At 39.1% G+C, this 72,089-nt stretch overlaps 1 protein-coding gene across 1 annotated transcript; it reads right to left on the bottom strand.

Annotated features, from left to right (window-relative positions):
- Positions 1–13,977: 13,977 nt before the first annotated feature.
- Positions 13,978–44,629, bottom strand: LOC134376996 (death-inducer obliterator 1-like). Its single transcript, XM_063095607.1, is given in 16 exon segments — positions 13,978–14,681; positions 18,402–18,597; positions 19,497–19,586; positions 20,295–20,448; positions 20,740–21,244; positions 21,484–21,619; positions 21,882–21,929; positions 21,932–21,988; positions 22,132–22,216; positions 22,218–22,246; positions 23,401–23,560; positions 23,700–24,144; positions 37,073–37,286; positions 40,546–40,758; positions 42,715–43,036; positions 43,797–44,629. Coding segments are annotated over 16 exon segments (4,167 nt in total). The 3' UTR covers positions 13,978–14,001.
- Between the last annotated feature and the right edge of the window lie 27,460 nt (positions 44,630–72,089).

The following is a 72,089-nucleotide window of genomic DNA, read 5'->3' as shown; positions in this document are numbered from 1 at the left end:
CCTGTCATCAAGAGGTCCCATGCAGATCATAGGTTGGCATGGAGTTTGATTCAGAATTGTACAAGGCCAAAGGCTAGCTAGATTTGAGGCAAACACACCTAACTGTGTGGACTGGCTATTCCCTAACTGCTTTCTAATTCTATTTTCCACCCTCTTGTCCACTTCTGTGCCCTGGGAGAGTGACCTCTACCCACACCACCACCCAGTTTACCCTGCCCTCAGGTTCTCTGTGGTTTTCACCAATAGAATTTCCAAGGAGGAGATGGGAGGCAGAGGACTGAGAGTTTGAAGACCTATCACTCAGCTGCTTTGGGACAGGCCCCTCCCACCACAAAGTTCCACCCCACACTTGTACCTAACCCTTGCTCTTCTTTTTGCTTTTTTATCCAGGGATAGTAATGATTCCCACAGTGGCAGGTCACCATCTTATGCTTACTCCCTGAGCCCTGCCAACACCTCTGTAATAGTCCCTTCATTACACATTCTTCCACTGAATTCATTGGGTTTTCTACAGGGCTCGCTCAAGTCGTTAGTAGCTGTATGTGCACAATGAGGGGTACTTTCACCAAGAAAAAATGTGTGAACTCCTTTGAGGCAGAAGACAATGTGGTGACTGTAATATACAAATTAATTAAACACCCATAACTTCTCTAACAATGCAGTCAGCCTTGATATCCACAGGTTCTGCATCTTCAGATTCAACCAACTACAGATCAAAAACATTCATGCATAAAAACAATAATAACAATACAAGAATAAAAATACGCAAATAAAAACAATGCACTATAACAACTATTTACATAGCATTTACATTGTATTAGGTATTGTAAGTAACCTAAAGATGATTTAAAGTATACAGAAGAATGTGCGTATGCAATGTGTGCAATGCAAATACAATGGCATATTTTATCAGGGACTTGAGTATCCACTGATTTTGATAACTGCTAAAAGTCTTGGAACAAATCCCCCACAAGTACTGAGGAATGACTGTATATCTATTTTTTTTACAGCACATTGTAACATACCTTATTGTTACAGAATCATTATCTGCCCTCCTCACAAGCCTAGGAATACTTTGAGTGCTGGAAATAGGTTTGTTTTAATACACCCAAAACCTGGCCAGTACCTAACTCAGAGCTCGTTTACATTTGTGAAACATCTCAAAGAATTTTAAACTGATTAGTAAAGCCAGGTAAGTAATTCACCATAATATAATGTGATAAGTGGTTAAAAGCAGCATGACTGAAATTACCAGAACATAGAGGAGGAGGAAGGGCTTGATTCTGATGGCATCTGGAAGAATGAAGACTTGAGGGAAGGGATTATAGTGAAGAGGTGACATGCAATTAGAAGGATTAGTAGATGTACCTTAGAAAGAAATGGAGCAAAGAGATGAGCCAGCCTAAGTGTCCAACAACAAGTGAATGAAAAAGAAAACATGGTATATGTACACAATGATAATACTATTGAACTATGAAAAATAATAAAATCCAACCATTTATGGTAGTAAAATCCCCCCAAATTATAAGCAAACCAAATTCAACAGCACATTAAAAGGATTATATACTACAGTCAGGTGGGATTTAATGCTGGAATGCAAGGATCATTCAACATGTTAAAATTACTTAATGGGATACACCACATTAACAGAATGAAAGATATTGACCACATGATTACCTTGATAATCCAATAAAAAAGCATTTAAAAATTCAAGATCTATTCATGTAAGAAAAAATTTCAGCCAAATCTGTATAGAAAAACTTACTTTATTACAATAGAGGGTATATATAAGAGCTGTAGAGCTAACATCAAAATCAGTGGAGAGAAAATAAATTTTGGCCTGTAAGATCAGTATGAGGCAAGTATACCCATTCTTACCACATCCATTTGACATAGCCCTGAAAGTCCTAGCCAGAGCAATTATATAAGAAATAAATAATAAAAAGAATCCAAAGCAAAAAGGAAGTAATACTGTCCCTCTTTGTTGACAAGATGATTATAAATGCAGAAAATACTAGTGTCTCCACAAAAACACTGTTATATTAACAAATTTTCTAATGTTACAGGATACAAAAATTAGTGGTTTTCTAAACAGAAATATATATTCAGAAAATATGCTTCTACAAATGAAGAAAACAATCTCATATTTTTAAAAAGTATGAAATATTTATGCATAAACATAAAGTAAGTAGTAAAAGACTGCACAGAAGATTATAAAATGTTGATGATAGAAATTTAAAAAGAAATGGTTAGGTACAAGTACATACAGTGTTCATGCATAAGGGAACTAATAGTGTTAAAATATTCAGATTATCTTTCGATATCTACAAATTCAAAGAAATGAATATTATTCATTTCCAATATTGAACAAATAACACTAAAATGTATATTTAACCACAAAAGTTCCTAAATAGCCAAAGGGATGCTATACAAAGAAGGAAATGCTGGAGGCATCAAACTTCCTGACTTCAAAATATATTACCAAGTTGTAGTAGTCCATGCCATATAGTATAGACATACAAAAAGGCATATACCCCAACAGAACAGAGAGCCCATTAATAAATCTGTACATATATTTTAATAATATATAATTATTGTACACATTTATAATTTATGCATATTGACGTATCACAATAAAACTTGACAGCAGTATATCAATGATAGATTTAAATATTTCCCTTTTAAGAATGAAACACCCAGAGAAAAAAATTATTACAGAATCTGCTCACTTGAATAACACTCTATAAGAAACAGTCCTAACTTATTATCCAGAAATTTCCAACCAACCACAAAATCCACTTTCTTCCTAAGAGCATAAAAAACATTTTACAGGACAGATTATATATCAGCTTACAAAATAACTCTCAAAAAATTTGAGAAGTTCAAAATAATCCCAGGTATCTTTTCCAAAAATAACTGAATGAAACTACAAATGTATAACTTTAAGAAAATAGGAAAATTTACAACTACAGAAAAACTAAACAAGACATTCTTGAACAACCATTGGGCCAAAGAGAAAATACAAAGGTAATTTGAAAAATATCTCAAATCAAGGAAAATAAAAACACGAGATGTTAAAACCTTTAAGATGCAGTCAAAGCAGTATTATGAGGGAAGTTATGAACAACCACATTATATATTTTAAAAAGTCTCAAATAAGCAATGTCACTTTACACTTCAAGGAAGCAGAAGAAGAACAAACAGAGCAACAAATTAGTGGATGACAGAAAAAAATTAGATTAGGACAGAAATTAATAATGAGTAGAAAAACAAGAAAAAATGTTTTGCACCCCCAAAAACAAAACACACAAACAGAAAAAAAATAATCAAAAAACCATTCAGTTTATAAGACAAAAAAAGAGAGAAAACAAAATTTTAAAAAAGAGAGACATAAACAGAGACTTCAAAATGCTCCAAAAATAATAGTGGACAATTTTAAACAAGTATGTGAGAACAAATTTGATAACTTACAAGAAATACTTTTTTTACTGACATAAAATGTACCAGAACTTGATTGAGGTAAAAACAAAAACAAACAAACAAACAAAAGAACAAAGACTGAATGTACCAACAACAAATAAAGTGATTGAATTAGTTCTACAAAGCTTAACATCAAAAAATGCTCAGGACTGGATAAATTTGTGGCCAATTCTACCAACACTGAAGAAATATTGGTAACTATCATTATCTTTTCTTACTTTTCATTCACATATAATAACTGTACACATTTCTAGGGCACAGTGTGATATTTGGATACCTGTATATGAAACGGAATGAAAAGTGTATCCATCACATTATGTATGATTATTGTATGTGTGATGAGAGCATTCAAAACTCTATATTTTGGCTACTGAAAACAAGACAATACCTCTGTGGTAACTACAGTCACTCTGCCAATTCTTCTTCAATACTTCCAAAAAAACAAAAAAGAAGAAAAAATGTGGAGAATACTTCAAAACTCATTTTAGGAGGTTAGTATCAGCATGATATTAAAACCAAAAAAAAAAAACCACACACTTGAATAATACTACAAAAAAATGTCCCTGACATACAACATTGATACATAAATTTCCCCCAGATATGAGCAAACCTAATCCAACAGCAAATTAAAAGCGTTATATAACACAACCAGGTGCAATTTACTTTTGGAATGCAAACATCATTCAACATGCTAAAATTGCTTAATGTGATACACTGCACTAACAGAATGAAAGATATAGAACACATAATTACTTCAATAATACAATAAAAAAGCATTCAAATATTCAGCATCTATTCATGACACAAAAATCTTCATCCAAATCTCTACAGAAAATCTTACATTATTACAATAAAGGGTATATATAAAAGTTGTAGAGCTAAGATCAAAATCATTTGGGTGAAACTAAAATTTTTGCTGGTAAGATCCAGTACAAGGCAAGAATACCATTCTTACCACATTGATTCAACATAACCCTGAAAGTCCTAGCCAGAGCAATTACATGAAATAAACAAAGAGAATCCAAAGCAAAAAGGAAGAAGTAATACTGTCCTGGTTTGTTGATGAGATGATTATAAATCTAAAACACACTAGTGACTCCACAAAATCACTGCTTTAAATAACAAATTCACTAATGTTGCAGGATACAAAAACAAATGGTATTTCTAAACATATACATATGTTCAGAAAATATGCTTTTTAAAAATGAAGAAATCAATCTCATATTTTTTAAAAGTATGAAATACTTATGAATAAATTTAAACTAACTAAAGACTGGTACACAGAAGATTATAAAATATTGATGATAGAAAATGAAAAAGAAGTAGATACATAGAAACACATACAGTGTTCATGAATGAGGGAACTAATAGTGTTAAAATATTTAAGTTGTCTCTAGGTATCTACAAATTCATAGAAATCACTATCATTCTTTTCCAATATAGAAAAAACAACCCTAAAATGTATGTCAAGCCAGAAAAGACTCTCAATAGCCAAAGGGATATTAAACAAAGAAGGAAAGGCTAGAAGCATCAAACTTTCTGACTTCAAAATATATTACAAACCTATCGTAATCAAAACAATATGGTACTGACATACAAAGAGGCACATAAACCAACCGACCAGAGAGCACATAAATAAATCCACACACATATTTTTCCATAGTATATAATAATTATACACATTTATAATTTATGAATATCAAAATATCACCAAAAAAATATGACAGCAGTAGATTAACAGTAGGAGACTTAAATAGTTCACTTTTAATAATGAAAGAAACACCCACAGAGAAAATTATGAAAGAATCTGCTCACTTGAATAACACTCTAGACCAAAGTATCCTAACAAAAATATCCAAAAATTTCCACCCAACAGCAAAATCCCCCTTCTTACTAAGAGCATAGGAAACAATTTACAGAATAGTATATATATCAGCTTACAAAATAAGTCTCAAAAAACTGGAGAAGTTCAAAATAATCCCAAGTACCTTTCCCGAATAAAATTGAATGAAACTACAAATCTATAACTTTAAGAAAAGAGGTAAATTTACTAGTACAGAAAAACTAAACAAGACACACTTGAATGACCATTGGGCCAAAAAGAAAATTAAAAAGTAATTTAAAAAATATTTCAGATCAACGAAAATAAAAACACAAGATATTAAAGCCTTTATGATGCAAACAAAGCAGTATTATGAGGAAAGTTTATGAACAACCATATTATATATTTAAAAGGATCTCAAATAAGCAATGTCACTGTACACTTCCAGGAAGCAGAAGAAGAAAAAACAGAGCACAAAAATAGCAGAAGATAGAAAATAATAGGATTAAAACAGAAATTAATAAAGAGTAGAAAACAACAAAAATGTCTCCCTCCCCAAAATTAAACAATCAGTAAAGACAAAATCAGCAAACCGTTTAAGATCTTATGCAAAAAAGAGAGAAAATAAAATGAGAAACTGAAAAGAGACATAACAATATGACTTCAAAATGATCAAATAATCATAGTAGACAATTTTAAACAAGTATGTGACAACAAATTTGGTAACTTAGAAAAAATACTTCTTTTACTGACATACAAGCTGCCAGCACTGAATCGAGAAAAGAGAAAAAAAAAAAAAAAAAAAAGCCTGAATGGACCAACCACAAATAAAGGGACTTAATTAGTGCTACAAATCTTCCCATGAAAAACAGCTCAGGATCAGATAACTTCGTGGGTCAATTCTACCAACACCCAAAGAAGATAACTATCATTATCTTTTCCTACATTTCCTTCACATGCAATAATTGTACACGTTTCTAGGGCACAGTGTGACATATGGATACCAGTACACAAAATGAAATGATCAAATCAGGATGATTAGTGTATCAGTCACCTTACGTACCAGTTTTATATGTATGATGGAAACAGTCAAAATTCTTTCTTCTGGCTACTTAAAATAGTTTTGTGATAGCTACAGTCACCCAATATCAATTCTTCAATACTTGCAAAAAAACAAAATAGAAGAAAACATACACAGAACACTTCTAAACTCATACTAGGAGGCTAGTATCAGCCTGATATTAAAACTAAAAAAAGAAACTTGAAGAAAACTAGAAAATGTCCCTGACATACAGCATTGATGTATAAATTCCCCCCAAATATGAGCAAACCAAATTCAACAGCACAATCAGGATGGATTTACTGCTGGAATTCAAGGATCATCCAACATTCAAAAATTGCTTACTGTGATACACCACGTTTAAAAAATGAAAAATATAGACTACACGATTACCTCAAAATGCTATAAAAAGGCATTTAAAAATCCAGCATCTATCATGATACAAAAAGTTTCAACCAAATCTGTATAGAAAACTTACATTATTACAATAAAGGGTATATAATAAAGCCACAGAGCTAACATCAAAATCCATGGGGAGAAACTAATATATTGGCCTGTAAGATCCAGTACAAGGCAAGTATGCCCATTCTTACCTCATCCTTTCAACATAGCCCTGAAAGTCCCAGCCAGAGCAATTATATAAGAAATACATAATAAAAAGAATCTAAAGCAAAAAGGAAGAAGTAATATTGTCCCTATTTGTTGATGAGATGTTTATAAATGTAGAAAACACTAGTTATATCTAACAAATTTACTATTGTTGCAGGATACAAAACTAGAGTTGTTTCTAAACACAAATTTAAATTTAAAATGTTTTTTAAAATGAAGAAAACATTCTCATATATTTAAAAACTATGAAATACATATGAATAAACTTAAACTAAGTATTAATATATTGGTCTACAGAAGATTATAAAATATTGATAATAGAAACTTAAAAAGAAATGGGTAGGTAGAAACACATAGAGTGTTCATGGATGAGGGAACTAATTCCATTAAAATTTCTAAATTATCTCCACCTATCTACAAATTTAAAGAAATCACTATCATTCTTTTCCAATACAGAACAAACAACCACAAAACCTATATGGATCCAGAAAAGACCCAGAATAGTCAAAGGGATATTTTGTAAAGATAGAAAGGCTGGAGGCATCAATCTTCCTGACTTCAAAATATATCACAAAGCTATAGTAAAGAAAACAACATGGTAGTGACACACAAAGTGGAATATACACCAACAGAACAGAGAACCCATAAATAAATCCACACATATATTTTTCCATAATGTATAATTGTACACATTTATAATTTATGAATACTGACGTATCACAAAAAAACCCTGACAGCAGTATATTAACAGTAGGAAACTTAAATAGTTCACTTTAAATATTGAAAGAAACACCCACAGAGAAAATGATTAAAGAACCTGCTCACTTGAATAACGCTCTAGACCAAAGTGTCCTAGCAAAAATATCCACAAATTTCCACCCAACAGCAAAATCTAACTTCTTTCTAAGAACATAGGAAACATTTTACAGAATAGTATGTGTATCAGCTTATAAAATGTCTAAAAAATTTGAGAAGTTCAAAATAATCCCAAGTATCTTTTCCAAACAATGATACTTGTAATGATCATTTGTAATGATACTACAAATATAAAACTTTAAGTAAATAAGAAAATTTACTAGTACAGAACAACTAATCAAGACACACTTGAATGACCATTGGGCCAAAGAGAAAATTAAAAAGTAATTAGAAAAATATCTCAAATCAAGGAAAATAAAAACACAAGATACTAAAACCTTTGTGCTGCAAACAAAGCAGTATTATGAGGGAATCTTATGAACCATCACCCTCTATATTTAAAAGGATCTCAAATAAGCAATGTCACTTTACACTTCAAGGAAGCAGAAGAAGAGCAAACTGTGCACACAATTAGAAGACAGAAAATAAGATTAGGACAGAGTTTAATAAAGGGTAGAAAAACAAGAAAAAATGTTTCCCTCCCAAATAAACAAAACAAAACATCAGAAAAGACAAAATCAACAAACCCTTTAGTCTATTATGCAAAGAAAGAGAAATAAAAATATCAGAAACTGAAAAGAGACATAACAATATGACTTCAAAATGATCAAAAAATCATAGTGGACAATTTTAAACAAGTATGTGACAACAAATTTGATAACAAAGAAAAAATAAATCCTTTTTTACTGACATACACAACCTACCAGAACTGAATCGAGATAGGAAAAAAAAAAAAAAAAAAAAAAAAAAAAAAGCCTGACTGTACCGACAACAAAAGAAGGGATGGAATTAGTACTGCAAATCTTCCTATGAAAAAACGCTCAGGACCAGATAACTTTGTGGGTCAATTCTACCTACACCCAAAGAAATATTAATAACTATCATTATCCTTTAATCCTTTTCATTCACATATAATGTGTACACACTTCTAGGGGACAGTGTGACATTTGGATATCTGTATAGAAACTGGAATGATCAAGTCAGGATGACTAGTGTATCCATCACCTTAGGTACCAGTTTAATATGTGTGATGGGAACATTCAAAATTCTTTCTTCTGGCTTTTCACGACTATAAAACACTTTTGTGTTAACTACAGTCACCCAATACCAAGTCTTCTTCAATACTTCCAAAGAAACAAAACAGAAGATAAAAAATACAGAGAATACTTCTAAACTCATTTTAGGAGGCTAGTATCAGCCTGATATTAAAACCAAAAAAAGAGCCTTGAAGAAAACTATAGAAATATGTCCCTGACACACAGCATTGATACTGTAGGATTCCAGGCAACATGAATTAACTTGGAGGACGTTATGTTGAGGAAATGTGCCATGCACAGAAAGGCAAGTACTGCATGACATCACTCATATGTGAAATGTAGAAAAAGTTGTTCTCATAGAAGTAGAGAGGAAAATAGTGGTCACCAGAGGCTGGGGAGGGTACTGGGGAGGGGGCGGGGGAGAGATTGGTCAATGAGCACAAAGTTACAGTCCGGCAGGAAAACTAAGTTCCAGTGCTCCAGGGTGACGATAGCTAACAATATCGTACTGTACATTTCAAGGTAGCCAGCACGGAGGATCTTGAATGCCACCATCAGAAAGAAATGATAAATGTTTGGATGATGGCTATGCTAACTACCCTGACTGGATCATTAAACACTGTATGCATGTACTGAAACAACACATAAAATTTAAATTTGCTTAAAAAATAAGAAAGAAAAGGGGCAAAAGGAGAGCATTCAGGCAGAGGGAGCAGACTGAACAAGAAGCATCAGAGGTGTAGAGGATCATGACGTGTTGGGGACGAGGGGCCTCCTGACATGCCCTGAAGCATGGGGGTGCCTAGGAAGAGTGGGGGCAATGAGGCAGGACAGCTAAGTCACGTTCAGAACGTTGTCCATCCTGAATCAGTTAGCGGATCCCTTCTTGCCTCAATTTCTACCTCATGGTACAGTTCCGAGGAACTTCACATTTCAGAAAGCAGCTAGTCCCCCTCCCACCACGGTGAAGTGTAGAAGGGGCGCTCCATCCGAGAGGTTGGCAGTTCCAGTGGTTAGGAAGACTCTGTCTCTTTGGCTTATGACATTTATAACTGCTTCTCAGTCCTTATCCCCTTCTTGGGACTGGAAGCTTCGAGAGGGATGGAGTTGGGCATTTCCCCTGCCCCAGGAGGTTTGACCCCAGTAAAATCTCAGTTGGTTATTAGGCTCTTAAGAAATCATTTCCTTTGAAGGCAGCACCTGTTAAGGAGGACAGAATTCAATGGGCGTATTTTAAATGCCTACTTTCCCCTCCTGCTGGAAGCTGAAAGCAATAATTTTGTGATCTTCTACGTGAGAGCCTGGTCGTGTTTCTGGAGGTAAAACTCCTTAATTTGTGGAAACTTCCAAGACTGGGCACTCCAGAGGTTTTGACTCTCAAACTTTATGAATTCGCCAATTCCAGTTTCGGATTCTTCCACCTGGAGCGCTTCTCACAGAGGTTTGCTTGTGGTTTTCTGATCAAGTAAGTGATGGTTCTTTGAAAGAGCCTCTTTCTCCAGCTTCCGTCTGTCTCTGTCTCTCCCTATTTCTATCTCTCTCTGACTCTGTCTCGCTATCTCTCCGTGTCTCTGTCCCCATCTACCTCTCCCTGTCTCTGTATTTCCTGCTGTCTCTCTATCTCTTTCTGTCTCTGTCTCTCACTCTCTTGCTCTTTCTCTCCCTGTCTGTCCCTCTGTCCCTCACTTTCTTCCTGTCTACCCATATCGATCCCTCTCTCTCACTGTCTCAATCTTTCTGTCCCTCTTTCTGTCCCTCCTTGTCTGTCCCTGTCTCACCCTGTCTCTGTCCCTCTGTCTCAGTTTCTCCCCATCTCTCTCTGTCTCCCTATCTCTGTATCTCTATCTCTGTCTCTGTGACTCTGTCTCAGTCTCTCCCTGTCTCTGTCTCACCCCATCTCTCTGTCTCTGTCTCCCACTGTCCCCCTCACTGGCTGTCATCTGTCTGGTCCTGTCACATTCTCCTCCTTGACCACAGGCTGACACAAGGAAGAGGAAGGAGGAGGAAGGGACAGGCGTGTGTCTGTGGCACCAGCAGTGTGGACACCACATGATGCGTGTCTTGTCACCACTGGGATTTGTGTTTTGTTTGCTCTTAAAGATGTAAGTACCTAAGAGCATCTGATAAACCTTCATTATGGATGTGATTTTAATTAAGTCCTTAGGAGTACTTGATTAAATATGTTCGTAACTGATATATAAATATTTGGAAAAATTAACTTTGTTCAATATTGAATTTAATGTTTAAGTCTTTAATATGCAGTGTTTAAATATTTTTAAAAAATATTATTCAATAGCTTTATAGGACTAGGAAATAGGATGTTAAACAAAATATGAGAGAGAGGAAAAGAAGGTTAAGGAAATATTCCAAAATGTCAACAGCAGTTAGTGCTGGGTATAAAATTATGGGTGACTTTGGTTTTCCTTCCTCTCTTTTGCTGAGTGTCCTGCAGGAAGCAGGTGCAGGACCCGGTGGCTACCAGTCGAGTGCCCTGGCCCTGCCCTGCCACTGAGTGCATGAGGTCCTTTCTGTGCTTGAACCCACGTGGTTCCTGCCTTTCCTTTTCAACCCTCCTTTTCAGGCCCCTCCCAGGGCACAGCCACAGCTAAGGGCCCCACTGCTGCCACCGTTGCTGATGCCATGGAGTTCAGTGGGGCGAAGGGCCTGGTGTGGCATGGAGGGGCACGGGGTACCTACTCCCTTTGGGTGTTACCCTCCACTGGAGGCACCAACACCTTCGAGTTTTGTAGAGAGATGGCTCTTTCCACTTTATGACACCTGCCTCAACAGATGTGCCAGGACTAGGAGCCACACCCAAGTGGTCCCTGTGCACTGGCAGCCCAGGATCTCTGGGCCAGGTATTTCTCTGCCCTGTGAGGTGGACATGGCTGTGCCCTTGTCTAGGGACGGGCTGGGGCTGGACTGCTCACCTGTCAGGTTTCTAGAGAGCCATGCATGGCACAGTGCACAAGTGTTGTGGGTGACGTCGGCCAAATGGCACTATGGGCTGGAGCCATTAGAGCTGGTCCTGGAGGGGATGTCGGGGTGGACAGGTGCTTGAGCAGTGGAAGGAGCATGGCAGAGCTGCCTGATGCAGCAGGAGGGTTTCAAAAGGGCTTTGGGGTGAACGAGAATGAGACCAGACAATATCCGAGGCCTGCAAGGCCCGAGGGCTTTCAAGTGGGGGCATATTTTCCCAGGCATCTGGGAGGCCACCCTGATGGCAACCTGCAGGCCACAAAGTGTGGAGCCAGGGGCTGTGCCAGGCACCCCTTAGTGTCTGTGTAGTGGAATTGGAACTTCCACTCTCTGGCAAAGTGTCACTGTTGGGCTGGATCGCAGACACCTCTGCCTCGTCCTGTGCAGGTCCTGAGTCAGGTAAGGGAAAGAAAAACCGAGCAGCTGCTGGCAAAGTGGACATGCTTTATTCTTCAGACACAAGCTCCACCGACCTGCAGTTCAGAGCCGCTGCCTTCCATACTGAAGTACACAACAGCGGCAATGAGCCAAGGAGTGCCCAGGTGCATGTGCACTAACTCTATTCTTACATCACTTGTTTACAAAGGATGTGCCTAGTCACACCCAGCCGGATATGAGGCGAGGGGACCTGACAAACCAACTCCACTTTCCTCACTGTCAGCTACCAGGAGCTCACTTCAGAGCAGTCTTCCATGAGGGACACCTACACACGTGCCACCACTCGGCTTGACAAGGCCCTTGAGGTGATGGGGCCATTGTGGAGGCAGTGCCAATGGCTGTGACAGCAGTCTGAAGGGAGTGGGGGCTGTGTGGCCAGCACAGGTGGTCAGAGGGGTCCCCTTATGAAGTCACCTCCCTTGTTACACTTGCCTCAGGTCTGCCTGAGCTTGTCTGCGAAACGAGACACTAGCCCCACTGAACACTCTGCCACACAAGGCCTGTCCTGTCTGGGCTGGTCAATGCTTTGTTCAGGAATGTTCCCTTAGGGTCTATGCTCACAGCAGAGTTGTGGACATAGATGCTTGCTGAGAAGCTAAGTGCTGGCCCAAGGGTGACCACATCGATCTGTCATGTGGAAGGTGTGCCAGACCCACACCCACATGCTCCTTCTAGTCGTGGCCACACACCATCTCCCCTTCACCTGCAAGTACTGAGTCTGGGCCACCAACTCTGCCCAACCAGTCACTTCCTAAGAAGCCTGAATGGCAGCTGGATGCTCCTTTGAACCCCAATGAACTGGGATTAGGGGACAAACTCCTGCCCAGGAGCCACATGCTCAGCCCATCCCTGCACCTCCTCACTGTTACACTGTGACCACGTTTCCCCCTTCATCATACTCTGTGGTTCAATGGGAGGGAGGCTCCTTGGTGGCCCCCAGCAGGGGTGTGTGACACCTGCAGAGTGATGAAGAATGTGGGAACCTGGGTGGCCAGTCATGACTAGGCTCATCCCCCAAGTTCAGGAAGGGGCCGAGGGCAACAGAAGCTGGGGGTCCAGGTGCCCTTGTCCAACCTCTAACTGCCCAGTGTTAGGACAAAAAGGCTGAGTGAAGACACACGAGACAAAACTCTTTGTAGATATTTATTCTCCTTCAAATAACAGAACCTGACAGCCCAATATACAGTGATAAAATACTCTGCAATATAAATACAACTTACAGAAATTTCTATCAACAAAACCTAAAGAAACAAACTTCATTTTTACTTTTGTATATTTAAATTAGAAAAAAAAAAAAAACCTTCACAACATATTAAATATTGGAAATGACCCCTGCTTTAAGGTAATTTAACATAGCGACACTTGGTTTATAACACAAACACCCCAAATAGACATGTTCTCCATATTTCCTTAAAAATTTGTGCTATAAAGTGAAAATCTGTAGTGATGTGTAATGCAATAGACTCCAAAAGAACATATGAAATTCTCTAATTTTGCATCTGAAAAAGTTCATGAAAATATAAAAATTATCAACATGTATTAGTACAGTCAAATAAATTAGCCAGGTTTTCTCTTATTTCACATTTCAGAAGGACTTGAAAAATACAACAGGCATATCCTGTACTTCACAGTGAAAAGCTTTCTATTTAATTTGTAGTTTTTTAACTAATAATCACTATTTTCCCTCGCTCGGCGAGCTGTGCATCCGAGGCTCTCTCCAGGTTCTGCTCTTCTTCAGGGCTGTGCGGCTGATCCTCCTCCTCTTCCTCTAGAGCCTGAGCCTTTGAGAACTGACCAAACTGCTGAACAGTCGGATCTGGCCAAGGAGCTGCGGACACCCCGTCGTCTGCCTTGGTGTTGGAGTCCTGGTGGAAGGAAGGAAGAGCTCCGACAGACTCCTTGGCAGGGGGCTCAAATGATTTCTTCTTTCTGAAGAGAATTTGCAAGATGGATTCCAGCGGTGACACAACAGAGGAATTTGCTGTAGTGACTGCTGCTCACTTAGTGGAGGCTGTGACAATCTGGGTAACTTCTGGCTTGACGGATGACTGTATTTTTAACTCTGATGGTTCTGGAAGAGAGGGTGGAGGTGGAGGTGGAGGGGACCCTGTGGGTGCGGTGCCGACAGTGGTGCCTGCAGGGTACAGGGGACACTTGGAAGGCTTCTCCTCAGACCACGGGGCTGCGGTTATCTTGGGGTAGATGGAACCTTCCACTTCTTCCTGTTGAAGTCGGGGCCGTTTCTTCTCAATTTTGTCTAATTCTCCAGCACTTGAAGGACGTTTTATTTTATGACAGATTACTAACCCAAGGATTATATTTGGACGTGGTGACTCAAGACCTGAAAAACAAAATATTGTGTGAATTTTAGAATCTAAATCCAGTTTTCATCTTTCAGAGGTAAATTTTATTAAGGGCTTTCATGGAGAAATTATGTAGCAAAATAAAGCCAAGTGTTTGATAAGCTAATTGCCAAAGACCAAATGGTTCCCATCCCACGAAGTCACCACCAGTCCTACCGAGCCCTGATGGCGGCTGCTGAAAGGGAGGGATTAGCCCCCCAGCCACCAACTACAGAACCAAGGGCCCAATTCACGAGTAAACACCCCAATTGTCAGAACTTGTTACATATTTTACAAAAAATTACACACAGTGCTAAAGCAATAGCATGGTGCAGGTGGCAGGAAGGGCACTACAGCAATGACTAACGTTAACCTGCAGGGATCAAAAGTGCGTGTGGACCAGCATGTCTTTAAAACGAACGCATCTCAGATACGCTCTTATGGTGCCTCTTGTGACATATCCAGAAGGTAACAGCCCTTTTTCTCGTTCACTTATGAGTTGCAACACAATGACCAATAGGATTATAATGATCAATAAAGCACAAAAACCATTAGGTATATTCATTAGTTTCTGGTACCAGAATTACAATGAATGAAACAATAATGCTGACTGAAGTAGCTAAAGTAGATGTTTGAGGCTTAGAAAAAAATTCAATGAGCATTAATTTATCAAAAACTATCTAATGTTTGAGTCTTTGTAAACACAGGGCTTGTGCTTAAGTAAAGCGCCGAGGCATTCAGCACACTGGTGGGGAAGGACAGTCACACGGAGACAGACTGGGAGCTTCAGGGCACAGCATCAGTTTACCGAATAGGTATTTGTTAAGAGACGGTTACTCCAAAGATCCTAAGTTGTGACAACTTACATCAGGAATGCTAACGTTCCCATAACGATCCCGCACCCCCACACTCACACTCCATCAAGAATTCCCAAAGGGGAACTAACTAAACAGCCAAGTCACAAACAGTAACTTACAGAAAAATGGTTCACGAAGGACAGAATATTTGTTTCAATAGCATAAGGATACAATCAGTCAACCTGTATAAATTCAATTTACAGATAACATTACATAATATACAAGAGGTAATCACACTTTTTTCTTACAATTTAAAGCACTGCTAAGATTGTCCTGTTCTTTTTGTGATTTAGAGATGATCACACATCACTTCACATGGTTGTTTTCATAGTTCTAAATATGTTTGCTGTGAGTCTTCCAAAATTCAGTACCGAATTGATTACTGACAGCTGAGCACACAAGTGCAGGTGGATGTCCTGCCCGCCACTTAGGAGGAGGACACCAGGTTGAGCTGGGGTAACCTGGCCTCCGCAGACTGACGCCGCTCTGCTCCCCTCCCTGCTTAAGGGTGTCCTAAGGCCTCCTGCTTCACAGGCTGCTGTGTAAGAGATTCGTGTTGAAGGCACCCATGGGTGAGCTGTGATCACAACATATCCTAGTACCACGCCACCCTCCTCTCATGAGAACTTTCTGTCATAATGTCCTCTCCCTGCCCCATCTGTCCTTTTTTTTTTTTTTTTTTTTTTTTGTGACCGCGCCCAGCCAGTGAGCGAACCAGCCATCCCTATATAGGATCCGAACCCGCGGCAGGAGCGCTGCTGTGCTCCCAGCACCGCACTCTCCCGAGTGAGCCACGGGGTCGGCCCTCCCTGCCCCATCTGGTAACAGCAGTGTGTCAGCAAAAGAAAAGGCAAAGGAGGGGATAGCATGTGGCGTCTGGCCACCACACTGAAGAGCACTTCCAAAATTTCCTGCTTGGCCAATGCAAAGAGCAACTTATCAAGTTAATTTCCTAATTAGCATTCATTATGGGTATTTTATCTTCAAATACTACTTCTGTCACCGTAATAGCTATTTACCGAATACTTTATAGCTAATTTAAACAGACAGTTTTGGGGTTTGGTCAATTGTTAAATCAGCTATCACGGCCTTGTGGACCAAGTATCTCTGCTGCAGATGGTCCCAGAGCTTCAGTACAGGTTTAACTGCTGAGCACATTCGGACCTACTGAGTCACAGCTGAAGTTCTGTCTGTGGGGCAGCTCTGTAAGCCAGGCTCTCTCCCTACAGAACTTGGTCTCAGGAGCAGAAGTAGGAGTGGGCTTGGCCGGGGTGGGGGTGGGGCACTGGACGGCAAGGACTGGGGGGTCTTTGCATGGGGAAGTCACCAGGGACTACCTCACTCAGGGAAAGGCTCAACTTCTAAAGGGCCAACATCAGGGATCTTGCAAAAATCAAGTTTCTTGCATGAATCAACTGCATGTGATTTGCCCAGGCAAGCCATTGTGTTAAACTCAGGAAGACACGGTCCCGGGGCTCTGTAAAGTGCTTCACTCCAACTATCTTTTAATAGCCTAATATGCTTATTGATAAAAACAATTAGTATATCCCAGCCCTGGCAAGCTGGCTTTGACCTTTGTTGTCATATTCATCATAGGTGAGGTTACTCAATATTTATGTTTGTCTTGAAAACAGCAAGCTGTCTAGAGATTGGCATCTAATAAGCAGCTGGTTTTTTAGATACTTTCAACTCTTGCCCATCTCATCTGCACACACTGGGAAATGATCTAGTGAAGCTCCATGGTTTTGAACATCCCCAGCAATCTTCCCAAAGATTTTAAATTTAAATAGGCCTGTCCCAAAATGTGTACTCCTATCCTGAAATAGTCAAATCTTATCACTTGACTCACATATTTATGTTATGTTATAGTTGCATGAATATTTGAAATATAACTAGCACCTTGGAAATAACTTATATTCATGGATGAAACAATAAAATTCACTTATCTATCTTGGACCTTAGAAGCAATGTTTACTGAGTTGAAGTGACTTGTCTCAAATTTAATGGTGCTCTACACTGTTGTCAGACAGGTGTGTCCAGCATGACAATACCAAACAAATGAGGGCAAAGGGCAACATGAACACCCCCAACTTTGCCCCACATCTAGGGGAGGAGTGAGAGAGGACCAGGTTTCCCGGGAGTAACTCTCTGGGCTCACCCCATTTTGACAGCTCCTGTGTCATGAGTGTTAACCCCTGGAGAGTGGTGTGTGTCCCAAGAAAGCACAGAAGCAGAGGCCATGCCAGCTGCAGCAGGGAGGAGGCTGCCCCGTGGGAGGCCGGGCACCAGCTGGGCACAGGATGCTACTTACCCACCTCCCATGTGAGGGCTGCTGTGAGGTTTACAATTCATAAAGTGTGTGAAAATAAGCAAGTAGGTAGGTGAGATATTGAAAGACCAGCTGCAGTTAAAATGTGCCATCTTCCACTTCCACAGAAGCGACACCCCCACCTGATGCCCTCCAAAACACCAGCATGTACTGTGTATATGAAGACTTTTTAGCTCCATGTCTGTGTCCCTTGAGTTCATGGTGGAAGGTCTAGCCTCAGACTCAGTGGTTAAAATTAAGTCACATGTATGGGAAAAGAAACCAAGGACAAGGGGTACATACTGATACCAATCAATACCTCTATGGGCATTTAATTCCAGAAAGTTGGCACAAGCCAAGCCCATGCCAGGTGTTAAGAGTGGGCTCCAGTTGGTGCATGGGCCATGCTGGGGGTGATGGATTCCAGCCCCCAACAAAAGCCCAGGAAGTGGAGGGGCCCGTACAGGATCCCAACGCAGCAGGACTCCATGTCAGGGGAGAATATGTGTGGGTATCACATGCTCGTAATTGCCACCCAGAAAGTTGGTGCTTACCTGGTCCCTCAAAGGGCAAGAGTGCAGATGGAATAGGGTCCTTAGCACCCAGTGGGATGAGGTAGAGGTTCTTGATGTGCCTGGTCTTATTAGGTACAACACCAAAACGGCCACGACTGCTCAAGTAGGAGTAGAGAGAAATGTAGGCAACCTCTTCTTCCTCTGTCAGGGGGTGAAAGCGGATCAGACAGAGCTCCTACAATGCAAACAGAGGACAGGGGAAAGCCTTCACCTGTGGCTATGCGAGGAAAGCATCTGCTTTAAAATTTTTACCCACACCTCAAAGGTACAGCCTGAAATGGGAGATTTTAGCAATTGATTTTGACTTTCATAGCCTTATTGTCCAACATTTGAAACAATGAAATAATGAAGTAGTAAAAGAAACTCACAATCAAGCATCCTAATGCTTAACTCAAGTCTTGGTTTCAGCAGGACACCCTTTAAAATGACTTCTACTCACAGCCTCAATTTCAGAGAACTGTCCTGTGAGAGGCACAGGCCATGTAAGGTGTAGGCTTAGCTGCGTCTGGAGCAAAGTAAGCTTTCCCGCATGCACAGCGGCTGTGGGCACGGTGAGCAGCTGCACGATCTGCAGCCATTCCCTGTGTGTCTCCACCTGGGAGGGTTAAACTAGGCACAGGGTCTAAACCCTTTTGGGAATCTGATGGAAAACTGTACATACAGACACACGCAGCTGTAGCTAAACCTCAGGGGTTCCCAGAAAACCAAAACCCATTCAGGAGCCCAGGCTGAGTGCCCTTTGCCAGATCACCTCCAAATTCCCATTCTACTCCTTCAATCATAAAAAAATAAAAATAAAAATGAGGAAATAAAGTTTATACATTTTTTTACTAAAATATAATCATATATACATGATTACAATAAACAAGAAAAGAAATTTCTATCATTGTATTTCTCAAACACACCGCCACATAGGAATGTAACTATATAAACTTATTTTAACATTCACCTGAAAGTATCTAATAAGTTGCAGGCTGACATTTCAAGTGATAACCATCAAAATGACATGTTTAAAAAGATGTTTAAATAAGCTCTATGTTCCATTGTTGCAGAGACCATACTATAAGCGGATACCTTAGACACAGAAGACTTGAGTTCACCAACATAATCCCAAACCATCTTCGGTGCGATCCTCCCACCGATGTGAATTATGTTGGGCAAGTCCTAAAAAAAAGTACTTTGAGTAAATCACCTGTGAAACTCTAGTGTTCAAAAAGAGACTAATGTAGTAACATGAAGGCACCAAACAACCCAAAATTCAAGAAAACAACAATTCCAAGGAAAATGGTGATAACTGTATTAAATACTGACTGGTGAACTACCATCAAGGATTACGAGCTCCCAAACTCAAAGGTGGTATAATAACCTTCTGACAAACAGGATTGTTTAGAAACTGCTGCCCAACCTTTTTACGTTATCTTTTGTGAACACACACACACACACACACACACACACACACACAGTAATGATTCAGTTATTACCAGGACAACTGACTTGCCACTCCTTCCTAAGGTCATAAATTCTAGTGCCATCTTTGTTAACTTTGAAAAATGAAAGACCTATCAGGAGGTTACACATGCCACCCACACTATGCAGGTTACAGATGCCTGGCCATGCTGGTGGCTGGGCACACACGTGTGGTAAATGCCCTTGCTAAACAGATCACTGGGCTGCCCAACTGCTCAGTCAAATTTCGGCTCTGTGCGAACTGCATGACCTGCTGACCCACTGTGGCAACCATTATCTTGCCTTTGGAGATATTTAAGTGCCCAGGCAGCCAGCGTAAGAGTGTCACATGTCTGCCTGTAGTAGAGGAACTCCTGTGAAAGACGCATACACACAAGCACACACACATACACTTTTGGTACTAACCTCACTGAGATAATCAAAACACCCAGAGACAGGATATGCCTCAGTGAGAGATTTTGCTACACTTTTCATGTTAATAAATCCTTTCCAAACAGTGCTGAGTTCAGATAAAAAGCGGTTCGTATCTCCTTCTGCAGAGGAATGTGACCCTGAGACACTGTAAAACAAAACCATGAAAAATAAGGAAATCTGTGTACAATCAGAATTTCAAAAGAATGAAGAGCATGTGTTTAAAAGTAAAAGTAAATTCCTACAAGTTTTAGTAGCTTACTTTTGCCAATTAAATGCTTTAATCATAATGATATAAATAGACATTTTGGTCAAAGAAAAAATAACCTGAATTGTATTTCTGAGTAAAATTCAGAGTTGAAATCACCAATTGTCTTTCCATTCATTAGTTTAAAAGAAAACTTCATTGGCTCTTTCAGACTATATCTGAAATACACACCTGATATTCTGTGATGGAACTGACAAGTGTCCTGGGTCAGGGGATGAGGACGGCTTAGCCAGTATGAACCTGGGCACCGTCACAGAAGTCAAAGCAGGCATCAGTGTGTCTTGTTTGGTTTCTACCACATGGGCACTGTCTGGCTGGGCTGCTATGGAGGCTGTGACTGTGCACGATCCACTTGGAGCAGTCCTGGAGTCCCAGCTGGACATGACGACAGTGGTGACAACCGCATTCCCATGGCCTTCCAGTGGGGAGAGCTCAGGAATGACATCTCCTGGGGGCCCAGGGAAATACTTTCTCTCCAGGTCTGGATGAGAAGCACTTTCCAGGTCTGGCTCAGAAGCATTTCTGGGCAGAGTTCCTGGTATCCCTTCATCAGCTGAGTTAGGAACTGGATCAGATGGAGAGTTGGTACACTTGGATTTTAAGTCTTCTTTCTTAGCAGAAGCTAACAATTTCTGTTTTTTCAGAGGTGGCTCATCTTCTGATGAGGAAATCTGACCTGAGGTAGATGAGGAAAGACATGGTGAGAAATCTGACACATCCAAGACCACAGCGTTCTCACGAGCAGGTAATTGCTTACGAGAATCCAAAAGCAACAATGCAAAGAGAGGAGCTAACTTCATGAACTCCAGAAATCCATTCTACCCCCCCCTTTTTTTTTTGGTTTAAACTCACCTTTACAAGGATTAGTGATTTTAAACAAAATCCAGTTTAACATTATCCCAAAATTATGCTCACCTGTACAGATTTTACAATTTAGATTAAAAAGATGCGCCTCATGGTGGCTTGTTGTGTCTTTCAACAAACTGCTACGAATGTCCAGAAGGGGCTGGGAGCTTTTTTCAGGGACAGCTTGTACTGATTCTTGCTGTTCCTCAAAGAAAACAAAAAGGTAGGTAATTTATTTTCCAATGCCACTTCCAAATTAACAGCACACATGAAAAAAGGTGGATGTGATGAAGAACCATTAGAAGAAAATAAAAGATCACTGGATACAAGTCCTTGAGAAGTAATGAAATTATATATATTTGTTATAAGCTCAGTGTCCTGCCCAATAATTTAAGACACCTAAAAACATTTTGAATGGAGAAATTTTACTCTATCTTTTCTGAACCCTGATAATACCAAATGCTCACACCTAAGTCTGACACGGGTGTAGAATCTTTTATATTGGGAATGGTTTCCTATTTTTAATGTCAGTCTTTTTGCTTTCATGGCACAATTTACTTCTGGATTCTATCACCTAAAATAAAAAAGACAAAAATCAAGCCCTCCACCTTGTTTTCCAGGAGGAAAGCATATCACTCCTGCAAATAGTGTATTATTTGACTTCTGGTAAAGTTAAGTCTCTGGTATCTGAAGCAGCCATTCTAAGTCAGTACTCACAGATGTCATCAGTTTCTCTTTCCCCCGAGAAATTTCCTTAGATCCAAGTTCTTCTGGCTTCATTCTCACAAGTTTTGCCAGAGATTTCTCCACGCAAAACATGACGGAAGAGTCCCTATAAAGAAACATCATTCATTCATTCATCCATTCATTCAAACAATATCTGTGTGTGTTAATGTGGAGGCTACAGAAACAACAAAGCAGCACAAGAAGCTCTGCCTGGAGGTTCAAGGACCACTGGACAAAAACCAAAGCTTTCAGTGCAGGGCTGCACTGCACAGAGCCCTGCAGAGGCGCGACCTCACCTGCCTCCCCAAACAGTCCCTTGAGAGCACGCACCAGGCCGCCCAGCTGAGAGCAAATGGAGGCACAGAAAACATGGGTTTCAAAGTCAAGCAAGGCCCATGTTGCACTGATTCTTCTTTAAAAAACAAAAAGTCACCTCTGCAGGAAAAACAAAATCATGTACACAATTTGGAATACAGGTCAGTAAGATACAGTTTTAGGAATACAGACAGGAAGAAATGACTTGTGCTGGGGGGCTGTTAACCACGATGAGATACAGAGTATCTGACCCTGGTTCTACTGCACAGCTAAGAGCTCAGAGAGTGACACAGAGGACCAGAAGACTGTGAGCCCTGGAGGTAGGAGGCAAGAGACTGTACCAGACATGCAGCTCAGCCTTCTCAGATTCCATTTCCATTTTCATCACAGGAGAACAACCCCCAATCCACGGCTGCTATAAGGACTGAGCTGCCCGGCAGCACCCGTCCAAATGGTGAGAACTGGAGGGGCTGTTCCTTATTATTACTGTGAAGTAGCCCAAATTGTTGTGCTCACTCAAGTGATGATGAGAGAAAAGAAAATAAGGCAGAAAAGGCTGTCTGTAGACAGAATATGGTCACACCCATATTCTAGATTAAAGAATCTGTACTTTACTTTAGAGCAAATGAAGGGATGGACATGTGATTTGGCACTGCAATGTTTAGAAGAGGCCAACCTGGTGAAATAAAAGATGAACTTCAGCCAGTGAGATCCCTGACAAGAGTCCACTTAAGGTAGGGAACAGAAAGATCCGCAAGTAACACCAAGTACATGGGGGCATACAGAAGTGTCACAGAGGATAAAAATACTTTCTAACTTTCATGGAAAGAATATAAATGTTGCAAATGCTCTTTGATGTATTACTGTGAAACTCAGCGAATAGAAAACACACACCAAATTTCCTTCAGCGTCAGGAATATTGCAGTACACAGAGACCACACACACCTGATTTTTAGGATCCTTGAGGTTGAACAGGAGGCTGCGGTATTTTCTCATGTAGCGAATATCTGTAACTTGAAACAAGTTAAACATTTCCTTCTCCAGATGAAGGGTGATGTTTCCTACTTCTTTCTCTGTTATGATTAAGTCATCACTGTCACTGACTCTGAATGGAATGAAAAAGAAACTACATAAACCCCTTGAATTTGGATACATTACATTTTTGAAACAGTGGGGCAATCTCAAAATGATCACGCCATACATGGAAGAGCTTCCACAGATAAAAGCCAAGGACAACAGCCCACCTTTTCCACAAAATCTCTTTCAAGGAGCGTCTTATATTCTGCCAAATTTGTGAACTGGGTTGTGACTGGGCAGGGCTCCAGGTCCCAAGGTGTCCTGGGACTGGAGAGGCCACAGGGAGAGAAGTTGTTACCGGCTTCCCAATGGCTCCAACCAAAACAGCAGATCTAGGGAACTGTCTGGAAGCCGCCGTCTGCCTGACAGCAGAAGTGCCACCTGATGGGGTGGCCGAGAGCCACAGCTTTTGGGAGATGGTGCCCTTGAAGCTAGAGGGTGCCTTTTTAATGGACGGTTGGGCTGCTGCCACATTAGCAAAAGGAGGAGACTTCTTTGGAGCGAGATGTCTTGGCGATGGTCCTTTGCCCACCAAGCAGCCCGGGCGGGCTTTTCTCTTTGAGCCCGTGGCCACCGCTGCCTTCTCCTCTGCTCTTCCGTCTGCCTTTCTGGCTGCAAGAGAGAGCACAGGTGTGTGGGTGACACAGGAGAACAGGCTTCAAACACGCCCACCCTTAAGTAACAGGAGCTTACTAGGCATTACTGAATAGGATACATCTAGAAAAAAGGATTTTTAAAATCTTAAAATTCAGAGAAGAAGCAAAATTAAGGGCTGTCAGCAGTATTTATGATAGTGACTATAGCTTATTTGAGATATAAAAATGCTTTATTATATTACTATATTAAAGCTTTTACTTCGACCAACAAACTCCATAATCAAAGACTCAATTTACTCCTCAGTTGAGCTTTAAAACTGAAGGACAAACTTCATTTTACCAAAAAAACAAACAAAAATACCCTACGTAGGTTTAGGATAGCACTAAAGAATTCTAGTGAAATTTTTTTGTAAACTTGAGTTTCAAAACTCTTCTCAGGAAGGGTAAACAGACGAGTGCGCTTTCCATGCACATTCAACCCCCTGAGTGGACCTCTGTGGCAACCACATCTGAGCAGGGGGGTGGGGGAGGTTTCACATGCCACATTGTCCTACTAGATGAGTCACTTGGAGGTAATGCCATTAATGAAATATGGAAAGGTGAGAGGAATTTGCAAGATGGGGAAAGTCAATCATGTTTCCATACTAAGAATTGGCAACCAACAATAAAATAATGTTGCTGTTTAAATGTCCCCCTTTACAGCCCTCTAGTCATTATTCAATTAATGTGGTAAACAGTAAATTAGTGCTTTTAATTAAAACAAGGATTATAGTCAAAAGCTCAAAAAAAAACCCTCAAAAGCCCCCAACTTGCAAAAAAACCTTTACATGCCAGGAAAGAACCCATTGCATTATAATCCTATATAGTCCACCAGAACTCAAAGATCAGCACTGCAGCCCCTCAGCTAGGCAGGGGCTCTGGTACAGACGGCATGTCAGTGGATGATGCTTGTTTGGGAAGCTGTGTAACACAGCAGCAATCCAGGCAGTGGGACAAGGCATGAAATGTCGGGGGAACAGGTCAGAGCTGCAGGCGGCCTTGGGCTGCATGGGATGAGGGTTTCCCAGGGAAGTGGTCAAGGTACAAGCTCTTCTCAAACTATCCATTCAGCAGCAACCCTCCAAATTCCCAAACATCTTAGTGGGAGAATTCGACTCATATTCGAGTGATTCTGTAAGTTCTCAGTCAATTCACTAAAAACCTGGGAGCTGCAGTTTCCCCACTTTACAGGACAAATAAAATTCTTTAATTTTACAAATTTGCAACAGTACCACATGGATCCAAAGCTTAGGACAGTCAGACAGTGTTAACAGGCATTACAGTTCACTTTAATTCCAACTGCTTTCGTATTTTTTGTCCTAAACGTCCTTTTAATGGTAATTCACACAAATGGCAAATCCTACATTTTCCTCTCATAGAGCCCTTCCAACCTCATACCCTGCCTGTCCTGTCCCCTGCCACAGGGGGTCTGCCCACAGCACTCCATACTTGGCAGCATTTCTAAGCCTCAATGGTCGAGGCTCTCCACAGACCACTGTGTCCCCAGGGGACTGCGGCTCACATGCTACAACAGCCACCCCTCTAAATGCTTCATGCCTCTGGGACCTCTGGGTCTTCAAATGAAGTGCACTACACAGCAATGACAGTGTCTGACAAAATCAAAAATAGGGACACACTAGGAACAATGACAAAGACTACCTTTTAATGTCCAGACACCTTGTTTTAACATTTTTACGTGTATTATTTTATCAGATCAAGTTTGTATACCTAAGGGATCACTGTACGTTAGTATTTGGAAGTTTTTTTTTTAACAACTCAGATTTAGCTAGCAAGGTTTGCAGCATCTAACTTGACTGGCTCCTGGAGTTTAGATTAAATGAAATTGGCAGAGTCCCCTGTCCACGGGGGAAGAAGTGTGGAGGCAGGAAATGGCTGAACATATAAAGCACAGCAAGGATGAAGTGCTACATGACAATGTCAAAAGGACTCTGACACTGAGCCAGGGCACCACGAACCAACTACTGGCCTAGAGAGGTGTGTAACTAACCATCAGCCAGGAAGCTGACCATCCAGCAGTCATGAAAAGAATGAACCTGGCATGAATGAACTTGAGACCTAAATCCAGTTCAGTCACTGTTTCTACAAACAGAAATTTTTCTGAGAATATTTTAACATTTCCAGAAACCTCAACAAAACACCTTGAATGCAGCACATGGGACACCTGTGCTATGTGACCTGAAGCCAAACCTTAGTGACATTTAACAATCACCTTGTTTCAGGTTACAAATACATGTTCACCTCAAAAATATTAACTACATTTCTCCAAATTATAAGCTTTAAAATGAGACGTCCACAAATGATTAATACTTCCACGACTGGTCTAGTTATGTATTTTCTCCCTCATTCATGGAAAACCAAGGGATTGTTTCTGGGACTTTCCAACACATGTGTCTAAAGTCATTTATTACCCAAAAGCAGTAGTAGTAAATTATGTAATACATTACAAAAGGTGATTGCCTTCCTTAACCATGAAGATGCTATTTTATAAAATTAGCTGCTTCTCTTAAAAGCCAACCTTTGTTATCCTTTACCTACTCTTTACTGAGTATATAAATAGAAATAAGTAAATTATTGGTAAAATGTTCTATAACTGGGAGACTTCAGTGGCCAGTTGCCCACAGTTTACCTGCTGGTTTCCTATGACACATATTAAGCCTCTGTTCTACATTGACGGAAAATGTTCAAAACATACCAAAAGTTCTACCCAGCAGCTGCCCCAGGGACCTGCATGCACTTCTGTCCCACTGTGAGTGGCAACCGCATCGGTGGTGCTGGACTTGGGTCAGCTCTGCTGGAATGGCAGCAAAAGAGAAACTCATTTTTGAGCACAGCTAAATTGTAAACTTGCAAGTTCACTTTTTAGTGAATTATGTCGTGTATAAATTTACAGGATGGCAAGGAGTAACTCTGTGACCAACCAGAAAAAAACCTATTCTAGAAAAATGGCAGCACCACCTCTCAGGGCTGAGTCACTCCTTCAAGCTGCTGAGCTCTCTGCTGGTCAACGGCAGCACTAACTGCATCATGATCAGAGGTGTGACACCCAGTCCCCTCCCATTTGTCCACTGGACAGGAGGGAAGCCATTCTGTCCACACAGCCTCTTTCAGCATCTGCACCCATGGGGCCTGCTTGGGGGAGGAAATGTGTCACCTTAGGGAGCTGGCTTAAACCTTAGCAGCAGGAGAAACAGCTGCCCATGGCCAGGCTGCTGCCCCAGATGAAACTGCTACTGCCGGGCCTGGCCATTTGTTTACAATGGAAATAAGTTGTTTGGGTTCCAGCCGACTATAGAATGAAGCAGGCCCTTGGGCACAGAGAGCAGCAGCACACCCTAGTGGGCTAATTTCCCCAAATCATGAAACTAGGTGTCTTGTCTCACTACAAGGGTTGCTGTGGCAATACAGCATCACTGGACACTCGTTGGAACTAGAGGGCCTCACAGAAAGCAGGAGGAGATAATCTGGCCCCCAGCAAAGGAACTATACTAATAATGTGCTCCTCTGGGTAGAATCTTCCCAGTAACCCACATGGAAGTTGCAGCAGGACAGGGATGAAAAATACAGGGCAAGAGCTCAAGTCTGCACAGTCCCAACCAACCCCACAGATACCCTTGTCCAATGACCACGCACAATGGACGGGTCCTCAGATGCAAAGTAACAGGTGAGACACACCCCTTCTCAGTACTGGTGACTGATCTAGGGAAGTCAGGTTCCAGACCCTCTTTCTCTCACACTGTGTCCTGAATCCTCACCATCACAGCTACAGCTGTAAGGACTGTTTCTCTTCTGTGAACCTGCAAGCTAGGTCTCTGAAGAGACACAGAGGAGAAAGTGTGTGAGTAAATTCTGCTCTATTTTTAGACCTCAGTAAGGCACATGCACAATGTAGTTTCCGATCTCAACTGTTTCTTCACTGTCAAGATTTTTCCTGGTATGAAAAATCAAGGTGCCAGTAGCAAAAGAAAATGTTTTGCTTTTGCTCCCCTGCTTAAACATTTTCAAGTAAATTTCATGTCATGAGGGGAGATGGGGATTGCTCTCAGCTGCATCATGGGTCACCTCTCAGCTGTGCAGTGGTGTGCCTGGCTGCCAAGCTCACTTGGGAGCAGAGATGCTGCTTTTCCAGATTTTCCAAGCCAGAAACAAGCATTGTTCACATTGAGAAGGTTAAACTTAAACCAAGATCATTTTTTGTGCCTAAATGTTTACTACTTAAACCCAGCAAGACAGAAGCATGTTAAAATAGTCCATTTGCACTCCCCCTGTCCCAAAGAGTCACATGCACATAAAACCCAGAGCTGACGACACCATGCAAATCATGGTGCAGGACATGGAACCTTGAGTTCTTCTCACTGAACACATCCAGGTTTGCATCAAGTAAAAGTTGACTCAACTTTCATTTAAGTAGAAAAAGTAGCAAAAATTCCTACTGATTTCCTAAATTTGCTTCTCTAATTCACACAAGCTGGCTATAACTATATTAGTGTTGATATATAACAAACAACTATTAAATAATTTATGACTTTATACAGATGTATCTGAAGATTGTATACCATACTGGAGGAATTGTACCAAGTGTCTTCAGAGGTGACCTTTGCAATCTATGACACTGATAATGCCTTCAGAGGGACTTTCCAAGATTATTAATCTTTAAGGTGTATTAGAGTAGATCCATAGCTCTAAAAGGCTCTATGAAGGTTACTGAGGAGCAGGTGAATTTATTGAGACCACTCCTGCTGAAACTTCTACTCCTCTCATCCCACTTCTCCAAGGTGGCTGAAGAATAAGAAAGAAGGGAACAAGTAAAGGACAGACTGAAGGATGCCACAGGACAGTGCTGACAAGATCTCACCTTGCAGGTTCAAGTTTACAGAGATGTGAAACCTTTCCCTGACCTAATTTTCTGAATAGGCTATTTTTTTTAATTTATGAAATGTAAGACACTTCTTTAAGGCAGCTGAAGGCCCACCCACACATGCATGAGCCCTGGAGGGGCCTACACACACCAACAGAGCCAGCACCCAAGTGAGTGCAGGATACTGCAAGCCAAACTCTTATGTAGCTGTAGGCCCACCGCTGCCCACCAGAGCCACAGTGGGGCATGCACATTGACCCAGAAGGAGCCAAGGGAGCCAAGCATGCACTCAAATGCATTGATACAAGAAGAGTCACCACCACAGCCTACAAACAGAGGAGGAAGTCTCTTCCCTCATAGCCCACTCTAGAGTAACAGAAGAAACAAATGTCCTATCAGATGACCAAACACCAATGAAAATAACAGAACTACAAATAAATAAGAAGATATGACACCACCAAAGGAATATGGTAATTCTTAAGTTCCAGACTGCATCAAGCAGGAAAACCTTGAGATGTCTGAAAAGGAATTGCAAGCACTGATCTTAATAAAACTGAGAGAGATAAGAGGAGAATCAACTAGAGAACACAATGAAGCGAGCAAAATTATTCAGGTAATGAAGGAGGAAATTTAAAAAGAGATTAATACTTTTGAAAAGAATGTAACAAAACTAGAAAGGAAGGATTCATTCAGTGAAATAAAAAACAGAACAGGAAGCTTGAGCTGCAGGCAAGAGCAAGCAGAAGAAGGAATTTCAGACCCAGAAGATGGTCTTTTTGAAATAACCCAGGCAGACAAAAAAAGGAAAAAAAAAATTAAAATGAAGAAAATTTAAGAGAGCTAATAGAAAACCTCAAGTGCACAAACATCCAAATCATGGGTATTCCAGAAGGGGAGGAGAAAGTAAAAGTCATCGTAAACCTGTCTAAGAAAGTAATGACAGAAAGCTTCCTAGGCATAGAGAGAGATGCAGACTTTCAGATCTAGGAAGCCTGAAGATCCCCAAACAGATGCAATCCAAAAAGATCCTCTCTAAGCCACATTACAGTCAAACTGGCAAAATTTATAAACAAACAGAATTCTAAAAGCAACAGGAGAAAAGTGTCAAGTCACCTATAAGGGAGTCCCCATCAAACTAACAGCAGACTTCTCAACTGAAATTTTACATGCCAGAAGAAAATGAGATGATATATTAAAAAATACTAAAAGGACAAAACTTCTAGGCAACAATTCTATACCCAACAAGTTTATCCTTCAGAAATGAGGGAGAAATAGTGTATTTCCCAGACAGACAAAAATTGTGGGAGTTCACTACCACATGACCAGCCCTGCAAGAAATTCTCAAAGGAGTCTTGCATCCAGAAACTGAAAAATGATAATCACTCTCATGGATTTACAAGAAAGAGCCAAACTCACCATTAAAACCAAAACACTAATAAGAAAGAGAAAGAAGTTAAATCATGTCACCTTAAAAATCTAATTAACATTGAAGGTGAAAAAAAAAAGGGGAAGAAAGGAACAAATGATATATAAAACATCTAAATAAAAAGCAATATAATGACAGGCAAAAAGCAATATTTACCAATAATCATAAATGCAAATGGACTAAATTCTCCATTAAGAAGACACAGATTGAATGATTATACAAAAGCTAGAACCAACTATATGTTGTCTTCAAGAGACCAACCTCGCCTATAAAGAAACACAAACTAAAAGTGATGGGATGAAAAAAGATATACCATGCAAATGGAAACAAAATCTGAGCAGGAGTGGCTATTCTTCTATCAGATAAAATAGACTTCAAACCAAAATCCATAAAAAGAGACAAAGAAAGTAATTAAATAATGATAAAGGAACCTTTCCAGTTAGAAGACATAACAATCATAAGTATGTATGCACCCAGCACTGGAGCACCCAGATGTAAAGCAAACACTCTTAGACCTATAAAAAGATAGACCCTAACACAATAATATTGGGTGAACTGAACACCCCTTTCTCAGCATTGGAAAGATCCTCCAGGCCACAAATCAACAAAGAAACACAGGACTTAAACCTAACCTTAGAACAATTGGACCTGGCAGACATCTACAGAACATTTCACCCAATGACTAGAGAATACACATTTTTTCTCATCAGCACATGGAACATTCTCCAGGATAGATCACATGTTAGGTCACAAAACAGGTTTCGGCAAATTTTTAAAAACTGACATCCTTCCTGGAAATCAATTACAAGCAAATTTCTGGAAAATACTCCAGTGCACAAAAACTAAACGACAGATGTCTGAATGACCTATGGGTCCAAGAAGAAATTAAAAAGGAAATCAAAAACATTCTTGAAACTGATAAAAGATGCATCATACCAAAATCTGTGGGATACTGCAAAAGCAATGCTGAGAAGGCAGTATATTGCAATACATGCTTACATCAAAAGAATGGAAAAATTTCCCATAAATGACCTAAATCTACACCTCAAAGGACCAGAAAAACAACAACAATCCAAACATAAAAGAACTAGAGAGAAAGAAATAATTAGTATCAGGGCAGAATTAAATGAAATGGAGCCCCGAAAAATGATACAAAGGATCAATGAAACAAAAAGTTATGTTTTGAGAAGATAAATAAAATAGACAAACCATTAGGTTTGCCCACTCCCACCACACTTATTTAACATAGTATTGAAAGGTGTAACCAGAGCAATCAAGCAAGAGAAAGAAAGAAAGGGCATCCAGATTGGAAAGGACGAAGTCAAACTGTCCCTGTTTGCAGATGACAAGATCATATATATAGAAACCTTAAACACTACAAAAAAACTTTTACAGCTGACTAACAATTTTGATAATGTTGCAGGGTACAAAATCAACACCCACAAATCAGGAGCATTTTTATACTCCAAAAATGAACTAGCAGAAAAAGAAATCAAGAAAGCAAGCCCATTTACAATAGTCACCACCAAAAAAAATAAAATACATAGGAATCAATTTAACAAAGGAGGTGAAAGATCTCTACAATGAGAACCAAAAACACTACTGAAAGAAATTAAAGAGGACACAAAAAAAGGGGAAAGACATACCAGGCTCTTGTATGGGAAGAATTAACATCGTGAAAATGTCCATTCTACCCAAAGCAATCTACAAATTCAATGCAATCTCTATCAAAATATCAACAACTTTCTTCACAGAAATAGAAAAAGCAATGCTAAAATTCATAAGGTATAAAAAAAGACCCTGAATAGCCAAAGCAATTTTGAGCTTTAAACGAAAAAAAGCTGGAGGCATAACATTACCCAATTTCAAATTATACTACAAAGCTCAAAACAGCATGGTAATGACATAGAAACAGACACTCAGATCAATCTAACAGGATAGAAAACCCAGGAATCAACTTGCATACTTACAGCCAACTGATCTTTGACAAAGTCAGCCAGAACATACATTGAGGAAAAGACAGCCTCTTCAGTAAATAAATGGTGCTTGGAAAATTGGACATCCAAATGCAGAAAAATGAAACTGACCAGTATCTCACCATATGCTTAAATCAACTCAAAATGGATTAAAGACCTTAATATAAGACCCCAAAGCATTAAATTACTAAAGGAAAACATTGGGGAAACACTCCAGGAAGTAGGAGGGGGCAAAGGCTTTCTGAATAACATCCCAAAAGTCACAAACAACAATATAAAAAATAAACAAATGAGCTAATATCAAACCAAGAAGCTTCTGCACAGCAAAGGAAATAATCAACAGAGCAGAAAGACAACCTAAAAAATGGGAGAAAATATTTGCAAACTCTACATCTGCCAAGGGCTTAATATCCAGAATATACAAAGAACTCAAACAGCTATACAGTAAGAAATCAAGTAATCCAATAAAAACTGGGCAAAGGAGATGAATAGACATTTTTCAAAGACATACAAATGGCAACAGTACATGAAAAAATGCTCAGCATCACTAGACATCAGAGAAATTCAAATCAAAACCACACTGAGCTATCATCTCACTCCAGTTAGACTGACCATTATTAAAAAGATCATTAATAACAAATGCTACTGAGGATATGGGGAAAGGAGAATTCTGCTACAATGTTGGTGGGACTGTAAATTAGCACAGCCACTATGGAAAACAGCAAAGAAGCTTCCTCAAATACAGACAGCACTACCATATGATCCAGCAATCCCACTACTGTATATATATCCAAAGAAATGGAAATCACTTCAAAGGGTTACCTGCACTCCCACGTTCACTGCAGCTCTATTTACAATAGCCAAAATATAGAACCAACCTCCGTGCCCATCAACAGATGACTGGATAAGGAAAATGTGATACATGTACACATGTATCACATGTATCAGCTATAAAAAATGAATGAAATTCTGCCATTTGTAACAACCTGGATGAGTCTGGAGAAAATTATGTTGTGTGAAATAAGCTAGACAAGGAAAGATAAATACCACTTGCTCTCACTTACAACTAGGTGCTAAGAAAGAAAGAAACAAAGAAGCAAAGTAACAAAGAAACAGAAAAGACTACAATTCCTTGAACTTTCAGAAGGACAGAAGAAACCAATGGTTATTAGAGATGGGGGGACGGAGGGAGGGAGGGAGTTTGGGGCATGATGGGTCAGGTAAAGGGCATAAAGAAAAATCACAATTTGTAATAATGAATATGCTAATAACAATATCTTTAAAAGTAAAACTTTAAATACAAAAAGAATGTCATTATTGTTCTTCAAGAAAATTCCAGCTATGTGGATTACATTAAAAACCAGCTGTCAAGCTAAATCCTTTATCAGAACAAATTTTGGTATTTCTTCAAATTGGGAGGAGAATGCTGGTTTAGATGAACAATGTCTGCTTACTCCCAGCTTCATTTACTTGTCACTGACAACTCTGGGAGAGACAGAGAAAATGGCTTATGCAACTTGTAAAACACAGACACACCCTCCACCACCAGCTTTAAATTTCTACAAAACGATCTTGGGTTCTGGTATTCTACCATATGTTTGTTTTATTAAAGGAAATTTGCTCATGATTTCAATGCAATGTGCTTCTGGAGCCAATGCCAGAATTTATCCTTGAGGACACATGTTCTCCTGGATCCATTTCACACTGTGCCTGGCCACCTGTGTGGCACACACACATGAGCGGGAGGACAAGGCTTTCAGATGGGGAACTCACACAAGCAATTATCTGGGTTTACATCTGCAGGCTATTAAGGTTTTCCTTTTCAACTCCCACAGCTAGAATTAAACTGCAGAAATCTGTTTTCTACTTATAACCTGTTCACATCCCAAATGTTTTAAGTTACTTAACAAGACTTTAGGGAGTCCAATATACTGGAAATTGTGCCTGTAAATATAAAGACCAGGCACTTCCATTTCAAAATTGCAATAAAGCAGAAATACGTTAGAAAAGAATTTTCAGCCCACTTCATGCCTTGAGTAATGGGGGGTAAACAGTGGAAACAAAGAGAGGCAATATGGAAGCAAACAGATATAAAAACACAAGAGAAACATCATTTTCTTGGGGAGAACTAAAAAGCAAACTGTGTCTGTAAACTAAGGAAATTATACAGAAATCCGCCCCCCCAAAATTTACAAAAATTGCATGTTAATCGCATCACCTTGAGAATATGAAGGATACTTTAACAGGTAAGGCACCTCCTTAAGCAGCAGCAGAGAGCTTCCTGCACAGTAAGGCCCAGTTCACTGAGCAGCTATACCTGTGACCACACACTGAGGGCAGCACCAGCCATGTGGGAGCAGAAGATGTTGTCAAGGCCACCTCCACAAGCAGCAGCAATGCTCAGCTCTACACCACAGGACTTCTCACAATGTACACGGTCACACAGACTGGAAATGGACCCGATATCAGCCTCAAGACCCCCGCCCCCTGAAAGCATTTCTGCAGCCAGTCAGGGAGACAAGGGTCTTCATGGGGTGCAGTTATGATGGGCTGTGTGCATGCTGCCCCCTCCCACTATACCTGTCAGGACTCAGAGGATGTGCCCTGCTACCAAAAAGTCAGAGATGTTTGGTGGGAGAGAGAGGCAGAGGCACATTGAACTTGAATTATTTTACCCATGACCATACTCTCCTCCCAATCACCATTTGGAAAAATGACATTTCTGGGGAAACAGAAAATGATCAGAAGCAAGTAGCTAAAATGTATGTCCCTTATAAATTTGAGATATCAATCAATTTCAATTTTGAGATGTAGAGATGTGCTGGGAAGGTTAATTAGCGATATCAGTGTCAGTGAAAAGCTGATGGAAGAAGTGGGAAAGGTCAAAGGAGAAAACCTATGAGTACAGAAATTACTCTCTCTGATCTGGACTTCCATCCATCCCTGTCCCCCCTCAAAAGGTGAGTGAAGTAGGAGATTACTTCCCCATCTTTTCCTCTCGCCAATGTGCACAGTCTCCTCAACCCCCACACTTGGAGTCTTGGGGTCAGCTCTCCAATTCTGGTCAACACAGAGAAAAACTAACTGAACTGAAGTTGATCATCCAAATTATCTCTTCTGTGTTTATTTATACCCTCCAGTTTTTCTTTCCTTTTCTGTTAAGTGCATATAATCAATTTAATTAAAGCATTTTAGCAGAATATTACAAAGTGACTGCTCCCACCCCTTTCACAGATATGGGATACTTATTTTAACATCTGTTCATTGGCTCTAAAAGTGCTGTTTTGCACAGGTGCTATGATTGGATGAACATATGAGACATGCTATTTGCTGGCTTGAAATTCTCAGCTCAAACAAGCTAAGGTGTATGGAGATTCATTATAACACAGTAACAGGATAACTCAATTGGGATTCCATTTCTTACGTCTTGGGCTGCTTACATAACCAAAAGGAAGTACTTTTTTATATACATATATAGACCACAATAGATATAGCACCTACCTACACAAGTACTCCCCTGCCAAGTGATGTGTTCAAAGGACAATAAAAAGGAAAACTCAGAACACATTTATAATCCTGAAATCTAGGGCTATTTAACCTTTTTGGTGTTTATTTTTTAAGGCACAAAATGCACTATCAACACCATAAATGAGAACTGATTTGACCATAGTTTTATGATAGAATAAAATGTATAATGGATTGAATTTAAATTTCTAAAATTTAACTGTGCAACATTAGTATGAAAAACAAGATGCATGATCAAATCAACAAGCTGCGTGATCTCATCGGGTTTAATGGATCTATTTGGAATATGCTCATTACATTAATTTGAAATGTATGTCAGGGTATGACCTTTAATAGTCTGATCTTTAATAATAGCTTAAAAGATGAGCCAGGAAACCAGTCACACTTAGAATTCTCAGCACTTTCTCTTTAGTGAGGACACCCTGCGGTTCCACATGGGCAAGCACACCCCTCACTCACTGTGGGATCTACAGAGCAGCAGTAAATGCCCTTCACAATTCAAATGCATGTTATGTGGGTTTGTAGTATATGAGTAGGACATGAAAAAACTCCCACCTGTCCAGTCAGAGATAAACTTAACTCCTGAAAAGCATACCTAAGTTGAATACCAGATGCAACACTAATTTGCAGAGGTTCCCAAAACATATAAAAAAAATGTGCTGATTTTATGTGCTGAGATTGGATCATGTGGGAAAACTTAAGTTTTATACGGGCTGTAAGAAGACTAACTGATGTTTGGACAATGAGGAATTTTAAATTCTGGGCAGTCTATCCAGATTTTGCTGAAGACAATACAAATGCTTATCAGAGCCTGACAAGGAAAACAGCTTTAAAAACTTAATCATCAAGGTGAAACATTTACTAATGAGGTTTGTACACCATTTTGGAAAACACGGACTGGAAGTCCCGAGATTAGAGATAGATCCTCAGTGTCAGGAGGCATCTTGCACATGGGCATTCCCTTCCAGCACTGATGGTGCAGCCAGTGTTTATGATCAGCATTAAAACACAACTGCAACCCCCAGTCCTGGACAGGCTCAGGAAAGGGCTATCTGGAAAGAGTGGGAGGGGTCCAAGAGGCCAGCCCCCAGGTGATACATACGTTTACACAACAGTGATGATGAGACAGTGGAAGTCTTTTCCAGCTTTACTGCACTGTAATTCTGGTTGCTTGCCCAGGACGACATGCTGCTTTCACAAGTTGTCTCCTTCCCGAGGGATTTGCTCCTAGAAAAAGCCACCACCGCCTTCTTCACTGTGCCTCCTTTTTTTTCTAGAGCTGGTCTCTCGTGCAGAGAAGAGCTTTTAATGCCTCCCTGGATAATAAGTAAAACCCCAATTATTAAGAAGGCCAGAAAGTACACCTCCACTTCATTTCACTGAGCAAGAAAGGTCATAATCCTATACCTTCTTTGGATCATCTACCCTGAGTCTGCACACCACAGCAGTCTGGCTACCTTTACACATCAGGCCAACGCTTAGCACTCCCACCTCTTATTCAGGATTCCAACTTTTTGAGTGACAAGAAGATCCTTGACACAGAAACCCCTGTAACCTTGCTGAGGTATGAGAGCAGTGATACAGGATGCATGGAGAGCACAAATGATGTTTCTTTATCCTCTGCAAGGCCCAGGGCATGCTTGGTACAGCCATTCTCCCTCCTGGGTGCAGCAGCAACCACTTCTTTGTCAGTTCTATGATTCAAAACTACCAACTTTAAAAATTAAGTCACCTAAAAGTAAAATAAGCATTTGGAATTAATCAAGAAAACTCTCCAAACAGTGTTAGTTATACTTTGCTTGTCATAAATGTAACATCAACCTGAGCCCCAGGACAGGCCTGAGACAAGAACCTGTGATTTCCAGCCATCCCTGAATTCGCCCCAAATTCCACAGAGTACCAAAGCAGGACAACCTTGCCAGGAGCCAAGGGCAGCCTCATCCACCTGGAAGCAGGCAAGAAGCAGAGCATACCTGGAGTCCAAGGCAGGACCTGAGGGCAGCATCTCCTGCCTGGAAGCAGACACGGAGCACACTAAAAATCCCCTTCCACATGGGTGGGCCACCACAGCCACTACCACAGCCATGGCTGCTGCAAAAGCAGCTCAAGACCACCACAGTAGCACAGGTGTCATGCAGACAGCCTACCAGATACCTGATTGCATTGACACAAGGAAAGCCACCAGTGGAGTGTGGAAAAAGAAGAGTACATCCTTCTCTGCAAAGCCCACTCTAGAGTGACAGAAGAAGCAGCAACTATTCTCTAACAGATGACCAGACATAAATATAGAGATACTAGAAATATGAAAATCCAAGAAAATATGACACCACCAAAAGAATACAGTAACTCAGAAATACCAGACTGTATATAGCAAGAAACCCTTGCAAGGAAGTAAGGGGTATTATGAGCAACAATCTTAAAGTTATTCACTGAGATAAGAGAAGACTCAGACAACATAAAGAAATGAGAAAAAAAATCTATGATATAAGGGAGGAAATTTACAAAGAGATTAATACCTTATAAAAGAATGATCAGAACTCATGGAACTGAAAGATTCACTCAACAAAATAACACAATGAATAGCCTTAAGCAGCAGGATAGAACAAGCAGAAGAAATGATTTCTTATCTCGAAGATGGGCTTTTTAAAAATTACCCAGGTAGGAAAAAAAAAAAAAAAGAAAGAAAAGAAAAAAAAAACATTTAAAGAAGTAAGAAAATCTAAGAGAGCTACAAGGCAACCTTAGGCACACAAAAATTCAAATCATGGGTGTTCCAGAAGAGGAGGAGAAATGAAAGGGCATGGAAAACCTATCCAATGAAATAATAATGGTAAACTTCCCAGGAACAGGGAGAGACATGGACCTCCAGACCCAGGAAGCTCAAAGATCCCCAAACACACTCACCCCAATAATCCTCCCCAAGACACACAATAGTCAAACTGGCAAAGCTCAAAGACAGAGAATATTTTAAAAGAAGCAAGAGGAAAACATCAAGTCACCTATAAGGGAGCCCTTATCCGACTAACAGCAAACTTTTCAACAGTAACTCTGCAGGACAGAAGGAAATGGGATGACATACTGAAAATACTATAAAAGAAATAAACTGCCAGCCAAGCATAACATATCCAGCAAGGCTATCCATCAGAAATGAGAGAGAAACAGTGTATTTTCCAGACAAAAAATGTGGGAGTTTACCACCATGTCACCAGCCCTGTAAGAAATCCTCAAGGGAGTCCTACACCAGCAATTCAAAAAATGGTAATCACCCATCTTACTAGCCATAGTTCTGTTCATACTGCTTCTTAGAAAATTCAGTCTTGGTAGGTGATGTGTTTTTAGAAATTTATTCATTTCATCTAGATGATCTAATTTGTTGACCAACAATTATTCATAGTATTCTCTTATAACCCTTTTGATTTCTGTAAATTTAATTGTAATGACCCCTCTTTCATTTCTGATTTTAGTTATTTGAGTTTTCTTTTTTCTTAGTCCACCTAGACAAAGGTTTGCCAATTTTGTGGATCTCATCAAAGTACCAACATTTACTTTCATTGATTTTCCCTAGTTTTTTCCATTTTGTTTCTTTTTCTATGCTCTAATTTTTATTATTTACATTCTTTGCTTGGTCTGGGCTTAGATTGCTCTTCATTTTCTAGTTTCCTGAGGTACAAAGGTGATTGTTGATTTGAGATCTTTCTTTTTTACTAATATATGCATTTATATTAAATAAATTTCTCTTTTAGCAAAAAATAAAACATAAGAAGTAAATAAATAAAAACAGGTAAGCTATGGAGACAGTAAAAAGATCAGAGGTTATAGAGGAGGAATGGATGAATAGGCAGAGAGGATTTCAGGGCAATGAAATTTGGTGACAGTATCATGGTAGACATACATCATTAAACATCTGTCCAAACCCACAGAATACACAAAAAAGTGTGAACTCTAATGTAAACTGTGGTCTTTGGATGACGATGATGTATAAATCCGTTTCATTAATTGTAACAAATGTACCACTTTTTTGGGCAATGTTGCTAATGGGACAAGCTACACATGTGTGGGTCAGGGGTATACATGGGAAATCTCTGTACTTCCTGCTCAATATTGCTGTGAACGTAAAACTGCTCTAAAAAGTAAAGTCTATTAAAAATAAATGAATAAAAATAATAAACAAACAGTCTTGTGAGTGAGGTCTCAAATGAAGAACACAGACTTGTCCAGAGCTCACCTCCCTCCCAACTGCCCTGTGTGTCTACTTTCTATACAAACTCTGTCGGGTGACTACCAACTCTTTTATTCAAGACTGCTGCCAGTGTCCTGAAGTCTTATGTTCTCCATGCAGCAGTGAGTTACCTGCTTTTGCTTTACTGCATTTATATGACTGAATTTCAGCTAATGGGTTATGAAAAAAAAATAGGTGGAAAGGGGGAAGACAAAGGTAAAGGTGATACTATCTGCAGTACATCTGTATCTGCTTTCCCTTACATTATACAAATAAATAAAAAACAAGTCTCAGGGGGAAACACTGTTACACAAATTTTGCTCCAATTGTTCAAAGGGTGGTCTGAGTCAACTTACCTGAACACTATACTGTGCAAGACGGAGCTTCTCTGGCTTCATCTTGATCTTCTCCTTAGGTTTTGGCTTCTGTTCTTTGCCTGAACTTAAGCATTTCATAGTAGCTGCAGCATGTTTAAGAATGCGGTCCTTGCTGCAGTAGGCCAGGTTGGGCTGCACCACAGTGGAGCGCCCAGGTCTGGTATACCTGGAGGTGCCTGGAGCCTCTACCACCTGCAGAACAAAACAGGGAGCTTCAGACAGTGTGCTTGCCAATTTCTGCAGTTAAAATGCTGTGTAAAATCACTATGTGTAGTACCAAGCTCACTGTTTTTAATTAAGAGATGTCAATAATATTTTTAATATGAATAAAATCCTATCTTTACTTATTCAAACTACATGAGTGTATTTCCCCGAGGCAAGGTATTCACATTTTAACTGTCCTTCAAACCATCTGTGGTGGGCAGAACTCTAAGGTGACCCTTAGGACACCTGCCGCTGGTACATATGCTCTGTATAATTCCCTCCATCTTGAGCATGAGCAAGGTCCATGCACACGATGAGACTTCATACCTACAATCAGGTTCTGCTATAGGGCAAACGTGCAGTAATTGCACAGGTAAGCAAGGTCCCAAATGAGATGACCAGAAAGGACCCTTAAGAGAGAAACTGGCCTTTCCTAAAGAGAGGAGACTCCATTGCTGATTGTGAAATAAGCTACCCTGCTTTGGGAAGGCCAACCAAGTTTAGGATCTGAGTACAGCTGCTAGATAAAATATGGGACACACAACTAAATCTGGATTTCAGATAAACAAACAAAAAATATTATATAAGTATGCCACAAAAATTGCATGGGACATACTTATATACTGAACAGCATGAGGGATTCTGGAAGGGGATCTGTCCCCTGCTGAGCCTCTGATGAGACAAGAGTCACAGCCTGACTGCAGTCCTGTTAAGATCCCAATCAGAGGGCCCAGTGAAGTCATGCCCAGGCTTGAGAACAACAGAAACTGAAACCATAAATGTGTGATGTTCTAAGCTAAGTTTGTGGTAGTGTGGTATACAGTAACAAAAACCTAATACAGCACAAGATGTACACTTGGTTGCTTCTGTGTTGATGGTCAAGACTAAAATACACATGAAGGCATCCCTCAAATGTACTTAAGTGAAAACTTATTTCTCAAATTAAATAATTAACATAGTTATTTTTCTTCCACAGAATCTGTTTTACTTAGAATAAAGTTTTATATAAGCTTAAGTAAAACACATTGACGATAAAGATGAAATGGAGAAATTTTCCTATTAATTTTTCTTAATGACTGTGATATTAACAGTAGTGTCATATTTCCATTTAGTCAGTCTTAATACTTTCATGGCACATTTATTTAAATGGCTCAGTCCTTGCACTTCCACCTTGCAGCTAACAGTGCAAGAGTGTTCATAAGGCAGAGATGCTTTGAGACACAGCAACCTCAAAGCCTCCTGTTTGGTTGGCCCCAGTTAGAGGACAAGCTGCCAGGGTAGGGGTGGGCCAGGGACTCAGGAAGGCCCAGAGTGAAACATGCTCTGAGTCATGTCCCCTCATGGGCACTGGAATGGAGATTATGAGCATGTGACATCTCTCCTCAACAGCAGAAGCTGACATATGTGGAAAAAATGAAGAATCACAGTCCCAGAGGGACATAAAAACCAGGTAGGAAGGAGTGTCAAGGAAATAGCCACAAGGCAGAGAAATGACACACTGAGCCAAGAATAGTGAGGGTCAGACTGATGCAGTCACCAAGACCACTCAGGGCTTCCCACACCAAGATGGCAAAAGAACCACAAGGCAGCTCGAGATGGTGTGTGTGGGTGGACAGGAGGGCACACGCATTTCAGCCATTCAAAAACAATGCTGCTGATACACATAAAATACATAAGTAACATCAAGAACATGGAAATAAAAGTGATTGTTAAGAATTAAGTGCACAACAGCTGATGAGGTAGGTACAGATGCTTGTCCAGATGGTGTGGGCAGGAGATGGGGGCAGAGCTCAGGAAGCCCCACCCAGATGCAGCACCTGTCTTGGTAGAAATTAGCTTATTTCAAGACAGAAACTTTCCCAACCTTGATATTTCTGCCAATAGCAAGTCTGGAACCCATAAGTTCATCCCCTTAATGTTTACCTCAGTAGGCAAAATACTCACAGGCTGGCAAAGCTTGAGTTTTTTCTTGCCACTTGGATTTGCAGCTTTCTCAACTCTCCTCTTTATCTTTCGGTCTTCACTAGATTTTTGCTCCACTGTTCCTGTACTTGTAAACTCTGTGTCATCAGCATCTCCAGGTCTAAATTTAGTTTCCTGATGGTCTGTGGTTTCTGCCTTAGTCTCATCCTGCACTTGCAGAACGGTGCAGTTTGGGCAGATATAATCTTCCCTGTTCCTTTCCAAAAGCCTTCCTTGAGCCTGAGAAGCGCCCCCAGAATTGCCACAAAACCGTTCTCCACATCGGTCACAACAACTCATAAACCTGAAATCACAAAACAGTGATATTAGGAATGGGACGTGAGGGACAAACACTTACTTTTTGACAAATTAAGAAGTCCAATAGGTTTTAACATTCTATTGCTTAGAAAATGCAAATATACATAAAAGTACAGAGAACGGAACAAAGAACACATATGTCCCTCTACTGATTTTACTAACATTCAACTAAATTTGTGTATCCTTTTTTGGCTGGAGTGAGCTATAGGCTTTCCAGGCATTGTACCCTAACTACTTCAGTATATGTCTCCTCAAAACAGCAGTGATGCCTTTGTCCCACCAACAAGCCAACAGAGATTCCTTAACACCAAAGTCTAGCGAAGACTCTGAGCTGCCCCCATGTCCACACTGGGGTTCCACCAGTCTGCACCTGGCCCTCTGCTGTCTCCCAAGGAACAGTCTATGGGAGCACTCTCTGACAGATTACTGAGACCACGTGTGGGGTACTCGGCAGCCACTGGCTGCACATGGCTGGGTGGGGGCAGGGAGCTTCTCACCTCCTCCCATGCTCATCACTTTGAGTATAAACAGCCACATGTTGGGTGGCTACCACAGGGGAGGGGTGGCTATAGGCTGGCCTTTCATTCCTTTTTTGATAATGATGAGCTCATCTTTTTTGAATAAACAAATTATTCATCCAGCCTAGCTTTGTAACATTTAAAATCAAAACAAATATAAACACTATTTTCATCACCCGGATTTCTTTTAAAGCTGGGGAAGCCCATCCCTGTCCTCCCATGACCCACCTGTTGTTACGAGGCTGGAGACACTTGCGGTCCAGGGTGTTGGGGTCGTGCAGCTCACATTCAGGCTTAGGCTTGCCCGAGTCCCTGCTCTCTTCACCTTTCACTTGCTGAGCTGCTGACCTCTCCCACTGACTCTCTTGGTCATCGGTCACTGCCTGGGACACAACCCTCTGGACAGTCTCTGGCTCTTGCTTGCTGGGCAGAGCATTCTCGACAGTATTTCCTGCCTTGACATGCACAGTGTCTGTGGGATTCTCCTCCCGATGCTTCTTTCTTAGGTGATTCTGGATGCCTTTCAGGGGCCTGTCAGGTGGCTCTTGCTCTCGCTTTCCCCAAAGGCGATTCTGAAGCTCCTTCAAAGTCAGGCCATCACTGTCATTGTCGGAGGTGTCCTCCTCCTTGCTTCCTGTGGCCTTTCCAGAAGAGGCAGGTCGCTCCTGTACACTCAAGGAACCAGAGTGGGGGCCACTTTTCATCTCAGAGGTACTTCCTATCCTCCCTTCCAAGGCAGTTTCAACATCTGGGACTGGACAAGACATTGGCTTACTGGAATCTTCAAAGGAGACATGAGCGTTCTTCCTTCCTCGGCGCTGAACTATTGTAAGGGATTCCTCCACTGGCTCGGTGCACTGTGGCCACGTCCCACTGCGTCCCAAGGCCAGGCTGTGCTGCCGTGGGGGCTGCTGCCCCTGTGAGCCTGCCTCCACATCTCCCACACTCTCTCGCTTAGCAACAGTTGTTCTTCCGAATCCCTGGGTTTTGATGAAGGCTTTCCTTGTGGGTTTGATCATCTCAGGTGCCTCCTCACTGCTCAGGTCACCTTTACCTTCCATACCTAATGAGAAAATGTAATCACATCATGACCAGCAAGCCACTGAACAAAAAGATGACACAACCTCAACCACACACAAGAGGGAGCACAACCTGCCTAAATGTAAATAAGAACAGGATGAAATGGAACAATCCTCTACCTACAAGATGTGGGACTGTGCATGAAGTAAGCCCTGTTGACCAGTGTTTCATGAAGTGTGGCACGTGAAGTGTGGCACATAAGATGATTTCAGGAGACTCATTAAGGAAACTTTAATAGTTACATATGTAATGTTTGGTAGGAAAAAACAGTCAGCAACTCAAATGTGTCCTGCTGCCATTTACCTGCTAAGGACAGGGCTTTACAAAACAGGGATCAGGGAACAAAGGAAATAAGCTCCAGCACAAGTTTGGTAAAGACAGGATCACAGAGTGAGGTTGACAGACAGCCAGCAAGGGGACTGGCCATATCTAATTGGCTCTGGAGTCCTAGGCTGCAGACCACCCTGCTGGAGATTACATGTAGGGGAGAGGACAAGCTGAGCCCTGGACTTTAGCTGCCCTGACCCAGGACCAGGAGGGATGCTGCTCTTGGACCCTCCATACCAGCCTTCCTGCTGGCTGAACTCTGAGTGATCCTCTTGGGTGCCATGTGGGAGAAGCTCTGCTTAGATTCCACAACGTTGAGAGATAAGAAACAGGCATTGTTTTAGTACACTGAGTTTCTGGGATATTGTCAGCAGCAACAGATAACTGAGACACTTAGAAAATATGAACCTAGGCAATAGCTTTAAAGTATAACACTTTTCTCTATTTTTTTCACTTTCTAATAGGTTCTAGAGGATCATGTTTGTGAAACTTTTGCTCTTGTTTAAAACAACAAAACCTGAAAAACAGTACATACTATGAGAATTCTTTTCCAAGCTGTCCAGCTTTAATCACATTTAAATGCTAATGACTCTGGTTTCTGTGATGTTCCACCTGAGGGAACAGACAGGTATTAAATGAAAACCTTAAAAACATAAAACACACAACTTAAGATCACTTGCAACCTAAATTTTTCTTTTTGCTTCCATCTAAATGTTGTCACTTCCCAGTTTCCTATCCAGCTGTAGGTGCTGCCTGACTGCAAACCTGACCCACACACTCCTCAGTCACCCAGAAACTGGTGAGGCATGGACCACACCCCTTCCTTTATGCCCCAACATGGCTAAACTAAACCAGGCACCAACACTGACCCTGCATCAGCATGGAAACCCCAGGCCCCCAGTAGTGTGCAGAGGATCCTCTGTGATGGTGGCAACACAAAGGGGGGCTTACCATGCCAGCTGGGGACACTGGGCAAATCACACTGAGCTGCTCTCATCTAGGAGGCAATGCTGACCTGAAAAGGTCATAGGTTTGAAATGTGAGAAATAACACAAAAAGCAAAGACATGCTCCTTATCAGTACATACAGCAGAGCTGTTACTATACTACAGTATACTACATTATACTTGTAATAGATAATTATAATACAACGCTAAATTACAATTGTTTATTCATTCTTGCTTAATATTTTACTTTTTGTGAAAGTTTCTTTGCTTACACAAATCAGCAAACTTGCAGTAAATTTGATAGACATTTTAAAGGAAAGTCAAGTCCCAATTTTCTTATAACACTTTGAATTTCTACTAAAGATGCAGTCTGAGAAGCCTGCACCAAGAAGGGCATGTGGATGCAGTCCCTCTACCGCTGGGACCTGCCTCTGTGGGGAAAGCTTTCTGTAGGAAGAATAAAGGGACGCTGTGAATCAAATTCTTTTTGTTTGTTTCTTGGGTGGCTGGCCAGTAAGGGGATCCAAACCACTGACCTTGGTGTTAGCATGTAAACCTAATTCTTAACAGATGATTTTCAAATGAAAACTTTAGGCAAAAGTTTAGAATATTTCAAATAAATATGAATGTTCCATTATGTCAATCTCCTTACAAATGAATCCCACTTTATTAACAGAAGACACAAACTTATTAAGTTAAAATTTAGTTATTACCATTTAACAGTACTGATACTTTACAAACCCAATGATGAAAGCTTGGATACTTTTTCTGCTGGAATCTTAAATACAAAACAAAAAACAAAAAGCAAACAAAAAAACCCAAAAAAACCTAGCTGACAAAATCTCTTGGTTCAAGTAGACAGCCAGGCCTCACAACACCGTTGTTGTTGGTCACTGTTCACAAGTAACAGGATTCATATTTTCAACATCTCACTTTATCTAGAGATACTAAAAGAAAATTAAAAAATAATTTTTTATAACTCTTAAATAACTGTAACTAAAGCCACATATCAGTAGTTTTAAAATAAAAAGGCACTACACTTTCCAAGTGATCTTATATTTGAATGTACATTATGTTACCCACAAATACATCTGGGGAGTTAGAAAAAAGCACATAACACCCTCTTTAAGGACTTTATCACAGAAAGGCAGATATTACCAGTACACTCAGAGAGAAGGGACTTAGAGAGGCCGGGAAGGAGCGGACAATCTTGGGTTTGCCCAGGGGGGCTGGCAGAGGCATAGAAGATGAAGGCTCAGAGGTCAGCCATCAGACATCTCCTTCTTTCCAAGTATAAGCCTGCTTCAGAGGTGAACTCAGCTCAACAAAACCCAGCACAGAGCAGAGAAACACGAACAAAAGGTGAAAAGGCTGAACAAAATTGTATATGAATGTAACTATTCAAAAACTCATAATATTGTAGCTATGTCATCATTTTAATCAAAAAACTAAGAAAATCTTTAGAAGACTAATGTTTACAATTACTAAACATCAATGTGGCACAGTTAATCTATGTGTACTTAAATAACATTTCTCCTTCTAGATCCTCTTTCAATAGTCACACCTAAACACTCACTTGAGATGCTTTTATTTCTAGGTAGGACCTGAATATCTACCTTTTTCTAGCACATCTGCCCCAGAGCCCACCCTCCTGAGCAGTGCTTACCACCTCCTACCTTCTCACCTGCTCTAGCTGCCACCTCTAACTGTGGTCTCCCTGGTGACCTCAGAACAATGAGGAAAACATTCCGCCTCATCCTTTTAAAGAGACGGTGACCATTTAGTGTTCATTGATTAGCCCAATGACATCATCATGGTCACATAATCTCTTCAATGTAGTAAACCTACCCTCAAAATGCCTGCTTCAAGAATTCAGAAACTACCTGGAAATACATTTTTATATTTCACAAGACTGAACATTTATAAAAGCAATGTTCTCAGGAATGAAAAACCAGTTTTAAAAATTCAAATTCTATATTAATCTGAAAACATGTTTATGGATTTAAGTTCTGAATAATCAGAAAAAATATAGTTATTTCTGTTAAGTAGAATGAGATAAGGGACATATTCAGAACAGATGGGATCATTCCACATATGCAAAATTGATATCTTTTTATAATTTCTTCAACACTGGGAATCTAATATAAAATTTCAGTTAGCTTGTGAAATAAAAACATATGTATACCAAGGCAAAGTAAAACAAAAAATTGTTAAATTGCTAGCACAACTTAGAATTAGTGTATCACTCTACCCACTACCCAGCACATTACATGGGGAACATGGTCAATCACACCATATTAACACTTTTTTTCTCAATAGGAAGAGAAAGGTGGGCTTCTCTGAAACTGGGAAAGTAAACAAACTGTAGGGTAAGACTGAATGCACTTAATTTAAAATTATCTTTCTACATTTCTAAGCACAAATTTCTTCTCAGCTGAAAACTGCTCTACTTCCTACTAACTAGAAGTTGGGATGATGCTATGAAATCTAAGGTTAAATATTAAGTATGCATACATTTGTGCGTGCATGCGTGCGCATGCACACATGCATTCAGAAACCTGGACTGCCACAATGGAGCCTATTGTCCAGGCCCAGGACTTGAAGCACTGGGAACCTCTCCCCACTCCACCTCCCAGCCTGAACCACCTTGGCATTTGAGTATTCCAGCCCTACCCTGACTTCCTTCTGGTGGACCTCTATACCAGAAGTGGGAAATGTGGAGGAACACACTGCATCTGGCCAATAGGAAACACCCTCTGCCGACTGCAAAGATGTTCTGGCCAATGATAGAGGCCTGTGTATACATGCTGCTCTCCACTAACTTCCAGCCTTTTAATATAAAATGTTTGCTACATTGAGGCCTCTAGATGTAAAGAGGTTACCAATGTATGATAAAGTAAAGTTAAAAGTGTCACCTCTTGTAAATGTCCATTTTTTTATTGTTTTGAACCCTAAGGCTATATTAAATAAAGTGATAAAAGTGGACATTATTGATTTGTTCTCAGGCTTTAAGGTAAAGCATCTAGTCTTTCACCATTAAGCATGATATTAGCAGCACTTTTATATAGGCACCTTTTTACAGGTCTAGAAAATTCCTTCCTATTCCTAATGTGCTAGGAATTTTATTATAAATGGATGTTGGATATGTGAAATATTTTTGTGTCAATTGAAGTAATGTTTTTGTTGTTCTTTAGTCTATTATACTGTGTATTGTATTAATTGACTTTTGAATGTTAAGTCAACGTTGCGTTTGTGAAATACTCTAATTTGGTCATGGTGTTGGTCATTTTTATATATTCCAGGACACAGTTTGGTAAAGTTTTTAAAGGACATCTGTGTCTGCATTCATTAGGGATGCTCATTCATATCATACCTTACATGTGATGCTTTTGTCTGGCTCTGATATCAACATAGATCTCATGGAATGAACCGAGGAGGGTCCTCTCCTCATTTTTTTTTTTGTGAAAAAAGGGGTTGTGAATAATTAATATTGATTCTTCTTCATATTTTGTAGAATTGATCATGCAAGACATCTAATTCTATGTTTTTCTTTCTAGAAAGACTTTAAAAATTATTTCAATTTACTTGTTGTAGGCCTAACTATATGTATTCCTTAAGTTTACTTCAATAATTTGTGCCTATCAAGTAGTTATGTCTCATGTGTCATATTCCATGTTTCTAAATTTTCTATACTGTTGTCATAGAAGGTTCAGGATGTGCAACATAAAAGAATGAAGCTTTGGTGTGAATAATGAATGACCAAAAGTTTCTTCTGATATAGGATGGAGAATATGACTATAATTACTGTACTTAATACTCATATTTATTGTGTGAGTCAAACAGTTATTAAATCTAAAGGAAAACAGTGAAGCATTCCATTCGACTTCGGATTTCATCAAGATAGCATATTAGCCTACCTCTGTTTTTAAATCAGTATTTACACACATCAGAGAAGCATATTTTAATAAAAACAGACACAAAATAATTTGGTAAATGAAAAATAAATTAAACAAATAAAATTGGACAAATCAGAGTATTTACTTAGCCCTCCCAATGTTAGAGCTAAGAGTTTAAAATGTATAACAAAAAGATTCATGGAAAATGACAAAACTGACACATTTATAATCATATTAAGTGACATTACTACCATCACAGAAATAAAAAGTTTTGGTATACAACTAAATTAACATTAAAAATGACAAATAATTTTATTACAAAGTTTGACTAATTAGGCATGGAGAAAAATTGACAGCATTTTTTACTAGTAAGCAGAAGTTACATATTATATTCCAATATTAGAAGAAAAAATTTAAATAGCCAAGTTTTAGGTCTAAAATATTATAATTTTATGAAAGCAGAAATCTAAGAGGTTACATTTTTAGGCAGTATAAAATAAAAACAGATACTTTAAATTAAGTTGGAACCAATAAGTAATATCGAGCCACATGCAAATTTTATTTGACTAATATTATTAATTTATAAATCAAATGAAAAATCCAAACACATTATTTTTATAGTTGGGGACATAATAATAAGGAAGGATGTTGATTGAAGCCAGAAGCCCTGAATTCAGGTAAATAGTTGGATGAATATGAGCTGAACATAACAGAAAAACAGTAAAATTGGCTGTATCCACGTTGGTACTGTTATAAATTTGTGTAAAACCTAAAATTAACTTTTCGTTATTGAAAAATAAATTACCTCTCACAAATTGTTATCACCACATGGTATATTTGGGAGAGGGGATGTTCCAAATTAAGGAACTTGGGATGTCTCAGCAGATGCTGTTGGGTGCTGCACAATATCTACATGAAATATTTTACTCATGTGTACCCTGTGGATATTTGTGCTTTTAGGGAAAATGTTATGTATTCCCAAAACTTTTCATGTATACAATTAAAAGTCCTCAAGAAGCTTCAAGAATTCTTAAAATGCTAAACAGAGTTAAAGGAAATTATGACAACGTCACAGGAGCAGAAGTAAATCCAGAGAACAATCTAGAATAATCACACTAAGAAGACCTTCCTTCAGATACTGACTGATCACAAAGATGTCAAATCTATGTGGATTTCTAACTTGTCCCCAGGAAAATTGAATAAACAAAAAAATAATGTGATTGCAGCCATCCTAAATGTGACATTTCAAAAAATTGTGAACCAGATTAAAAACTATAATGAACCCAAGAAAATAAGGACAAAGTATTGGAAAAAAATATACACAAAACCTATGCATATTGGGATTATGTTTTGAAATTTTAAGCAAATACAATTTTAAAAAAAGAAAATCAATGTTAATTTTTGTGAAAATGGGAAACTATAAAATTTAAAAGAATATTTGAAAAAAAGCAAAATAGAAAATACACAGTATACAAACATATCCAGTTAATAAACAATGTACAGGTTAGCTATTAAATTAAACTAGGATGATGAGAGGTTTAGTGAACTAGAATATTGAGCAGAATTAATATAGCTACAACAGTAAAGTGACACTTCATAAAATACAAATATAATTATACATAGATGAAGACTAAAAGTAAAACGCACCTAATTGTTTGGATAGAATGAAAATAATAATAATAAAAATAATCAAAAACATGGTGATTTACAAATTTTTAAAAGATAACCAGACATAGATCTTTGAATTTTTAAGTGCAGCATTTCAAAGGAGAGTTTTAAAAACCTTAACAGAAATAATAGTCAAGATTTTTAACGGTAAAAGGAAAAAAATCTTATAAGAAGTGAGAGAGAGAAAATCTACAAAGTGAGATAAATTTAAACACTTTCACAAGGAAAAACACTGTGGTATTTGATACCAATAGAGGCTTCTTAAGATTATACTTCAAAGGCTGGCTGGTCAGTTCACTTGGTTAGAGTGTGATGCTGATAACACCAAGGTCCACGTTTTGATCTCTGTAATGGCCAGCCACCAAAAACAAAAATGTTTTCTTGTATGAAAGTTTGAGAATCACAATGAAAGACTGAGAGCCACAATACAGGAATATCCACTTATGGTGGATACTGAACTAAAGGAATCACATACTCCTTGGCAGCATCAGCTTCAGAAAGTAATTAGATATAAAAAGAAGTAGTTCACACATTTTAATTAAATAAAACAGCAAATTCTTTGCTGTGTAAACATTTAACTGAGAGTATAAGAATCTAGTTTTCAGCAAATATTTTCTATCTCTAAGCTGTTAAAAATTGATACAACTTCTGTTGCATATTTTGCAGAACATTGATTATCCTCTTAAAAAAACTGAGCAGCACCAAAGTACCAACAGTGACAGATATTGATCACAAGCCTCTGGGACCCAGGAGGACAGGGCCACAGGCCAATAACAGGGTTGAGAAGAATGAAATGTGGAAGGAAGTCCACTAGTACATGACCACAAAGAAACTCACTAGCAGCAGGATGGTCTGGGAGGCCCTTTTCTCTGGAAAGATTATCAGGGAGAGGCTGGTACTACGGAAATGCTGGGATCACCTCTAATGCCTAGACTGTAAGACCAAGAGAATCACCATGTATGCACTTGAAGAATGATCCCTTCAAAGGAGACATTGCTGGATCCTGTCAGAGTAAAAACATGTATGTAATACAGTTCATGGGTGAAAGTGAGCAGTAGTTAGCACTGCTATGTGGATGAGGGCCAAGTGACAGGTGATCAGACCAGTGGCCTAGGCCTGTGATCCAGAAAGAGCGTGAAGATACAGACGAGAAGAATGAAGGTGCTGGCTATGAGTCCAATGCCAACTTGGAAAAGAAAGGCATTTTTAATAATATAAATTGAAATTGATCATTTTACTGGCAAAGAAGAAACATCTGAAAAAAAGAAATAGACCTCTTATCACTAATGTTATTTACCCCATAGTCAAAATTATCACCAACATCATTTGAACTTTACCCATTTATGCTGATTTATCTTCTTTTACATGAATTCTTAAAAGTACAGTCTGAATATTCTTTTATCTATCAAATACTCAATATACATTAATCACCAACACATCCACAATCACACATGTGCAGGGTGCACATTATCTATACTTCTGTAGCACCTGCGATTCACTGTTTAGAGAGCATTGCTTTACTATCTTTATTTAATTCTTGCCACCAGAGCAGTGATGTGCATATAAAAATAAACCATGGTTGTCTGTGAAAATGAACTGAAGTAAATTTCATGCTAATTAGAAAAGAATCACCCAAAAACGATTTTTTAATAAAAGTTGGGTGTGGTTTACCTTACATCAAATCCTTTGACACTTCTCTCTTCTTCATCAACACTCTACATTTAACTACCCCTGTCTTTACATGATGAGCATCGTGATGATGGAGCCTAATCTTCTTATCATAAAGTCAGCTGATTAACCTTGATTCTATCTGCACCTAAATTTCCCTTTGCCACATTCCCTAATATATTCACAAGATCAGGGGATTAGGGTGTGACATCTTTATGCCAACTGTATCTCCTCAAAATAATCCCAGCTCTCTCCCAGTTTACTTTCTATACCATAGACCTCCCATGTACAGTATTCATCTAATGAAGGAAATTGCTTAAGCCCTGCTCTCAATTTCAAGAGGGCAGTACTTTTATCTACTTTGTAACATTCACGAGATTGCATCAAAATATTTATACGGTGATTCTTTTCTTCAGACTTCAGTTATGAGGATAACCTCGTATGCCTTTAAAAATACTTAGGTCTCCAATAGTAAAGACAATTCCACTCCTTCCTTCCTTCCTCCCTTCCTCCCTCCCTTCCTCCCTTCCTTCCTCCCTCCCTCCCTTCCTTCCTTCCTTTCCTTTCCTTTCCTTCCTTCTTTCCTTTCCTTCCTCCCTCCCTCCCTCCCTTCCTTTATTATAGATATTCCTAAGATACAAACCCAATTGTCACCTCTTTTGCCCATAATGTGAGAGCCAGATTCATACTGGGGGCATACCCATTACCAGAAATTACTTTTGTACCCTGTGTCCCTACCCAGTTATCCCGCAACCTTCCTCCCCTTCCCCCCACTCCACTTTGTAGACCTAGGAATGATCCCTCCCTGTGTAAGACCAATGCAGACAATTCCACTCTTGTCTTAACCAAGAGATATCTGTATCAGAACCCTTTGTAAATGTTCACAGAATGATCCTGAAATCACTTTATCATGATATTTCCCTGAATTCAGGCATTATTATTTTATCAGATTAAACCAATCTATGGCTTAGAACAATTCAACTGTATGACACACAAAAAATCCACACATTCACTCTATTTCTTTTTAGATGGAAGACTGTTCAATTAGATTTTAAGATTATACAGGCTCATAAATATAAATATGGAAAGCAATGCAGATAGCAGAAAGTGCTCTTGGGTCATCCTCAGAAAATTATAGCTGAAGCAGAACATTGTTCCACACTTATGACTTATGTATCCATGTATATCATAGATATATAATAAGCACATACACATATATACATATATATATATAACAGCATATGTTATCACACGCTAGATTAAGAATTTCAAGAAAGAACAAAAATACATGGAATGCTTATATATATTTTTGCTCTTTCTTCAAATGCTTAATTTAGCAAAGAAGTCATTTATTTATCTCAACTGCCAGAACCAAAAAACTGGTAATCCCAACAATATACATCTGCACTCTCAGCTCAGTTGAAATCTGTTGGCATGTTCCACTTGGGAAAACACCAGGATAATATTGATTTATGCACAATGGTCTCTACATTTTAAAGTTCACCATCTAGTGCAAGGAAAACAATATTTGGTCATGAACCACTAATTTATGTGTAATTATTTAATAATTACATGTCTGAACCATTTTGTTATTGCCCTGTGTATATTATAGGCCATATACCAAAATGAAATAAAATAGTAGAAAAAGTAACATAGATAAGATTTTAATGTTTCTTTTCTCACCCCAAGGTATATGCAGCTCACTTCCTCTAACTCATGGCCCCACTCTGTAACCGAATATCACATCCTGAGCAAAGAGTGTATCTGCTACTCCATCATGTGCATCCTTCTCTAATGAGACTCTGGAGGGCACTGGTGCTCAGCCTGGACTGGGGAGGACTGTGGTTCCCATGAACTGGTGTTACCAGATAGATCACAAAACAGTCTGCTAAATATGAATTTCAGATACATAATGAAAGTCATTTCATAGATAATTATTATGAATTACATGTATATATAAAATATATAATATATCCCCAAATATTACATGGAAGTATTATGTGCAAATATGCAAAGATTTTACAGTTATACTAAAAAGTTATTTGTCTTTCTTAATTTTACACTTTACTCTGTGTCCTGTATTTTTATTTGGTGAATCTGGCAACCCCAACATAAAATAATACTGGGATTTGAAAACATGGTACATACTAGGAGAAACAGGTTAGAAGAAAAACTCATCGAGGTCCTATAGTCTAGTCTGAGTGTGAAGGAGAATTGGGTCCTAACACCTTAAAGGTCCTGATGCCTTGAAAAGTTACAAAGCTGAATGCACATCTCAGCACTCACTGTGAGCAGTGACAACCAGGCTGTCCTTGGGCTGAGGGTGAAGTCCCTGAGCATAATCGGAAGACAGATGATGCAGATCAAGTTCATCCTCACTATTCTTACTTTCAACTTAGAATATTCTTAGTATTGTAAGCCCCAAAGAATATCAGCAGTCATAACTGTTGTAGGGAAAATAACATCATTACATGGACAAGGAACCAAAGACTGATCATAATATCTATGGGTTTAGACCAGATGTCCAAAAAAGAGAATGAGTGTAATGAAAAGAGGAAGCCACTTACAAATCCAATGCTATTTGCATTAAAAAATATTTTATTTTTAGAAAATGAAGTTCAATAACATTTATTTTCTCATATTTATAATAATATCTAATATTTAGACTTGTATTATTTTAGGAATGATATCATATTAACACAGTTCTTCACATTCTTCCCGATTTATATTTAAGTATAAACCTATGAGGGTACATTAAAAACTTCATGGAAAAAGAGAACTAAAAGATAATGCGAATCTTCCCATGATCTTTTTAATGTATCCTTATATATCACAAAACAACATCCTCTGTCTTATTTTATTGTTATAATAGTAAAAAATATCATATTCCTCATCAATTTCACTATATTTTATGTACAGCACTGTAAAACCTATGACTGGTCACTGTCCTCTATGCGCCAGGAAGCCTGGTCAGGATCAGTCATGCCCATCCTCAGACATCCTCCCTATACATGGAATGCAGGGGCTTTTAACAAGAGAGAATTTAAGACAAACCTCTCTAATGTTCAAGAACAAAAGTTTTCTACTGATCAAGTTTTTTAAGGTTATGATGCCCTTGTGAGCCACAAATGGACAATTTCTGCCACTTTCTTCTATTTTCTACCTTATCATGATTCCACCCTCTCTGTCTTCAATTTTAAAGTCACATGAGCATTAGAAGGCATTAAACTGACTGAACTCACATGTTAACTTGTGAATTTCAACAACTAAATAGAAATTTACTTAATTTTTGTAAATATATTTTCATATGGAGCTAGTTACAGTTTGAATCTTTCAGAGAAACAAGTAGGGAGACTAAATTTAGATTTTTTAATAAGGAAATGACATGTCACTCACATTTGTAAATTATTATTTTCTCATCACTAAACAATCTCATACAAGCTAATAGATAGAACATTTTATGTTTTCAAAGATTTAGAAAACACCAAATATTAAATTTAAAGAAATATTTGAAATTATGATGAACATTACTACTCATTTACATAAGGTAGTCATTCACTCTATAGAGATTTGATATATAGCAGAAGATAATGTTTCCAGACAGTTTTCTGGGAACAACAAAAAACAAAACCCTGTATTCACATATATATATGTACACACACACATATATATTGTCATCCATAAAATTTCATTATTATAAAATGTTAAAAAAGTCTCATGTTTTATGACATCATTAGCTACATAGTCCTAAAACATTAGAAATATACTAAAGGATCTCTAAAGTTAGGAAAACACAGAAATCTGATTAAATTATTCTGAATTAGTTTAGATTTACCATGCCTTAAAAGATAAAAAAGGGTCATAATTTCATAAAATTTGTTGTTGTACTAATATATTAAAATAGTCAAATAAAATTTCAATTTAAATGTAACATCACAAAATTTCAAATTTCTTTCCACAAATCCATACGTTTATGTGATTTTAACAAACATTTATATTTTGTCTGGAAACACTTACTGATTACTTACAATTCAGTGAGATATAAGAACAAAATTATGAGAGAATTACAGACATCATTGAGAAAATCCTGCTTCCTTTCACCACCCACCTGAGTCTTGAGCTGTCACTATTAATGAAGCTGAAAAACAGACACTCACCCAGCTGAGTCCTGGAGTAATTATGTGCATGTGAATTGTGGTCACTAAGACATGGCTGTAAGGAAGGAATGCTGTCAGCTCATCTCCCTCTAGGCACATAATTTTTATGCCACCTGTCGATGCAGGACATCCCAGGCCTTGAGATTGTTAGAAACAGGAGTCAACAAAGGGAAAACTGATGTTACTTTATTCCTGGGAAACAGCAGAGCAGGAGAAGCTGGGTTCCAAACATTTCCATGTGTGAGCTCAATGTCTCAGGCAACGTTACCCAGGGGGGTTGTCTGATCTCAGTCCTTGTCAACAAAAACAGAATTAAACAATAGTTCTAAATTCAATTATTATTTTTTTAATTTTCAGGTCAGACTATCCAAAGTATCCTTGCTGACTCAGGAGATTCCTGGTGGCCTTCACACATGTTCTTCAGTTGCCCCTGGATTTCAGGATTTTGAGTAGTCTTTATACTACTTTTTGGGGAATGGAAAAAAATGGACCTTCATGTAACTTCCTAGGCAATGGACTCTTTCTTCACAGGACACAGCCCTGAGCCAGCAAACATGGTATAGGATCCAGAATGCATACAACATCTTATGCCCATGGCCCAACCAGTTTGGGAGGTGCATTTTGGAGGACAGAGAGAAAAGATCCACTCAAGCACCACAGAGGGACGGAATGTGCACTGTCCTTACCAAGATATCTTATATATATTTTTAAATTTAATTTTATTTTGTCAATATACAACGTGTTTGATTACTGTGGCCCATTACCAAAACTTCCCTCCCTCCTCCCTCCCAACAACCTCCTATCTGTTCGCTTGTCATATAGACTTCAAGGAATTGTAATTGTTATATCTTCTTCCCACCCCCCATTTGTGTATTTATTTATTTTTAGATCCCACCAATAAGTGAGAACATGTGATATTTCACTTCCTGTGCCTGACTAGTGTCACTTAATATAATTCACTCTATGTCCATCCATGTTGTTGCAAATGGCAGTATTTCATTCATTTTAGAGCAGAGTAGGGTTCCATTGTGTAGATATACCACAGTTTCCATATCGACTCATCCGATGATGGATATTTGGGCTGGTTCCAATTCTTAGTTATTGTACATACAGCTGCAATGAACGTTGGAGAACAGGGATGCATTCAACTTGATGATTTCCATTCCTCTGGGTAAATTCCCAGCAGTGGGATAGCTGGGTCATGTGGTAGATCGATCTGCAATTGTTTGAGGAACCTCCATACCATTTTCCATAGAGGCTGCACCATTTTGCAGTCCCACCAACAATGTATGAGAGTTCCTTTTTCTCCGCAACCTCGCCAGCATTTATCATTCACAGTCTTTTGGATATTACCCATCCTAACTGGGGTGAGATGTTATCTCATTGTGGTTTTGATATGTGTTTCCCGAATGCTCAGTGATGTTGAGCATTTTTCATGTGTCTGTTGGCCATTTGTATATCTTCCTTAGAGAAATGCTTATTTAGCTCTTTTGCCCATTTTTAATTGGCTTACTTGTTTTTTCATTGTAAAGTTGTTTCAGTTAACTGTATATTGTGGATATTAATCCTTTGTGAGATGTATATTTTGCAAATATTTTCTTGCACTCTGTTGGTTGCCTTTTAACTCTGTTAATTGTTTCTTTTGCTGTGTAGAAGCTTTTTAGTTTGATATAATCCCATTTATTTATTTTTCCTTTGGTTGCCTGTGCTTCTGGAGTCATATTCATGAAGTCTGTGCCCAGTCCTACTTCCTGAAGTGTTTCTCCTATGTTTTCTTTAAGTTTTATTGTTTCAGGGTGTATATTAAACCCTTTAATCCATTTTGAGTTGATTTTAGTATACGGTGAAACGTATGGGTCTAGTTTCATTCTCCTGCATATGCATATCCACTTATCCCAGCACCATTTGCGGAAGAGGCAATCTCTTCCCCAGTGTATAGACATGGTGCCTTTCTCAAAATCAGATGGCTATAGCTGTGTAGGTTGATTTCTGGATTCTCTATTCTATTCCATTGATCAGTGTGTCTGTTTTTATGCCAGTACCATTCTCTTTTGGTTATTATAGCTTTGTAGTATAGTTTAAAGTCAGGTAGTGTTATGCCTCCCGCTTTATTTTATTTTATTTTTTTGCTCAGCATTGCTTTGGCTATGCGTGGTCTTTTGTTATTCCATATAAATGTCTGCGTAGGTTTTTCCATTTCTGAGAAAAATGTCATTGGAATTTTTTTTTAAATTTTGTCGATATACATTTTGGCTGATTATTGCTCCCCATCACCAAAACCTCCATCCCTTCTCCCTCTCCCCCTCCCCCCCAACAATGTCCTTTCTGTTTGCTTGTCGTATCAACTTCAAGTAATTGTGGTTGTTATATCTTCTTCCCCCCCCCAGTTTTCTGTGTGTGTGTGTGTGAATTAATATATTAATTTTTAGCTCTCACCAATAAGTGAGAACATGTGGTATTTCTCTTTCTGTGCCTGACTTGTTTCACTTAATATAATTCTCTCAAGGTCCATCCATGTTGTTGCAAATGGCAGTATTTCATTCGTTTTTATAGCTGAGTAGTATTCCATTGTGTAGATGTACCACATTTTCCGTATCCACTCATCCGATGATGGGCATTTGGGCTGGTTCCAACTCTTGGCTATTGTAAAGAGTGCTGCGATAAATATTGGGGAACAGGTATACCTTCGACTTGATGATTTCCATTCCTCTGGGTATATTCCCAACAGTGGGATAGCTGGGTCATATGGTAGATCTATCTGCAATTGTTTGAGGAACCTCCATACCATTTTCCATAGAGGCTGCACCATTTTGCAGTCCCACCAACAATGTATGAGAGTTCCTTTTTCTCCGCAGCCTCGCCAGCATTTATCGTTCATAGTCTTTTGGATTTTAGCCATCCTAACTGGGGTGAGATGGTATCTCAATGTGGTTTTGATTTGCATTTCCCGGATGCTGAGTGATGTTGAGCATTTTTTCATGTCATTGTAATTTTGATGGGGATTGCATTGAATTTCTAGATCACTTTGGGTAGTATGTACATTTTCACAATGTTGGTTCTTCCAATTCAAGAGCATGGGATATCTTTCCATCCTGTAGTGTCTTCCTTAATTTCTCTCAGCAGTGGTTTGTAGTTCTCATTACAGAGTATTTTCACATCCTTGGTTAGCTCAATTCCTAATTATTTTATTTTTTGGTGGCTATTGTAAATAAGCAAGCTTTCTTGATTTCTCTTTCTGCATGTTCACTATTGGGGAATAGAAACGCTACTGATTTTTGTCTGTAGATTTTGTATCCTGCTCTTTTGCTGAAATCATTTATCAACTCCAAAGTTTTTCTGTAGAGGCTTTAGGCTTTTCGATATATAGGATCACATCATTTGCAAACAGGGACGGTTTGACTTCATCTTTTCAAATCTGGATACCCTTTATTTCCTTCACTTCTCTGATTGCTCTGGCTAGTACTTCCAGCGCTATGTTGAATAGGAGTAGTGAGAGTGGGCATCCTTGTCTAGTTCCTCTTCTTAAAGGAAAAGTTTTCAGCTTTTCCCCATTCAGGATGATATTGGCAGTGGGTTTATCATATATGGCTTTAATTATGTTGAGAAACTTTCCATCTGTACCTACTTTGTATAGAGTCTTTATCATGAATGAGTCTTGCACTTTATCAAATGCTTTTTCAGCATTTATAGAGATGATCACATGGTCCTTGTGTTTGATTTTGATATGATGTATTGCATTTATTGATTTGCATATGTTGAACCAACCTTGCATCCCTCAGATGAATCCCACTTGATCATGGTGTATAATTCTGGATATGTGTTGCTGCATTCTGTTAACTAGTATTTTGTTGAGGATTTTTGCATCTATGTTTATCAAGGATATTGGCCTGTAGTTTTCTTTCTTAGTTGTGTCTTTACCTGGTTTTGGTATCAGGGTGATGTTTGCTTCATAGAATAAGTTTGGGAGAATTGCCTCTGTTTCAATCTTTTGGAAGAGCCTGTACAGAATTGGTGTCAATACCTCTTTGAACGTTTGGTAGAATTCTGCTGTGAATCCATCTGGTCCTGTGCTTTTCTTTGTTGGGAGCCTTCTGATAACTGCTTCAATCTCTTTTATTGTTATTGGTCTGTTCAGATTTTCTGCATCTTCTTGGCTCAGATTTGGTAGTTTGGGTTGAGAAATTCATCCATTTCCTCCAGATTTTCAAATTTGTTGGCATATAGTTGTTTATAGTAGTCTTGAATTATTCCTTGTATTTGAGAGGTATCAGTTGTTATATAACCTTTTTCATTTCTAATTTTTGTTATTTAGGTCTTCTCTCCTTTTTTTTGTTAGCCATGCTAATGGTTTGTCAATTTTATTTATCTTTTCAAAAACCAACTTTTTGATTCATTGATCTTTTTTACTGTTTTTTGGGCTTCAATTTCATCAAGTTTTGCTCTGATCTTAATGATTTCTTTCCATCTGTTAACACTGGGTTTGGATTGTTCTTGTTTTTCTAGTTCTTTAAGTGAAGTATTAGGTTGTTCACTTGCCATCTTTCCATTCTTCTGAATTAAGCATTTAATGCCATAAATTACCCCCGTAGTACTACTTTTGCAATATCCCACAGGTTTAGGTATGAGATATCATTGTTTTCATTCATTTCAATAATTTTTTTGGTTTCCTGTTTGATTTCTTCTTGGGCTCATATGTCATTAAGTAGAATGCTGTTTAATTTCCATGTGTTTGCATTTGATTTCTAATTTTAATCCACTGTGGTCTGAAAAAATATAGGGGATAATTCCAATTTTTTTGAATTTGTTTAGACTTGATTTGTGACCTAACATGTGATCTATCCTGGAGAATGTCCCATGTGCTGATGAGAAGAATGAATATTCTGAGGTTGTTGGATGGAATGATCTGTAGATATCTGCCACGTCTAATTGGTCTACAGTGTTGTTTGATCTTGTGTTTCTCTGTTGATTCTTTGCCCAGATGATCTGTCCAGTATTGACAGTGGAGTGTTCAGGTCCCCTGCTATTATGGTATTAGTGTCTATTTCCTTCTTTAGCTCTAATAGGGTTTGCGTTATAAATCTGGCTGCTCCAACATTGGGTGCGTATATATTTATGATTGTCATGTCTTCTTGATGGATCAATCCTTTTATTATTATGTAGTGGCCCTCATTATATCTTTTTATGGCTTTTAGTTTAAAGTCTGTTTTATCAGACATAAGAATAGGTACCCCAGGTCGTTTTTCATTTCTGTTTGCATGGTAAATCTTTCTCTATCCTTTCACTCTTAGTCTATGTGAGTCTTTATAGGTGAAGTGGATCTCTTGAAGGCAGCATATAGTTGGGTCCTCCTTTTTAATCCAGTCAGCCCGTTTGTGTGTTTTTATTAGGGAATTTAATCCTTTTACATTGAGTTGTTATTGAAAAGTGTTGATTTACTCCCAGCATTTTATTGATTTTTGTTTGGATGTCTTAAGTGTCTTTTATTCCTTTCTTTCTGATTTAGTATTTGTCTTCTGCATTTGTTTGTTCCCTGGGTTGTACATAATTTTTTTTTTCTCTTCATTGTTGGCATTTTTATTTTGCTAGTAGGATTTGATTTTTCTTGCGATTTTAGGGCAGTCAGTTATTTTTCAGGTACCAAGCCCAGTACTCCCTTGAGAATTTCCTGTAAGGATGGTCATGTGGTAGAAAACTCCTGCAGTTTTTGTTTGTCTGAGAAATATACTATTTCTCCTTCATTTTAGAAGGACAGACTTGTGGGGTAGGGTATTCTTGGCTGGCAATCTCTGTCTTTTAGTATTTTCAATACATCATATCATTCCTTTCTGGCTTTTAGGGATTGTGATGAAAAGTCTGATGCTAGTCTGATTGGAGCTCCCTTATAGGTGATCTAACGCTTCTCTCTTGCAGCTTTTAAGGTTCTCTCTTTGTCTTTGAATTTTGCCAATGTGACTATAACATGTCTTGGAGAAGACCTTTTTGGGTTGAATACAGTTGGGGATCTTTGAGCTTCCTGAATCTGAAGATTTGTGTCTTTTCCTATACCTGGGAAGTTTTCTGCCACTATTTTGTTGAATATGTTTTCAATGCAATCTCCTTTCTCCTCCCCATCTGGAATACCCATGACTCAGATATTTGAGCGCTTAAGGTTGTGTGATATCTCTCTTAGATTTTTTCAAATGTTTCTAATTCTTTCTTCTTCTTCTTCTTTTTTTTTTCCTGCCTGTGTTATTTCAAACAGCCCATCTTCAAGGTCAGAAGTTCTCTCTTCTGCTTCTGAAAGCTTGCTGGTTAAACTCTCTGTTGTGTTTTTTATTTCACTGACTGAATTCTTCAGCTCAGCAAGCTCTGCTACATTCTTTTTCAGGGCATTGATTTCCTTGTACATTTCTTCTTTTAGGTCCTGTATACTTTTCCTCGTTTCATCGTGTTGTCTACCTGAGTTTTCTTGTACCTCATTTAGTTTCCTTAGAATTATCACTCGAAATTCCTTGTCAAGACATCTCAAGGGCTTCTTCTATAGAATCTAGAGCTTGAGAGTTATTACCCTTTGGTGGTGTACTTTCTTGATTTTCCATATTTCTAGTATCTTTCCTTTGATGTTTAGTCATTGTGGGAGTTTATTTCATGGTCCACTGGCTCAACACTATTGTCTGGCTAGGATGCTGCTGGGGTTGCCAATTTGGCACAGCTGCCTCAGTGTCTGCATGTTTGCCCACGGGTACCTTGGATGCATGCTCACCTTGGGTCTTGGGCCTCTCCGGGGAGGCACTTCTCTGGTCAGTGCACACTCAGCCAGGCTGCGGATGGAGTTCGGCAGAGGCGAGGCCTACCTGCTGGGTCACACATTGGCACCACAGGACACGTGGTCTCTGTGGATCTTGAGCCTTTCCAGAGGTGCACGTCTCTGATTGGTGTGCACTTGGCCGGGCTGGGGCTGGAGTCAGGAGGTGGCGGTGAGGCCTACCTGCCCAGTCACGTGCAGGCACCATGGGCGTGTGGTCTCCGCAGATCTCGGGGCTCTCTGACAGGGCACCTCTCTGGTCGGCACTCACTTGTTCAGGCTGGGGATGGAGTCGGGTGGCGGTGGTGATGCCTACCTGCTGGGTCGCATGCTGGCAATGCAGGGCACATGGTCTACACAGATCTTGGGCCTCTCTGGTGGGGTGCCTCTCTGGTCAGCGTGCACTCAGCCAGGCTGGAGATACAGTACTGCAGTGGTGAGGCCTACCTGCTGGGTCACGTGCTGGCACCACAGGGCATGGGATCTCCATGGATCAGATATCTTATTTCATCATGGACATCAGGCTCATGTGGTGGTATGTTCTGCCACCCTCTCGGTCTCCTGTGTTGTTTCCACTCACAGAGATGTTTTCCTTCCCACACTCTACACTACCGTATGTGGAATAAAATAATTAGAGCATCCTGAGCATCAGACAACTTGTATTTGCTTCTGTGACACCCATCAACTACATCTCTGTCATAACTATCTATAATTTTAACCTTACCTTTAATCATGACTCCCATGGGTGTGGTAAACTTTCTTAAATACCATATGATGCTAAATTGGAGACGTTTTCCCACTGAACTTACAGATCCTCCCTGAAAGCAACAGGTCTAAGTGTGTTTGGATTCAGCATGGTGCACCTCTCATGTGCCATCTTTGAGGCTGTAACAAATAAATCCTCCATTTGGCTGCAGTCAGGATCACTTGATCCCCAGACTTGTACTGTCTTCAATCACAGTTCTCCCTGCCATTTTCATGCCGATCCCATCTATCATCAGCTGCCGTCACTATGACCTTGGTGTTCAATCCAGTCAGCTTAATCAGGTCCTGATCTATTTTTGCTCTTGGAAGCTTTTCAACTCCTTCTTTATAAATGTTTTTGTCCCATATTCAAAAAAAAAAGAAAGCAAAATAAAACAAAAAAACTGTTCGAGAATTTTATACTCACAAAAAAATATCTATTATGAATAAAGGTTAAATAATAACATTCCTGGTGAATGAAAACTGAGCCAAATTGTTGCTAGCACACAGACATTATGAGAAATACTAAAAGAATTTTTTCAGGCTGAAAACAATTAAGCTCAGAAAATAATTTCAGTGCATAAGGAAGACAAAAAGCACTAGTAAAGGTAATTATACAATTATAAGATAAAATAAGTGAACTTTTTTATATTTAATTTAAGGGGACTATGAAACAGAGGGTATTCAAGGATCGCCTCAAAGCCTCACTCTTTCACATTATTTTTATACATATACTACCACAACAATGGCAGAAACATGGAATACTAAAAGTAGTGAGCAAATTCATACACAAATAAAAAATTATCGAAACAGAATGAAAGAGTAATAGAATTACTTTAATAGGACTAAAAATGTAAAGATATTAAATTAATTTAAAAATCTTTCAGATCAAGATCTGAAAAGAATATCCCAGATTGTATTGGTGTCATTGTCACCATGTGATTACCTGCAGCACCTCGGGCCCCTCCCAGAAGAAGATCCTCACCAAATGTGTCCCCTGGAATGTGGACTTCCCAGTTTCCAAATGATGAAGTTTGGATGTGTTGTCCCCTCCAAAACTCATGTGGAAATTTGATCTCCAATGTGGCAGTGTCGGAAGCTGATTTAGTCATGGCCCTCATGGATGGATTAATGCTTTCCCTGGGGGAGGAGGGGTAGTGAGTGAGTTCTCACTCTATTAATTCTCACTCTATTAATTCCCACAAGAGTTTGTTGTACATAGGACCCTGGCACCTCTTGCTTCCTCTCGCCATGTGATCTGTTCGTACCCACCAGCAGCCTGCACTTTCCGCCATGAGTAGAAGTAGCCTGAGGCCCATGCCAGATGCAACTGTCCCAGAATCATAAGCCAAATAAATCTCTTTTATATAAATCACCGAGTCTCAGGTATTTCTGTTATAGCAACACAAAATGGACTAAAACATGAAAACTGTAAGAAATAAATTTTGTTTCTTTATAAATTATCCAGAAAACTGCCTCATACAGCCACAATCCAAATTCAAATAGTATACATTAAACATGCAATTTTTTGTTTTTATATCAATTGTACCTTTACAAAACTGTAAAAAACAATAAGCATAAAGCACCATATAGTTAAAAGAAAATCCCAACTGATACAGAAAAAAGCTTTAACTATATCCAGCAACCACTTATAACTAAAACACTAAACAAACCAAGAATTACAGTAAACTTCTACAAACTGATATATGGCATGGATGAGAAGCCTAACATAAACATACTTAATGGCAAAAATAGAATGCTTTTCCCATAAGATTGGGGATAGAGCAGAAATGTTCACTTTTACTACTTCTATTCATCACTGTACTGGAGGTTTTTGTTAAAAACAAAACAAAACAAAACAAAAAACTGTCAATGAGTAGAAGGAAAGACCTGGTGTTATAACAACTACTATTCAGCAATAAGAATGATTTAAATACTGATACTTGCCTCAACAGGAATGGAGCTAAAAAACATTAAGCTGAGAGAAAGAAACCAAACACAAAGGGTCACTCACATACTGTGTGATTCCTTTTAAAAGACATGTCCAGAAAAGGTCAATCTCTAGAAACAGAGTAGAGATCAGTAGTTATCTATGTCTGGGGGAAATGGGAAGTGACTGCAAATAGCATGAAGCTTTTGGAGAGGCTAATGGAAACGTGCTAAATTTGGACAAAACATGTGGTCTTATAACTCTGCAAATATATCACAAAACAGAACATGTGCACTTAAAACATGATAACTCTCTCAGCAGCCTGGGTCCTGAGGTGTACGCTTCTGAGAGGCACCTGAATTCCATCCCAGAAGAGTACATATAGGACTTATGCCTGCCTCTGCCCATGCATGATGGGGGCTGAAGCCCCACAGGTGCCACTGAGTGACAAGGGGCACCTGAGGCTCCAAGGACTGCTGAATGCAAGTGATCTCTCTCTCTCTCTCTCTCTCTCAGTCATGGTGGAAAACTGGATATCCACAAGAAAAAAATTCAGATTGGACTCTTATGTTACACAATACACAAAATCAACTCAAAATGGATTAAAGATTTACAAAGAAGACCTAAAATGATAAAACACCAAGAAGAAAATGGGAAAAGTTCCAGGACATGGGTTTTGACAATGATCTTTTTGGATATACACTAAAAGCACAAAAACTAATGGAAAAATAAAGGGGGACTATATCAAACTAAAAAGTTTCTGCATAGCAAAGAAGATAAAAGGAAAAGGGGAACTAAGAAAATATTTGCAAATCATATTTTCAGTAGGAGAGTAATATCTAAAATACATAAGGAACACATAGAACTCAATAGCAAAAACAAACGAACAAACAAACAAACAAAAAAACCCACCAAATAACCCAAATAAAAAATGAGTAAAGAGTCTGAACAGATATTTTTTCCAAAGAAGACATGTAAGTGGCCAACATGTCTTTGAAAAAGTGCACAACATCACTAATCATCAGGGAAATGCAAATGAAAGCCACAGTAAAATACTACCTCACAACTGTTTGGCTATTATCAAAAAGTCAAAAGATAACATATATTGGCCGGGATGTGGAGGAAAGGGAAACTTGTAAACCGCTGGATGAAATATAAATTGGTACAGCCATCATGAAAAACAGTATGAAGGTTTCCCAAATAAAATTATAAATAGAACTCCCATATGAGCTAGCAATCCCACTTCTCAGTATTTATCAAAGGAAATAAAGTCACCATCTCAATGATACCTGTACTTTCATGTTCATTTCATCATTAGTCATAATAGCAAAATATAGACCTTAAACAAAGAAGAAAATCCTACCATTTGTGATAATATCAATACAAAAGGAAAGACCTGGAGGCCATTAGAAGAAGTGAAATAAGCCAAACACAGCATGTACCAAATCAGAAAACAAAGCGATAGATAGGAAAAAAACCAAAACAACCACCCCCGAAAAAAACAACAAAAAACTAAACCAGGATCCCCAAACAGTACCCATTAGGTCTTATCCATGGATAAAGAGCAGTGGGGTTTGACAGGAGGAATCTTATCACTACTGGTATGGACTCTGCTGGGAGCAGGTGGTGATTCTTCTAGACTCTCTTCTCTCTTGGCTCTAACTCCAGGAACAATAGCCAGCCCTTTCTCCCCTAATCAGGGTGCTCTGGCACCTTTAATCATAAACATTGGGTCCAAAATAAGTCCCAGGAATACCTCATTAAAAGAGTATAAGTCCCTTTAGCACTTTTCATAAGTTATCTCTATGATCCTCAATAACTTTGAGTTACCTGATAATCACCCAGTTTCTGGAGCTGCAGAGCTGAATGCCATAATAAGGACTGGTCCAGCTCAACGGTCTGTTTCCCTGTGACACTCATATGTCATCTCCTGAAGAATCACAGGAGGCAACATGAAACAGGGTGCTTAATTGGGGTGGGAGGTGTAACCAAATGTTAGAAGCTCAGTGTTTGTTGAATTAGTAAATATATTCCTCTTAGAAAGTTAACATAACTTGAATTTAAGACGATAGAGAAAATAATCACAATGAAGCATGTTTTCCAAAACCCACTTTCTTAAGTTTCTTGAACTTGGTGTGGACGTCTTGTTTTTCAGATAAACATTTGCGGTAGAACTGCTGATTTATGGATCCATGTATAATCTGCTGGTTCTAATAAGCCATTTAGATATTGTTAAGTATAGCTGAGGCATGAAGCTTATGCTTCAGATTGTACACAGACGCTTTTGGCTGCCATTTGTAATCAGTAACCAATGATTGTGATTCTTCTGTTCCATGAGAAAAAAACAAATGTACCTGGAGCTTTCTCCTCCCTTTCAAAACTCCCCTATAAAATGCTTTGCTTGTAGCAAACTATGAAGCACTTTCCAACTGTTGGTTAGTGTTTTCTCGGTCAATCCTCACATTTGGCTGCCTATAAACTTCTCTAAAAATATTTTCCAAGACAGCCATAATAGTGGTCGACAAACTTCATACATATTAATTTTTCTTATGTAATTTAAATGTCTTTAAAAATAACACTTTTTATTAGCATGTTATTTCACATCGTAAATTTTCTTTATGCCCCTTACTCGACCTATCACTCCCTGACCCCTGCCCTCCCCCCACAACTGGTATCCTTAGGTTTGTTCTCTCCTTCTGAAAGTTCAACATATTATTGTGGTCTTTTCTTTCTTTATTTCTATCTTTCCTTCTTTCTTAGCACTCTTAAAATTAAACATATACCATTTCATGGAGGCATTTAATGGATACCAAGTGTGTTCTCTCACTAGAATGGTATAATATTAAGCTTTCAAATATTTGCCACTTTGTGCTGAAAGTCACAATTTACTTGCCCACATTCAATTGTGGGGTTTATACACTTTACAGTCATTGTAATTGTTAAAATGAACCTATCTGTATGAAACTCTTTATCTCTGTAAGTTTTTCCACAGGACTGACCCCCAGAGGTGGTAAGTCCTTGGATAAAAAGGGAAAAACAAACACCTTAAAACTCTTGATAGAAGTTTCTAAAATGTTTTTCAGGAAGATTGTATAGTTTAACCTCCTACCAGCATTTCACTGTGTTTGTTTAGCACCCATCGTTGTTTATAGTAATGGTAACTTGAAAGGGGTCACAAGAGTGGAAGTGAAGAAAAAGTGACAGACTTGACAGGTTTATTCAAGCCAAAACCAAGAATATCAAATATTGGTTGGTCCATGAGAGGTTAATAAGATTTTTCTGATAGAGAACATAAAGGAAAAAAAAGATTTTTTCTTTTGTATTGTAAGTTATTGTTATTAGGATTGTTATGTGTTTGTTTTGTTTTGTTTTTATTGGAAAAGGCTGTATTATGTGTTTGAGGAGATAAGTTTATAAATCATAGAGTCCAGAGGAGAGTCCCATAAGATACAGGAGTTCTGCTAGGATAGGAGAAAATCCAGAACTGACTAGAAACACTGAGCTAAAAAAAGGCTGTCTAGAGAGAGAATATCAATAAGAACAAACAGCAAGCCTACAACACGTCATTTAAACTGTTGCATTTGAACACAAAAAAATAACTAAAAGGAAGAGCAAGAGAGGCTGATGAGAAAGCAGGAAGTCAGTGTCAACTTAAACCATGGAGAAGTGTAAGCAGCTACTTGGAGGTAAGAAGTAAGGTAAAGAAACAACTCACCCATGGACAGAGCCAGGAAGACATAGTTGACCTGAACAAGGTGAGGTTTACTTCACCACTCCCATGTGGAGCAGACTATAAAGCACACTATCTGTCCTTGACTTTGACTTGCTTTTTAACCAAAATTGCAAATAGGGATTTCATTTCAACCACTAATGTTTTAGCACTAATTATGGGCCATGCATGGTGAGTACAACTCTGAAAAACAGTCCTTGCTCTCTGTCACACCTACATGACAGCTAAAAATACTATATTTAGAACTATTTCAAAGATTTAAAATTTACTTTAGAAAAATAAACAATATTTTTTCAGGCATCCAAAGTCTTAATATATTATAAATGTCTATAACAAAATCCACAGCAAGTAGCATTAATGCTGAAAATTTTGGAGCAGTCCTAGTAAAATGAGGAATAACACAGATTGTGTACGATCAATGACCAAATAAAACCATCCTCGTATTCCCAAATATAGAATGAAAAGCAAATGTAAAGTCTAAAGGCACTTAGAAGATAGTTATCTTAAAAAAAAAACATTAATGAACTGTAGAGAAAAGCAGATGGGGAAAATTAAATCTGTTCCTCTGAAATTTACTGAGAGGAGAGGCAAATCAGAGTTCAGTGGGGATATGGCATCTGTGCAACCACCAACTTGGGGGTACCAGTAAATTTTATTGCTGCTGTGTTAGAGGAACTTCAGAGCCAATTTAAATAAACTACTTCAGGTTTGAGGTGTCAGAAAAATCCTGAGCCAAAGAAAAGGACTGAAACGCTCTGTTTAGATAAGACCAAGTAGACCCATTACTTCCTTCTCTTCTCCTCTGAGTACAAGTATAAACCTTTAAAATAACAGAAGGGACACCCATAGGAGAATTTGAAATGCAGTAAAATCAAACACCACAGGGGCAGGACATCAGTGTTCCCACCCCAACTGAATTAGGAGACACCTGGTGTTTTCTTCAATCGGTCATCAGAAAGAAACCAGGAAGGTGCACACCTTCCGGAATTGAACCTGATCTCTTTGACAACACATGGTGACCACCCATGCCCAGCATGATCTGAAAAGAACAGATCTGGAGCCCTGTGGACAATCAGTGGCCAGTAGAGCTTATCTTTCTCCCTGCAAGTCCAGATACTCCCCACCTAGAGATGCCAAGGCAGCCAGGCAGCACCTGCACAAACAGCACAAAAGAAAAAAGAAAAGAAAAAAAACTGGCACAAACAGCATCCTCTCCCAGGAAGATGGCTATGCAAGTATGTCATGTCACAAGAAATTCTTCATGTTTCTTGCCTTCCAGGAGGAGAGGTCCAGGGACTGTGGTGATAGCTCTGATGTGATGTGCTCACAGACTTGGACAATGGTACTCACAAGTAAGCACACAACAATCTGCCCCTAGCACCAATAACTTCATGTTTCTTCTGTACACAAAATACATTCATTACATTTCAACAGTCTCAAAAGTCTTAACACATTTCAACATCAACTGTATTGTCTCCAGTCCAAACTCTCATCTACATCTTCTAAATCACATCCAGGTAACATTTGAGGTATGATTTATCCTGAGGCAAAGATTATCGCTAGCTGAACCTGTGAAACCAGACAAGATATC

This window comes from Cynocephalus volans, chromosome 4 (assembly GCF_027409185.1).
Source record: "Cynocephalus volans isolate mCynVol1 chromosome 4, mCynVol1.pri, whole genome shotgun sequence".
Taxonomy (NCBI): Eukaryota; Metazoa; Chordata; class Mammalia; order Dermoptera; family Cynocephalidae; genus Cynocephalus; species Cynocephalus volans.
The sequence above is the reverse complement of the archived record's forward strand: the minus strand, read 5'-3'. Positions and strand labels throughout refer to the sequence as shown.